Source organism: Aulostomus chinensis, chromosome 9 (genome assembly GCF_037954235.1).
Source record: "Aulostomus chinensis isolate RoL2024-O1b breed Wild chromosome 9, RoL_Achi_v1.0, whole genome shotgun sequence".
NCBI lineage: Eukaryota > Metazoa > Chordata > Actinopteri > Syngnathiformes > Aulostomidae > Aulostomus > Aulostomus chinensis.
The window spans coordinates 18,644,640-18,716,728 of NC_141328.1; the positions used below are offsets into that span (position 1 = coordinate 18,644,640).

A 72,089-nucleotide genomic window follows, 5' to 3' on the forward strand; every position below is an offset into this window, starting at 1 on the left:
AATCAGTCGGGCCCTACTTGCTACAGCAATAGCATGACTGTTAGAGGGTAAGGGCTGTAGTCTCCAACTCGATTGGTCGATTAATTGGTCGCCATGCTCTCGTTTGATTAAAAATCTGATGGGTTGGGCAATTGCTGTGTTAATTTCATGAGGAGAGGAGTGCCGTCCAAGATAAATCCATTGGGGTGGATACGGCAGGACTGTACTTTTTGGCAATGGCTGAATCACGTCTGTACCACCAAGCACCAGAATGTTTAAAATGTTTGTTGCTGACTATTGGTGCCAAGGAGTAATCCGATCAGGTTGTGTCACGGTACTCTGCTGTTTCTCTGGGGGCGGGATGTGCTCCTCCACACGGAGGAGACCACAGTTGCAGATTCTTCACCTGTAAAATGCCAAATATCATTTCGGCATCAAACCACCTGTTCAACAAGTACATGCAGGAACGTGATATTTCTACAAGCTTTGTCCGCCGTCCCCCATCATTTTTACACAACCCCAGCGCCGCTGTACATGTGGCAGGAAGCGAGAGGCGTGGCTAAATTAATTAACTTGAAAATGCTTTGAGAAAAAAAGCACTGTAAAAAATGAGGCCGATTATCATCGGGTCTTTCCAATATCATTCGGAGAGTGAGTGATCACAGTCAGGATAAGGAGAGAACCTACAAATAATAGATGTGTAAACTAAGAAGCATTTTTAACCTCCTGTGCAAATCTGATTTTAGCGTCTGTGAATCTACTGCAGCTTTTCTTTGTGTCCATAATGTCAAATAACAGCTTTAGGAGGTGCTCTGAAGCCTCCTTAGTGAAGAAAGGAATTTTCCTCATTCACACAATATCTCTCTCTCTCTCTCTCTCTCTCTCTCTCTCTCTCTCTCTCTCTCTCTCTCTCTCTCTCTCATCAAGTGTCTCTGTTTTATCACCTCAAAGGCTGGGAAACACCGCAGGCAGAAAATAAAAAGCGGTTCAGCGACATTCTTTTGTGTACTTAAGCTTGAACTCAAACAAGATTTCCACACAGACACACTGGAGTCAATCCTCATTCAAGGTTCACACGCGCACAGTCAACACACACACACACACACACACGATTGTCGTGCAATATTAGTAGGACGAAAGACAGTCATGATGGCCTCACGCTTTAAGTTTTAACTCTCAGCCACAACGATAGTAAAACATGGCCACACACAGAAACACTCACAAACAGCACATATTCTTTATACCTCACTTCGCTTTAGGAGTTCATGTGGCCCGTGTGTGTGTGTGTGTGTGTGTGTGTGTGTGTGTGTGTGTGTGTGTGTGTGTGTGTGTGTGTGTGTGTGATGCTGACACATCACACCGGCACTGAGGTCAAATCAGACTTGACTCAGACAATGTTGACCATGCTCGTTTTAGAGAGCTGTCTGTGTCTACTGAAGACATAATAACAGTGTCTTACAGTAGCTGAACGCGGAAGTGGTCAAAGTTTTGGAAACTGCATCAAATAATGCAGGAAGTATGGGTTTTTAAATATGGTGATACTCTCATTCCGACGATGTTAAAAGTACAAGTTGATGTGCAGCTGTTGTCTTTGTTTTGCTAGCGACAGCCGAGGTTCGCTTGTAGACCCTTGTGTTTTTTTCCTGAGCTGTTTTACAACCTTGCTGCTCTCTGGCCTGTTTCCCTTTGCTCTCAGCAGGCCACTGGCTCTGAGGGAGGAATCAAAGACTGCTCCCCTCATTATATAACACAGCGCTGATGCCTGTTAGCAATGTCTTCCTCTCCTATTTAATGCACAAGCTGCCACCTATGGGTCTGGCAGCATACACAACACGCACTGTCTGATGCATCTGAATGATCACAACGACAGCATGTGTCTTGGTCTGAAGACTTTATTGTACCTCGTAGTAAGTTTGGAGGCCGAGTGTGGCTGGAGAGAGAGAGAAAATAGAATATTTTGTGATCACAAGCCACAACTTGTTCCCTCAATTTTGTCATTTTGAGGCCACGAGCTCCCGCCTGTTCCAGCGATGCACTTATTTTTGAAGTTTCCAGCATATAACTTGTTCCCACAATTTAGTTAGTTTGTGGGAATAAGTTATGTCATGATCTTGTGGCCACAATTTTTTTGTTTTTGTTACAATTTGTTGCCGTGAATCAAGTTAATTGGGTGGCACGTCGGTGCAGTGGTAAGCACTGTTGCCTCACAGCAAGAAAGTTCGAGCCTCGGCCTTGTATGGATGGATGGATGGATTGATGGATTAAGTAAATTGAGGGAACAAGCTGTGGCCACAAAATAACTAAATGTAGGGAACAAGTTGTATCTTGTGGTCACACAAACAATATGTCTTCCTGGACATAAACAAGCTGCAATAATCAATTGTTGAGGGGGGTGATAAAATATTGATGTTTGAAATACATGACGTGTGTGTGTGTGTGTGTGTGTGTGTGTGTGTGTGTGTGTGTGTGTGTGTGTGTGTGTTTAGAACAAAGTAGGCACACACTACACAGTAATTGTGTGTAACTGTCTGTTGATGGTTGTCAGGTCCTTATCCTCTGAACTCTTGACGTCTCCTGTCAACTGAACTATTTAGTGCTCAGGAGGAAGGAGTGGCCATCTAGCAATCAGAGGATCACAGGTTCAATTCCTGCTTACCTAGCGACTGTGTCCTTGCTCAAAGCCCCAATTAGTCACCAACATCAGTGTTCAAATGAGTGGAAGAGCCAACGCTGTGAATGCTGCGAAGGTAGAAAAGCCTCATAAACATATTTTTGTATGCCTCAATACCCTTGATTTCCCTGTGTGTGTGTGTGAGTGTGTGTGTGTTTTTTTTTGTCTTTTGCTGTGATGACCAAGTTTTCTCTCTGACTTTTCACTTTCGACCCAAACTATTTGGGAGTTGGACAGAAAATGGGAAGAGTACATGCCAGAGAGTAGAATTCTATTTATTTATACTCTACATTTGACAGAACTTTTTGTATGCGGTGCTCAGAAAAACTTTATCTAAAGCTGTAGTCACTCTAGATCATGATTTGGACTCCAGTACTGCCGTAAGAAACCTCATGAGTTGTATTTGATCAGGATATGTACTAAAACAAACTCTAACCCTAACAGGCTGCTCCGGCAAGTCTCTCCAGAATGCTGCTGCGTGAGTGCTGGCAGGAACTAATAAAATGGATCGTATTTCTCTGGTGTTAACTTCTCCTCACTGGCTCTCTGTAAAATCCAGAATATCTTCACTTACCAAGCCTGTCACAGCCAGGAACCATCATGTCTGAAAGAACTCATAGTACCTTTTTATCCCACCAGAATAGCGCACACTCAGTGTTCAGGCTCTTTTGGGGTCCCTCAAATATCTCCAAGTAGGCTCGTCTCATAGCTGTGCTGCTAGGCCTGGAGTGCTGGATGATGTCACATGATGCACCGGGCTCCGGTTTCTTTCTGCAGATATTTCTGCAACCACAGCTGCACCAACAAGACTTTCGTTCCCCTCATTTTCAGGTTTACAGCTTATAATATGGTAATAAGGGGTAATTCTATCATGTCGATATTTGTTCCTACTCTTTTTTGTTTGGGCCACAAGCAAAGCTTAGATACTATTTTACCTTTTTCATCCCGATCCCTATGGGCTACCTTTTGTAACATCAAAGTCTATAAAGTTTAAAAATAATTACGCCGCTGACATAAATTGTGCCGGGAAAAAAAAATGTAACGAATAAGGCAAAATATCCCTCATTTATTTTCACATTGCCCTTTTTTCTTAAACACAGGAACTATTTAAGGTTTGGCATTTTCGTACACGGTAAAGGAATATGTATGAGCGCGGTGCCGCCTGGCCCACCACATGGCTACAAGGGAGGGGGTGAACAGGGAAAATGTCGTGTCTGTCGTTGGATTCTTTTCAGCCAGCGGAGAGACTGGACACATTCAGGTCCACACTGGCACGTGCAGCTCTGGGGAAACGTATGGTCTGTGTCTCAGGCTGCTGTGCCTGATGCCGTTGGCAACATGGTGGTGAGGCTGGGCAGCAGAATGAGACATTTCAAACTCAGACACAGCCCTGTGTTCCACAGACAAAATTGTGTGGACAATGTCTGCGTCACAGGTCTGCACCAGTGGAAACGTCTGTCTATCCTTAGCGAGCGCTAATACAGTCGCCTTTCATTTGCCCCTCATTCTTAACATACGAAAGTGCAATCGATTTTTTTTAACAGAAGAGGCTTTTGGAGAGAATAAATAAGTGTTGTGGCTATAGATGGCACTTTTGGCGACTTGACACACATTTTGGAATTCGTGGTTTCTATCTCCTCTTTTACACATTTACTTTTATTTAGAAAAAAGGCAAACTCACCTCAAGTGAGTGTTAAAAAAAAATTGGAATTTTGTAGTTTCAACCTTTTCTAATGCGATTAAAAAGAAAAAGTACCTGATGAGAAGAAGGAATGCATTTTACCCATGTTTTGATTTTATAAAATCAAGCTATTATTGTATATCATCAAACTTCCAAACTTCATTGTTGAACCCATGGTTCCAGTGTCTAAATATTAGTGTGTTCCTTGATTTGTTTTGAATCTAAATGAACTATGGTCTGTGGTTAACACTAGCTGAAAATATTTCAAAGTTCCACAGCACAAAATACTTCAGTAAATAACACACTCGTGAATTTGTTTTATATTTTACATTTCTAACAATTGCATTTATCCTGCAAATGCAAAAGAAACTTTTCTGCAATCATCCATAAACCAGTGAAATAATCCTACTGGCTTTTGGTCGAGGGATCCCATGCTGATGCTAACTTCCCAGCTAGCCCACAAAAACTGCGTCTTCCCTTTGGAATCTACTGGCGGCCAGACGCTTCCTCACCCACACGGTCACCAATAGTTCAGTCTACTAGGTTGTGAGAGTGGCAGTGTCAACAGCAGTGGTAGTAATAATGTCCCTTGGGTGACATGTGAGCTAGTATCCTTGCACCTGTGCAGCGAGTTAGCAACTGGTTGAGATTTACAGCCACTGAAAGTAGAAGTAAATCACACAAGTAGTAGATCGAGCATGACCTTATGCTCTAACATAAGGCTGGGTCAGTATTGTATATCGTCAGGATTTGATTGTAAGTGTCAAACATGAAATGTTTTCAATAGTTAAGATAAAGAAGTCTACAGTAAATGGGAGAGAGGCTTGTGAAGGTATTAGGCAAGACACCAGGTATTTGGTCGCCTATTCTCCCATTAGGGAACCCCAAAAATGAAGAACCTGGACTGAGTTCATAATTGATTGTAATCAATAATTACAAATCATAAATTTTAACAGCTCCAGTTCCCTGGTATTTATTAGATATTTAGAGAAAAAATGAACAGCTCACCAGCTGCTGTTTCATCTACCCACAGAAAAACAAGCCGAACAAGGCAGAAGAAATTTTTAAAAAAAAGGTAGAACCATGGAAGACACATTGATGAGTACAAGAAAGCAGGGTCAACCAGTAGTGTGTGTGTGTGTGTGTGTGTGTGTGTGTGTGTGTGTGTACGCACGAGTGTGTGTGCGTGTGTACGCACGAGTGTGTGTGCGTGCATGTTGTCCTGATAAACTACCCTATAACTGGCAGCTTCCCTGCATGCAGGACACGTTGGTTTCACCCTTTCACGCAGCCTAGCTGACCCCAACACTTTGAGCCCCCTGCTGCTGCCCCTGATGCTGCTGCACTGGGCACCTTATGACCCTCAGACACTTACACAAGTTCCCCAAATTCCGAGCACAGGACTCTTTGACCCCACCGCTTGAACCCAACTGCTTCAGACTGATTCGCCACATCATCTGAGCCTCCTGCATGTTGGCGAAGACCTTGATTGGCAATTGTAATTTCATTATTTGCTCGTTCAGACTCAAAGACTTTTTAAATGAATTTTATAATTTGTAACTGTCATGTCCATAACATCTTATTTTTGATTGATTGGAGATGTAATTTAACCTCACGTTTGTCCCGGTTGTTCTTCATGTGTGATACGTCTGTTCAGAGAAGAAGAAAAAAAGCCTGAGCTCAAGGGAGGGATGAATATTTCTACCCACCCTGGAAGAGCCATAAAATAATTTATTTTTGATCTTTTGTCCTTCTCATTTATGCTTCATTCAGTACCATTCATTCTGCTCTTTTTTTAACAGAAATTACAGAGATGAGTGGCCAAACAGAGGAAAAATATCTGGGAGGGGAAACAAAGAAAAAAAAAAGACGGCTAGGGAAGCCACAAGATATAACTTGTTCAACAATATAACTAAATCGTGGGAACAAGTTCTAACTTGTGTCCTCAAAATAACTTAAGTTTTATTTTGTGGCCTCATAATGAATACTCATAATGAATACATTTTTTAAAAAGGTTACATGTAGCTAAAATAACTAAATTAAGGGGAAAGGTTATATCTCATGGCTTCAGAATAGTTCAATTGAGGGAACAAGTTATATTTTTGGACTCCTAATGACTACGTTGTGGGAACAAGTTATGTTTTTGCCTCAAAATAATTATCTATAATAACATGCTATATATGATATAATATCCAAATCTATATCCTGTGAATGAATAGAACAGTCCTCAGGATCTACAAGACACAGTGAATGAGTATGTATACCACATATATTCTTATTTACCACATTATACGCCGTCTAATGTGACAGCTCGAATGGTGGAATGAGTGCGTGATGATATCATTTCCTTGAGTAAGGCTGTCGGCATGCGTAACAACTGTAAGGAGCGCCAGTCATCCATCATGCTATGAAGTTCAGTGTGATTATGTAACGTGTCCCTCGACCAGCGTCCACGCTCCATTGCAGCAGATCAACAGATGGCACACCTCAGCTCCCCCGGTGAAAGCTCACACACACACACACACACACACACACACACACACACACACACACACACACACACGGTCCATGCTGAATTTACCCACAGACAAGCACACAGGGTCAAGTATATCAGCATTTTCACAGGTTTATCTTGTATTTCAAGGCCGTTTTTCCCTGCTCCTGCCTGTTTTATTTTATTTTATTTTTTTGTGATACTCCCATAATTTCTACAGCCCTCAAACTATAACATACATAACTCTCATCCATAGGTTTTGTCTGACATTATGTTGACAGTGTTTATGAAACAATCTACACGTACAATCCACACGTTACATACAATTTCAACCCATCCGTCATCACAACCTGTCAACCCGTCACGAGATTGGAAGGGCGTGTGCGCGCAGCTGTTCTCTGCAGAGGCACATCAGATGAAAGACGGCTTACAAATCAACTCTCTAGTCAGAATAAAATCATGTCTGTAAACCCCATCACGTTCCAGGACCATTCAGATAAACCGTTCACAACAGCCTCAAGTTGGATGGGGCGAAGCAGACTGGAAATCTGCTCTTCCGGGGTGGGGTCAGCAGTGCAGGAGGGTAATATACACTGAAACATAACAAGCTCATACACATTAAAATAAATCGAAATGTGTTTCATACCACATTGCTGGACTGACAGTTTTTACAACATTAATATGAATTTATAGTTTTGTTTGATTATTGTTTGCATGAGCAGATTAGCCCTCCTGTTCTTGAATATAAAACACCTGTCCACAAAGACATTTGATGTATTCCTCCATTTTAATTTTAAACTCACTGAGCTAAAGATTTTGTCACCAACCAACCAACCACCCTCTCCAATATCTGGTATGTAGGATTTAGTGCCATCTAGTGGAGAATTTGAAGGCTGGAGGCCCTAACTTGTATTAAAACCTACAGTAGCCTGCAGGCTATTCAGATCATACCACATTATTTAAAATTTGGCTCCTCAAACTTGTCACACCATAAAATAATCGCTAGCACGAGCAACTTGATAAGGATACAAGTGTGTGTGTGTGTGTGTGTGTGTGTGTGTGCGTGCGTGTGTGTGCGTGTGTGTGTACAGAGGAGATAAAGTGAAGTGAGAGTATCACACGACCCACAACAGCTGTTGTGATCAGCAACAGGTGTCCCAAGGTAAACTAGAGGTACGATTAGAACAAGCCTTTCAGGAGACTCACAAATCTTTTTAGTGTCAACTTAGGTTACTCTTTGAAGGATGTTGTGTTTTACTATAAAGATGGTGTCAATCTACAGACAGCAGATTCATCAGTCGACATTTTTAACAGTGCAAACACACTTGTCGTTTCAAGTAGACAGAAAAGTAGTCAGCCAAGACAGAAACACACTCCGCCTACAGACGGACTGAATGACTTCAGGTCTGTCCTGATAGAGTGACCAGCAACAGGGGGGCTGGGACCTTTATTTATAGCTGTATTACAAGTTTCCATGATAGTTTCCACCACGTGCACCAGAGACTCTGGAAACACATGGCTATCTATCAACCACTGTGCTTATCGTCACACAAGTACCAAAGCTACTCTGTCAGTGGCAGCTTATGCTGCTCTACCCTGAATGACAGGACAATGCCATTGTCGCTATCAAATAAGTGGATTTAGCAAGCACGACATCAAGCATTGGTTCGTGTCCTCAAACCTTCACTTTTGCATTTTAACTAGCTGTTTTTTTGGGGCTGGAAGTTACCATATTTGGTTGAAAGGGAGGAGCTGTGGAGCGAGGGGTGGTGCTAACTATGGTTGGCTCAGTCCTGCCTGAACTGATTTTCATTTTAGACTGTTTGTTTGTTTGTTGGTTCTGGAATCATGTTAAGCATTAATATGAATATATCAAATAATGTACATATCAATTCTGTTTTTTTTCCTGGATTCCTAAAGGCAGTTCATATGTTTTTGATGTATTACCTATTTTATTTTTCACTTCCTGTCTGTTATGCTCAGCTGTGTATCGTCAGTCAGTCCTTGTCTTTGTACGTCCAGGCCATGTGGCAGACCAGGCACTTTCTGGGCCGACTTGCCTTTGGGGCCAACACAATAGCATTTTGTGGTTTTGCGGGTTTGTTGTTTTGTGGTTGTTTTTTTTTTGTCTGGGCTGGCTCTTTTAAAACAGGTAACTCTTCCCAGAGCAATTGGTTATGTTATGTTATGTTGGCAGTGTCAGGGACGCTGGGCCGCCAGGCCCAGTCACATCTATAAAACCACCCCCTGGCCTTAGGCTCAGTGCCTCCTTCATTAAAAAAATCTGTAAAAAAAAGAACTGCAGTTGGAAGCCAGGTCCTTCGAGCAGATGGTGCCTGGGGAGTGACACGGATGGTATACAGTTCATACATAGAAATTTATTCAGAGGATTGCAACGATGGGTGGTGTGTGATTGATTGTGGAGGGCCAGTATAGGCCAAATTTTTGTTGTCGTCCGAGTCCAGCCCCGTGCATGTCCCTCCATCTTCCATATGTCTCTTGTTGTGTGAGTAGTTCACAGTCATGTCTTTCTTTCTTCTACTGTTTCTATTCTGTTTCTTATTTCTAGTCTTCTATTCTTCTGCTTTTTTTTCACAATAAATCTCCAACTTGAGTACCTGCTTGTTATTTGCATTTGAGTTGCTTCCTCCATAAAAATTGAAAGAAGGAAGGATCTGACCAACAATGGACCTGGCAGTTGTTCAAAAACAGTGTAATTATGCTGTGGACATTCTGATGAACAGTTTGAGGGACACCTTTGTACTGCTGGACCTTTTGGTCTGGCACAAATTTTCCTTGTCTAATTAGCCAAAAGCATGCTAGTGTTTAGCCTCAACCCTTGGTGTCCAGTCACCAGCCAGCAAAGCATCCACATCTCCCAGTGTACTGCCTGTCAATCCAATTCCAACACAAGCTCAGATAAGTCTTTTTGAGCACTGCCACCAGGCCTTAAAGACTGCTAGCCACCAGACAGCCAGCCCGCTACCAACCCACCAGCTGGCCTTCAACCTCTGTCCCTGGATGCCTGCACCAGGCCTTATCTGGGAAGCACCAGCTGCCCCTGACTCACCAGCAAGCCTCTCCTCTGTAAATAAGGGTTTCCAATGGTCCAGCTCTAAATGCATTTGCATGGCCATTTATGGTGTCCCTTCAGTTGGGATATCCTCATCTACAGCAGTCCAATTTGTGTCCAGACTTGGGCTTCCGTCCCTTTGGTCCAGACTCCAGAGGTGGTGCTACAGCCCTCTCTGCAAAACAGCGCAAAGCCCGGCCCAAGTGTCACTGTTAGTTTCTGACTGCAGCAGATAGCACTAATAGCAAATGTAACATAAATGAACGATTTCAAAATGTATTTAAACAATGCGGCCCAAGATGCACTTGTACACAGTCCTGAAAGAATATGGTCAAATGTGGGCAAGACTGGAATTTCTGGACTTAAAGCAGGTTTTATCTCAATGCTATGGATGACATCCTCTGTATGTGTATTTATTTTATTATTCATTTTGTTGGTTGCACACATTGGCTGTACTCTACTACCACCTCCGAAAGTGGTTTCAGTGATCGGATTCCTTAACTTCATGTGAAAGTTTGCAGAAGTCTGCAGAAATATGAACATTCAGTAAGGGTGCATTCCAAACAATCAAGCATCACCCTCCTCCTTTGGCTTTTGGTGTTTCCTCTTAGTTCTAAGCTACCATTATCTTTTGGTGCTTGTTGGTGGTTCTAGGCCACTGTTGAATTTTGGTATTTGTTCTTAGTTCCAGCCTAACATTATATTTTGATATTTGTCTTTCGTTCTAAGCTAATGGTACAGTTTGTGTTTGTTCCTCGCTAACCTTTTCTTGCGGTTTGTTCTTAGTTTTATGCAAATGTTACAGCTGGTGTTGGTTCTCAGTTCTAAGCTAATGATATTATAGAGTTTTGGGGGTTTTTTTGTTCTAAGCTAATATTATTGAGGGGTGGAATGGCTCGCAGGTAGAGTGGCCATCTAGCAACCTAAGGGTTGCTGGTTGGATCCCCACTTCCCCCGGTGACCATGTCCAAGTATCCTTGAGCGAGATACTGAACCCCTGATTGCTCCTGATGGCCCTGCTACAGACTGGTGACCCATCCAGGGTGAACTCCTCCCCTCGCCCAGTGTCAGCTGGGATAGGCTCCAGCAACCCGGCGACCCTTAATGGATAAGCAGTATAGAAAATGGATGGAAACTAAGTTTTTTTCCCCTTTTTTTTTTTTTGTAGGTCTAAGCTAATGTTACTTTTGTGTTTGGTTACGTCTCGTCTTGTCACAAGGGGTTGTGCTTGAAGTAGGACCCCTTGTGACAAGACTGAACAATTAGCAGCTCCCAGGTATTTAGAGTTTGATGGTAATAAACTATTGTCACACCAGCTGGCGTTTGTCTTGCTTTGATGCTGTGCTTGTGAAGATGATGTCACTAATGCCTCTCTTTACACAGTGCTGATCCCGATAGCTCAGCGGCTCTGCTTGCAAAGAATGCCTTCTGTTGAGTGTGCGTTCGTACTGTGTATATATATATTTATACAGTATAAGTGTGTGTGCAGGTGTGCACACCATGTATGCGTAAAGGTGTTAATGAGGTGCTGAAAATGCCAGGGCAAGAACAGCCATGATAATCTGAAGCCAAAGAACACCATATATTGTACACACAAAGACACAGTAAATGTAGGATGTAGTGGGTAACATATGGGAACGCCACCGGAGTCCTTCCTGGTTTTCATTAGAGTTAATATGTGTTGAAAATAAACCATGAGTGACTGGAAACCAGATTTCCATAACCTCCAGGGTCTTTCCACCTCTGAATTGCAGGATAAAGGAATCTATCAGAACTATAACATGGATCATGTTACTATAAACTTAAAGGAGACCAGGACTTAAAGAACTGTTAGACACAGATCATCCAAACAGACCACCATGCTGCTGATACCACAGAGACTAAGTGTACCTGATAGCACATGCACACACACACGCGCGCACAAACACACACACACACACACACACACACACACACACACACACACACACACACACACACACACACACTCAGCAAATTGCCCCTCATACTTATCTCCTCAAATATCTTGAACATGTGAGGTTATTGAAGCTTTAGGAGAAATTGTTCTCAGTATTTGTCTGCAGTATTCTTAGAGGAATACTGCAGACAATCTACAAAGGGAATAAAGATGTGAGCTGAACCGGATTTTCGTGCTTTGTCTCTTGTTAATCCATGCTACCACTTAGTGGCGACATCGTGAACTGTCATTGAGAACTCAGTAACGCAACTTCATGTCACTGCATAAGTAATCCGGACTGGAATCAAGGTGTTGGTTGGCTTAATTATAAAAAAGATGCATAAACTGCAACAATCCAAACAGTTTACCACAAAGATTGATATTGGTTAATTTATGGATTGTATACAGTGCCAGTATTCAAATATGTTTTGTCAATCAACCGTATGATGATGCCTTTAACTGCCTGTGTAGGTGACCTTTGACACGGCAGAACATAATACCAGACAGGAACTAAAACACAGTCAGACATTATCAATATAAAATAGGAAGGAGCAAACTAACACAGAGTCTGAAACAACACAAAGCCCAATACATTACAAATAGGACTTTTTGGAATATTATTCAAGTTCAGCATTCATTCCTTGTATTTACGTATGTCTGTATATGTATATGTGTATAAATATATATAAATGGTTTGCTTATATTTCAACTTGCTTGAATAAAAAAAAACTGAAAAAGACATATAGAATGCAAATCAAATGTCACGTTTCTGACTGTGTATATTAGTCCTCATGTACCTGATAAGAGAGAATGTAACAGAAGTGTATTTTAGTCATCTGAGGGGAAAAAAAATCACGTTGTTTTATGAATTATTAAAATGTATTTCAATAAAAAAATAGTTTTTTGTCAATTAACAAGTTACAAGGTGATCCGATGCCTCTGATAAAGGTGTTACCCTTCTCTGGAACGCAGCTTTATCTCTCCAGTGTAATATATATCTGACACTGCACATTACACCGCTGTGACAGAGTAGGGACTTCCAACCAGCGCTCGGCCCAGAGGGTATGTTTTCAGTGTCAGGTGTCACTGCTCCCAGCGTGCACGCAGCAATGGCGTTTCACACACATGCAGAATGACAACAGTTTACAAGCGAGTGTAACACAAATCCCAATGATCCAACATCCTGTTACTTTATAAACCTGCTCCCAGGCAACTACTGTTTGTGTCTTTTAACTGCAGACCGAGTCATGATGTTGTTTGTCGAGATGAGTTGTGTGAGTTATAAAGTTGAGGGTAATGTGTGACAATTTGTGTCAGGTATTGTTTGTAGATGAAGTTTTCACAGGAAGTCTTTGAATATATATATATATATGAGTATATGGTCCTCCCAGGAATGACAATGTGAAAGTACTGTTGCTGCCTGCCGCTGTCACCAGCCTGCCAGAGATGGAAAGAGACAGGAGGGGATATCCTTATCTGCCAATGCTATGAAATTCAAGATGGTGCCCCATTATGCATGCGCACTACCTCATATAGACTACTGCAACCACACAGAGTGAGCGTAACGCACAAACCTATGCTCAAAAATGTACGAGCAAACAGAGAGTGGACCATACACATTGGCTTAATATAGAGAGACATTTCCACTCCAACACTTCCACACAGCTATTCTTGGGATCTCACAGCCAACTCAGCTGTGAACGCACTCGACCTCTCAAGCTCTAGAGACAACGGTAAGGACGATAATTGTAATTTCAACCTCTCATACAGCAATTTATCCCCACAGTGTACATCATAAGGTTAACTCTGCAATCCAAATGATGTTCTTCTCATCATAATTGAAGCTGAATAGCATGTGCTGTCTAATTCAGTAACAGAGCAGTCAACATGGCCGTGTACAACTGCTTGTCAGAATAAGAGCCAGTACCTATGAGCTTTCACGCTGACTTTCTTTAAGTTGATTTCCAATCTTCTTGCTGTTGATTTTAATTCGCATTATTTGTCACTAAAAGATTATCTAGTCTGTATTTTTAAATAATAAAAAAATATATACAGCGAGAAAACACCGCTATCTTTCACTGAATAGTGACGGGGTGAAGTGAAGTCAATAAGTTTACTTTTCTTCATTTGATGCAGTCGCTCACTTTCTCCACACGGGGGCAGGGTTACATATCACCACAGTATTAGACTGTAGCTTCTTATCCAATCGGCAAGTGCCTAGGTCCAACGGTCGCCTGGCAACGCTATTATGGGATGTAGACATGGCAGCGTCCTGTGCTGAGATTCCTGTCAACATGGGATTTATTCACGTCTCTCTGAACTGACGAGCGTTTAATGGACCCGAAGGACCAATGAGGACATTGCGGAATACCTCCGGGATTCCGCCGTCATATGTTGTGTGTATTGATGTGTTTGTTTTATGTTTTTATGTTTTGGTGTGCGTTTTGAGTGGAACCGTCGTTCTTTGCAAACCAAGTACAAACCTGCTGAAATTGTCTGAACTTGAAGTCAAACCACAGAAACCGTGTTGTAGTAAATAAATACAAACGACAGAAGCCTCTAACTAATCAATACTGAACCGCTGTAGATGAAGACCCGAAAGTTAACTCATAGAATCAATATTTCATTGGTATTAATTAATACTTAATTAGTGGCAAACACAAAACAGTCACCCATTAAACATTAGGACGACTTGGTGGTTTTCGTTCAGGTTTTCCATGTGCAAACCAGTACAGTCATTCAGTACCAGTACAGTCATACATGGCAGTGTATGTTGAAATATCTTGCTAATTTTAATCACTGTCTTCAAAATGTGACAATGTAATAGATCAAAACACATACTATGATCATGTTACATTCACGTTTGAAATGGAAATTAATTTAAAAACAACACTTGTCATGTTGATTGTAATGTGATTGTTGTGAATTGTTTATTTTTTTGTGGGATTTTGTACAATGGAGTCCTGGATTATGAATCTGGTTTAACTAGAAGCCCCAGCGGTGGTTTAGCCTTTGTCTAACTTCCTACAACTGCAGCTAACTCATCATGTTGGGGTGGAACATAAATGAGATAAGATGTATGTAAAGTATTTGTTCGTATACCATGTTCTGTGGCAGCATCGTGAACCCTGTGTCAGTCGCTGTAGACGGGCTAATGCTAGTTAGCCTGGTGTTTGGAGGTCAGCTGCAAGATCTTTGGTTTATTTGATCAACTAATTGAAAGCAAAATGCATATATATATATATATATATATATATATATATATATATATATATATATATATATATGTATATATATACACACACATCTGACTATTTTACTTACTGTGTAAGTTTAAATTTCCACTTTGCATGTGTCCCCAGATTAAGCCCCAACTCCCCAGTTCCTGACATCAAGCACTGCCATCATGCCTGGGGACGACAGAGCACCACAACAGACCCGCCAGAGGAGAAAGAACAAAAAGTCCCGTTCCAAGGGAAAGAGTCCTGTCGGGAGTCCTAAAGCCTGTCTAGAGGGTGCCTTAGACGGACAGGATGAACTCATCTTACCCCCGGTCCTGCAACCACCTCCAAAAAAGCCACCAGAGGAGAAGGCAAAAGTACCAGTGGCTGAAGTGGAGGAGGAGTCATCCATTGCCATCTGTCTACAGGTGCTTTTCCCCTACCTGCTGGCTGGGATGGGGATGGTGATGGCCGGCATGGTGCTGGACAGCGTACAGGTGAGTATCACAGTCCACCCAGGGCTTGAGATGCACACTACACCTTGAAAGACGAACAGCAAGAGTACTTGATATTTCACGTTTGTTTTGACATCTTCCATAATTTATATCAACTGATAGAAAAAGCAACAAACCAGACTCTTTATATGCTGGTCGAGATTAAAATTCTGATTCATAATAACACCTAGATTACAGAGAGTAGGTTTAGGGTAAAGAATTAAGATGTTCTGTTGCCTTGAGGGTATCATCATCTGGGGCAGAAATCAGAATTTCACTGTTTAGCCATAAATAAGGATCAGCCATCCAGTCTGTTATTGTGCTTATGCAGCTAGCAGGAGCAGAGAATTTAAAGACATTTTAAGACTTAAAAAATTGTAATTGAGTATCGTCAAACTGATGGTGGCAACTGATATCTTAAAAATATAAGAGAAAGCACAAAGTAAATAGCATAGAGCCCAGGACAGAACCCTGTAGAACCCCATCGGGAAGTGAGTCAGTTCATTAATCAAAGTGTAATTGAGTGAAGAGGACCAGTCTAGGAGAGCTGTTTCAATCCAGCTGTCAGTAACCAGTTTGAAAATGTTAGCTACCTCAGCTATGAAGGATAATTTGGAAAAAGGCCTGTAGTTTCATGACTAAGACATTTTAGTAATTATTCTTTTCTGAACTGAGTTGAACAGATTGTGATTTAAGAGATTCGTATTCCCCTCTTTCCATCCTTGCCCCCCCCCCCCCCCCCCCCGGCCTCCCATTTTTTTCAATCATCTTTGCTGTAACCTGGAACCTAAATGCCATTAGTGTAAAGTATTAAATGCCATTAGGGTAAAAGTGTTAACAGAACATCAAATAAATGCTCTCAAATGCATAAAAACTGTCATAAAGCATGGTGCAGAATATCACCTGCTGTTTAGCACTTATGATAATAGCTATTGCTTTGACTAGAGTTGCTAAATTATTCCAAATTAATTGCAATATGGCCATTTGCAATTTTCAAATCACAGGACGGCACAACATTTGTCAAAAGCTAATTGTTTGTGGTGCTGCAGAGACATCCTGTCTTCACCTCATCTCTGACACACCTGATAAGGCTGCTTTGTTTGTGGTCCCCACAGAAATCACAACAGCTTTTTACATGAAAATGAGTATAATGATGTAAAAATCAACTTGCCATACAATACCACACACCATATTATAATATCAGTCAAAATATAATATTTTTTTTTCAAAACGGTGCAGCGCTATCTTTTTCGTGTGTGGCTGCTTAATTTTGACTTGGAACTGGGTTTGACCTCTGCGGAAGACCATGGACATTCATACCTCAGATACCTCGGTCATGGTTTTAGAATTGTTACACTCTGCAAGAGGTACTGCAGTATATTTGAAATATAAATTCAAAATTCTAAATGTCTGGTAAGAAAACCAGCTAATCTTAGCTATGGTCAATGCTCTTAAAAGGTCAGTTGGTCTATGGGTCCGGTGGAAAGCCTTCTCTTGGTCTGCTTATCCTCTTTTAATTGTGTACCTGTGCGTCTGAAGGCCCCAGCTGTTTGATTTGCCTCCAACTGGACTCTGGGAAATCACTCTCATTGTTGTCTGCCTTTTGAAGAGCTGCTACCTCTTTCCTTTTTCTTCTTTCTCCTCCACTGATTAGCACATGTATCCTCATGTGGCTCAGTGGCTTCACACCGTCAAGTGCTCATTAGTATTGCGCCCATTCTTTCCTCTAAAGCGTCTGTTACCCGTCTGCGACTGATAGAGGACTATTAGCCATGACTTTGGCTGAGTGGTGTGTGTGAAAGCACAGGGAACGTAGGGAGAAACACGAGTCTGTCTGAACACTGAACTACCGTCAATTTATCTTGTTGTCTGAGCTGGATAAGGATCTATTTCTCAGATCTTCCTATTCTGTGTTCCACTTTGTGCCCTCATTGGTTTGATACATAATATAGCTCTGGCCCCTCAATTAAATTATTTGTTGGTTTAAAATGAGCCTTATCCTCAACCCTCTCATGTCAAACCATAAAAGTGTTCATTATTGTCTCTCCAACTAAATTTGGGTTGTGGTTGTAAAATAAAATTGAAATGCATCCATAATTGCTCAGCCTCACAGACGCCAGGGATGTTAAAATGTGAAAATGCCAGAAGACTATGATTTATTAATGAAATCATAGATGAGAAAGCTGTGTAGGTGAAAGAAAGGCAGAAAAATATAACTGGGGAAGTCCAAGGATTGGTTGATGATCAAGAAAACAAAGTTTGGTTGTGTTCTGCAGTATCAAGGCTCTAGATTTGAGAGACAACTGTCAGAGTAGATGATAAAACAAAGTTCTCTGTCTTCTGATCAGTTTTTGGCCTTGGCTGATGTGTGAGTTTAGGCATCGCAATCGGTATCAGAGGTTTCAGGAAGTGCAGCAGTCTGTTGTGTTGCCCAACATGCGGGTTGCTGGTTCAACTCCCTGTGTTTACTCTCGCTTCTAAGGGCATTCGTATAGGCACAGTTGGGAAGGTTGATCCTGGTTGCTGCACTAGCGCCTCCTCTGGTCAGTTAGGGCACCTGATTATTTTAAGAAAAGTTGATATCAGGAAGAAAATAGTACCAAAATATTTCTACTTGCTCCCAGCGTTTGCACTTAGGGTATCAAAGACACCTTCACAGTGAGCTGGTCTCTGATGTATTGATTTATAAACCGGAAGCTGTTATCCAGACCATTTATTTTCTTTGTCTTACTCAATGTTAAAATCAATATCTTTATCTAATCGTCTTGTACTTTTGTAAATCTAAATCACAACTGAAGAAAGATGATCAATGATAACAGAAACTTAGCTGCAGTTATAATGGCTAAAGGTGATATTATAGTGTCTTTAAATTGTCCCGTTCTCGTCTCTTTAAATTGTTTATATTTAATTGCTGAAAAATGCGTAAGAGGAGGACTGAAAGTGTCGCAGTGAAATCAGCAGAAAGGCAAAAGGAAACTACCAGTGTGTTAATATCAAGGTGTATTGATATTGTATTTTTAATTGAATATAATAAAGGAAAACTATATCCATTGCCTCAAAAATGGCCATGTTTGTGTGCTCAAAGGGCAAACAGTAGTAGATTCATGTGACCTGAAAAGTACCTTGAAATTAATATTTTAGTTGAAAAAAGCCTTTCGAAAGCAGTGCCATGTTTCAGTCGCATGGTTGTGTGTGTGTGTGTTTTGCCCATGCATGCAGTTTTGCACAGCTAATAGATACAGTACCCGGGCCTATGATAGCATCACAAATATAGCAGGTGGAACGGAGGATGAGAAAAGGGGACTGGATGCCGAGAAGGAATGAGTCACGATACAGAGGAAGGTTGGAAGAAAGAGGGAGGAATGCAGTGAATCGTGTGAAGTAGAAAGAGGGCTGTCAGTCACATGGTATGACGGAGATAGGATGAGAGGATGCGAGAAAGAGAGAGAGAGAAAGACAGAGCCGGTAAGCAGGTCGTTTCCCTCATGAGTTTGCATGTCGGCCAGTGCACTGCCTCTTTCTCTACTACGTCACAGCAGAGGAGGGAGCAGGACTACCCTGATGCTGGCAGCAGGAAAGAAACAGTTCTGCCTGCCAGAAGCCGGCTGCTGCATCACTTATTGACGTTACGGAGCCCTTTTTTTGTTTTGTTTTCCTCTTCACGTTTGCAGTGAGCCTGCCAAAAGCCAGCCAAAGACTTCTTAACTCTCAAGACCTTTTGGACTATTCGTCTTCTCATCCCTGGCAATCATTCGCAGAAAGTGGCACGATCATTGGAGGGATTCAGCTGTGCCTCTGCTCAGTTGATAGATGGGATCAAACAGATTGAGGACTAAACCTAACAAACCCCAAACTTGACTGAAATGACTTTGACTGACATCGGGTGGATTCTCGAGTAGTGAGTGGATGTCCAGGCTGCGTTTAGAAACTTTCCGTACAAAGCAGGTGGTACAAAGGTACAGGAAAGACTTTTTGAACAAGCCTCATCTTTAGATATGAAGACAGTGTGACTGACGACATGGATCATGTATGAAAACAGAGAACATTTGGACCTGTGAAGCAGAAATGGTGTTAATGATTGTATTCCCCAGTGGTGCTGACTAATGATACCTCATCACTGCTGAGTCACCATTGGGCTAAAGATGCCACGCACCACTACCCTCCGGTTCACAGCTTGAAACTTTGATTTTGTCCGAGGAAGAAGATCATTGTAAAGCCTGCTTATTGTTGAAGACTGATGCAACTTGTACCAATTTTCTTCCAACATATCGGAAGATTTTTCTTTGCATTTTGCAAAGGCAGTTCCACTATCGGGATGGGATACTGTGAAGGTAGTGCTTGAGTAGCCCCTCACTCGACATGGTGGTCACTCGTCTAGAGCTGGAGCTGCGCTACCAGGGCAAGAAGTTGCGAGGTGTGACGTGGAAGCTGACCCGCTCAGAGCATGGTTTCCTACCCGAGAGCTCCTGGCTGATTGCGGCTCAGGTCATTGTTCCGTACCTGGTGTCTGGACTGGGAATGGTCTCGGCTGGTATTGTTATGGACCTTATACAAGTACGAATATTTAAGGATTAGCATTTGTGAACAACTTTTGGGGATGGATGGATGGTTGGATGTACTTCTACCAATTAATAAGATTTTTTTTTACTAAATTAAAGCCCAACTTTTCAAATGTTACATATATTTGTATATATATTGTACACACTGTTATGCCTCGAAAAGCACATAGAAACTGAACGGGGGACAGAATGTTCTGCCGCTGATCTGGCATTCTGCAACACAGGTGCAATCGTGGAAACTAAACAGTACTCTTTGTTTGAGTGAGCTGTTCCAGCTGTACCTGTTACACGGATATCAATTCTGCTCTTGCTCCTTTTCCTAAACCTTTCCAATGGGTGAATATTATGCTGCTGTTCCGCCTCACCGACCCTATAAAAGTACACATACACAGATTAGGGGGAACAAATCCTTCTGCCTTTTCTGTTGTTTTATGAATTCAGATGATGCGGCAACATTATGCAGAGTTTGGTTCATTCTGGGTGAACAAATGGCATGATAATGAGAATAAAGACACTACGACTTTCTGGCTTACTTTAATGAAAGTCCACGGTATGGAGGGGCAGGCGAAGGACCTATTGTACCTACGTGAGTGCATCAGATGCGTGTTTTGACTGCCCCTCTATACCATGCACTTTCATTAAAGCAATCTGGAAGGTCATTGCCCCTTGATTACTTGCTGTAGTCCTGAGGAACTCCTGCACACATTCCCTTAACCAGCGTACCGACCCAGTGCAGTACTGTCAATTTATATCCCACACTAATTGTGACTCAAGGTATAATACAGGATCCCTGTGTGAAATAGGGGCAAACAAAACTGCACAGAGGTGGAATTGGGGTTGAGAGTATTTCACGGCCAATCCTGCATTCCCCAACAGAGGCATGACTTGGAACCTCAACAAACGTGGTGTTTTTGAGAGAGCTGTTCCGTCCCTTTACACAGACGTTGATTCCGCACTGTTTCTATCACAGGCTGACAAGTGGAACAATGTATTCCAATTCCTTACTCTGTTAACGGCAGCATTATAGTCTCACCTTGAGAAGGACGTATAAGAGAGTCTATAATTTCACAAACCGGGCTGGGGCCACATTATGCAGGCATTATGTTGTGATCTCTTTAAAAGTGGCTATAAATTGACTTGACCTGCTGCTCAGATTAGAAAGGTCATTGTTTAATTTCCACAAGTATAAATTAGGGTCATGCGTGTTTTTCCTCCTGTTAATTTCTTCTGTAGTCACAATACAGAGTGCTGAGACTTTCATTACACATGACTAATATCTGAGAACCGAACTGTTTGAACGCTTTCGAATGAATGCACCAATGGATGGATGATACAGCACAACAGAGCAGTAACTGAATGGATAGGTATATGATTGGCTGGATGGATATTGCTGCATTTTGTCCCACAGATGGATAGTTCTGAGCTTCCTAAATAAGATTAAGTTGAGGTAGAAAGAAGAGCCTTGGGATATAAGTGAAGAGTTAATTGAATCACTGGTTGGAGGCCAGAGAGAGTGAGAGGTTAAAGAACCCCCCCCCCCCCCCCGTGTATCATATCCTTCACCTTCTTAAAATATTTGCCTGTCCTTTTTTGACTTTTTTTTTGGCCTACATCGATTCCTTATGATGTTTTGTCCCCATTTTTTTTTGTGTTTTGGAAAACTTGAAAAAATGACTTTGGCGATTAGTTTAAGAAGGAGACGATTATGGAGATTGGGTTTCGGCTGAAAATGGAAAGTCTGAAAGGTTGAGTGAACTGAACGTCTGAGGGATGACACCCATGATAATAGTGTCAATAATGATGATATCAACATTGAATGTAACAGCAAACACAGATAAACACTGGTTTTTACCCTGAGGTCGAGCCTAGTACTGGGTTTATCTGGGCTCCCGGCCCACCTGACACAAACAGAAGTGCCAGTGTTGCAGCAGAAGTGGGCCAGGTCCCAGGATACCCTCCCAATATGACAGTTCCCTTCTAGACGTGCTTGTCTAGACTCTTAGCGTGATGTGTATAAATGGGGCTGCATACACACTGACACCAGAGCACCCCTACAATTTACCACCTTCAGTCCTCTCCTGTGGGCTCATTTGCCCCTTCAAACCTCACTGCCATCTACCTGCCCACTTGACAGCAAAAAGAGAGCCATTGGTTCACTTTCAGAAGGTGGAGCTCATGGATGCAAGGACTGTGAGAAATATATAAAAAAGGTGTCTTGTACAGTGTGGGATTCTTCAGCGTAGCCCTCGATATTTGAGGTTAGCATGCTAACTAGCATAAAGAGCTAACACCTTTCCCCTCCCCGTAAAGTCCATTTTTCAGGGATTCTGCCAGTATCTTGTGAAACAACAAGCTTACTAAACATATTCCAAGCTATTACAATTTGTAAATTGAGTAACTTGAGGGTTTTTAAATTGTTTTTTGTTTTTGTTTTTTTACTGCAAATGGTTATCCGCATATTGCTGTTCAGTTTCCTTCATAATTGATGACCGTTTTTGACCCTAAAATAAACAATGGTTGTCCCCTCGTGCACGCCAGACACTTTCAAAGAGCATCTAGCACTTGTTCTTAGAGGCTGGAAGGATTTTCATGGTACATTAGCTCAATTTGTTGGTATAAACAAAAACTACAGTTACCAGGTGTCCCCTTTTCAAGTTTATTATCTGTGTGGAATGATTGTAACGCTTGAATTTCTCAAGTGGATTTGCTTCCATTAGAAATATATAAACAGAATCCGGCAGGGGAAACAAATTTTTATACACTTCTTCTTCTTTTTCACTGGAGCTTGATATTGATAGTCTTATTTAAACAGATGGCACTATAAATCACTTGATATTTATTATGATTTATGATTGCAGTTCTTCTTGTCGGTTCATATTCTTATTGAATCCTCATTTTGATTCCAAAAGAAATCAAGACGATAGTCACATTGGATAACAAAGTCAATTTTCAGAACATTTAATGGAGCGTGGGTATTATTTGAAATGTACTGATTTTAGGTTTCGGTTCTGAGGTTCTGCTTATTGATTGATTCCTTCCTATTAATTCTTAGTTGGAAATGAAATTTTGATTCCCAAACCTGGTTATAAACAAAGTTTTGACAAGTTGTTTACAGCGCGTGTCTTAAAGAGGCGCGAAGCCAAGGCTTTACAAGCCTTTACTTTTTGTTGGACATTGTTTCATGTCAGTTGTCAAAGATGTTAGTTAGTAAATACAGCTGTTTTAGTTAACTGATTTACTTTGAGCTGAGATACATTTTCAGATTTAAATAATAATGTAACTTTTGTTGGGACGTCATGGTATCTCACATGTAGAAAAGCTTGCGTCTGTATGATTATATTACAGTACTACAGTGAGAGTGCTCTGATGTTCTCTGACATTGAACACATTTGCTTCCACGACATGAGCACGACTTTGCTCTGTGAAATGTTTTTATGATACAACTTCTTACCGGATAATTTTCCCTTCCTTTTTTTTCCCGGCTTACTCTGTCAATCCCTCGTCTCATCCTTTATTTCCTCGGCTCTTGGCAGCTGCGTTACTCTCTTAGATGTGCTTCTATTTAAAGATCTTAACCGTCTTGGACGTGCCAAGTGGAGTTCTAGACAGAAAATATGAGGCAGACTCTGTGAACTGTACGTCTTGTAAACCCAGTGAACCTGTGCCGTGTGGTGTGGCGTCCACTGGAGATGTGGGAGCAGGAAAAGTAGGCTACTGGGTTAGTTGAGAATATGTGATGTGCTTATTTAACCGTACCAGTAAGGCACAAGGTTCAGAGGGTGCATCGGATTGAAAGTTATGAAACACACAAGTCTCAAGCTATGTCTTTGTTTTGTGTTTGTCTGTTTTGTAACTAAAAAAAAAAAAAAAAAATCCTGCTTTGTGTGTTCCAGCACTGGGAAGTGTTTAAGGTGATCACAGAGGTGTTTATCTTGGTACCTGCACTGGTTGGACTCAAAGGGAACCTGGAGATGACCCTGGCTGCCCGCCTCTCCACCGCAGTAAGAAAAACATCCAGTTAAAGGTTGTTTCTTATGGTAATGCAAATCACTACACTGAATGTGGTGTGACAAGTTCAAAATATTTATTTAGACTTAAGGCATAATTCCTTTACTGCATTTTCTCTGTGTAGTCCTCCAGCGAGGCCTTCACAGACACGAACCACAAGGCATTCCTAGGTCAATAAAATTGCACACCAGCATTGAGCTACTTGAGATGACTGTTCTACTGCCATAAAAATAGTTCCCGTGACTCTGCAAGAAACCCTCTGAAATGTTGAAGTCTCTGTTTAGCTTTGGCTGAACTTGAGAATGTATTTTTGCATGGAAAGACAGCAGTGGATGTTACCTCAAACATTGCAATCACATCAGGATCTTAAAACTCAAAAGAACAGGAAGAACCATAACAGCTGATTCCGCATGTGAATTTTTCCTCAAAGTGAATATGTTTTTTCCCCTCTTCGATCTCTTCTTCATGACTTCAAAATGCGGAAAGAACCTCTCACGTGTATTTAGCTTGGAGCAAATGGAGCCCCTGGTCCTGAGCAAACTGCATAACTGATCCAGAAGGTTTTATGTTTAGCTCAAATCAGTGTTTTTGTGAATCACTGAGCTGCTCTGAAGAATCAGTTTACATCGGTGTTAAGCTAAGTATACGTAGCTGGGTCTTTCTGCATTCTGTAGGATTTAAGGAGTAATGCAGGAGATTAAAAAAACCTCTTGGTCAGCAAATTACTTTCAAACTGATTTGGGGCTAAGACTGGCTCTTAGTTTTCTTGCAATCTGTCTGGGTCACAGTGATGGCTGCTTTTCCTAGAGGTTATGATAATACTTGACCGTGTGAACATGTTGAGACTTGGTGAATAGAATCCATCAACACGAGATAGAAACAGTCAAAAATCAGAAAAGAAAAAAAATGGTTTGAATGGTTTTGGTGCTGTGGGAACATGCTCAGTACCATTACTTTGAATGCTGTAGCTCCAAAGAGAAAATAATTCCTATTTTTCCAACATGTTTGTCTTTAGGCTAACACAGGTCAAATGGATGACCCAGGTAAACAGTGGACCATGGTGTGCAGCAACCTGGCACTTATACAGGTAACACATATAATGTGTACTGAGAGTACTCACTGTATACTGCATGTGTACAAGTTTAGACAAAATTAGGAGTGCCAATAACTGCTCATAAATATCCATCCATCCATCTTCTCTACCACTTATCCATTAAGGGTTGCAGGGGGGGGTTCCCCCTGGGGGCAGGGTTCCCCCTGGACAGGTCGACAGTCTGTCGCAGGCCCATCAGGAGAAATATAGGGCTCAGGCTTGCTGAAGGATGCTTGGACATGGGGGAGAGGGGGAAGGGAGGATCGAACCAGCGACCCTATGGTTGCTAGACGGCCACTCTACCTCTGAGCCATGCTGCCCCTCTGCTGAGTAGTATATTGAGTTAAATACAATGCCTCAGCTTTACTTAACATTTAACATTAGTTTCATACTTTCGCGTATGTTTGAGCTTAACAAAAGGTGGATGAAATGTTGTAATTACAAATTCATTCCAGATTTGCAAAGAAATGTTTTTTTTAATGCTCATTTGAGGAGGTTTTAAATTGAAAGGAAACACACTTATCGTTTCAAAACAAGATATAAGCACTGTCACATTCACTAGTATTTTCCATTTTAATGAAAATGTCTTCGTTGTCTTATTCTACAGGTTCAAGCAACAGTGGTGGGTTTCCTCGCCGCGGTCGCAGCTGTGTGCTTAGGAGCGTTTTCAAGAGGGGGGGTGGAACTGGACCAGGCAGCTGTTCTGTGTGCCAGCAGCATCACCACTGCCTTTGTAGCTGCTCTATCTTTAGGTTCGTTACGCCACTTTCAGTTTGCCGTTTGGGTTGTCATCCCTTTTTTTTTTGACCAATGGGAGTAACTATATTTGAAAAGAGTTCTCCCGAGTAGCCATCACAAAGTAGCCACACCGAAATCGTCCGACTCAACGTCATCAGTTTTAAAAATGAATGGGATCATAATTATCAAAAAGACTGATTGATTTGTAACTAGCGATTGGGTCCATAAGCTTGCTAAGGGTATGTTTACAGAGGTAAAAAAGATAAAAGTTTGGCCTTTTTTTTCATAGACTGCTCTTCAATTGGGCTTCTTTTTACTGCCGGTGTAGTCGCCCCCTGCTGGACTTTAGAAAGAATGCAGATTTCTTGGTATGGGCTCCTCTTTTCAAACCTTGAAGCTAAATCCTGTAAAACAGTGCTTTCTTATGTCCTTGACTCAATTTACCCCACATTCATGATGTGTTGCAGTTGTCTGCAAAAAGACAGACCCCCCCCCCCCCCCCCCCGTAATTACTGCGTCATTTAAGTGTCCTCGAAGTTTTCCTTTCCCCAACATTGCATTTTTGCTTTTTCTCAGCAGGAAGAATACATTTTATGACATTTCATACAATGATGAGTTTGACAAAAACAAATCTGGAGGCCTTTGTTATTTCATTTGTTTTTTTATTTCAGCAAGCTGCCACTCTGTCAGACTCTGTCTTCATCTGAAAATTCTCTGCACTGATGTGGAAATAGAAACAGAATTCGCCAGCATTGTTCTTTCTTGATGCCTTTTTTTTCTTGCCATCTCTCATCCGCTCTGCTGGCAGGTTTGGTGATGATTGGAGTGATCATCGGGTCCAGGAAGGTAGGAATAAACCCGGATAACGTGGCCACCCCCATCGCTGCCAGTCTAGGGGATTTGATCACCCTGTCCCTGCTGGCTGGGGTCAGCAGCACCCTTTATGAGCACATAGGTGAGAGAAGACAGGAACCCTGGAGGAAGAGACATGGGGGGGGGGGGGGGTATGATCTCAGCTCTGATTCACAGGTCTGTGTCAAACCTCCTCTCACCCAGCTGAGATCATTTAGTGCTCGTGACCAGAACACAAGATGGCAGCATAACTCGCGTTTGTTTTCTCAGATGGCTCAGCATGGCGTGGGATCATATCAGTGTTGGTCCAAGTGTCTCAACATATGGGACTGGCTGCAGCGTACATGCTTACCCTGAATGAAAGCCGACTATTCAGGTGTCAGATAAAATCTACAGGGTTCATACGGTCAAGTCAAGGAATTTCCAAATAACCATTTCCATGTTTGGAAAAGTTTGAAAAAAATATGTAAAACCAGGAATTTGTGGAAAAGTCAGGGAAATTTGTTTCTCAAATACCTACAAATGAGATTTTATGAATGTAGGGGGGAAAAAATCTCTGAATATTGATTTATTTTAACACATATCGATGTTGAATCAAACTATGTATCAAACGTTAATGCGGATTTGATTAAGGTGAGCCACCAGGGTATGTGGTTATTGTTGACACCAGTTTCTGTCCCTCAGATATATGGTACCTGTCCCCCTTGGTGTGTCTGGTCTTCCTGGCACTGATCCCACTGTGGGTGGTGTTGGCCCGCCAGAGCCCTCAGATCAAGGAGGTTCTCCGCTCAGGATGGCAGCCTGTTATAATTGCCATGTCCATTAGCAGGTACACACACGTAAACACACACACACACACACACACACACACACACACACACACACATACATAAAATCCTATCAAGCCATTCATTTTGTAATAAATTATTGATTAGTCCATTACCACAGGACCTGTAATCATGATGAATGAAAACACTTAAACAAAAACGACGTGCAGTGTCATTACGCCTGATGGAGTAAGAAGAAGATGAAGTAAAAATATTGGGAAAGCACTGACTGTGAAGCCACTGCCGAAAACTGTTTTGTTTGTCATTATTTGTTCCAGGGTAACAAAATAAATACGAAAAAAATGTGATTATTTTAAAGTCTTTTCACATTAACACACAAACGGTGCCCCCCGCCATCGCATTTGCCGATAGGCTGATGTTGATTGACGCTATCGTGTAGTCGATAGCAGAGACTTGAAACTTAATATTCATTTCAACTTCTATATATTAACAGATGCTGTGAGTAGATACTTGAAAATGAACACGTTATCTGTGCAATAATAGGTAAGGTGGACAAACACCCACTGGCAACCCGTCCAGGCTGAACCCCGCCTCTCGCCCCAAGGCTGCTGGGATAGGCTCCAGCCCCCCCGTGACCCTTAACAGGATAAGCGGTAGAAAATGGATGGATGGATGGATGGACAAACACCCTTTATATGAATATATAAAAAGGCAGGTTTCATTGCCTCCTGATCTGGTAGAAATAATTTAACTGAATTTTGGCTTTGAACTCTCTGGACTCTTCATCAAGGAAATTGCTATCCGAGTTTGCCTTCTCCTTCCTTGGACTTCTTGGCTCTTTTCTTCTGTGTACTCTACAATTAATCTGAATGTGATAAAAATCTAAACGTGGCTTTCTGCTTGATATTTTTTTCCAAAATCACGCAGCGGTGGACAGTTCCTCTTTGGATGTGCAGTATTTCTTTTGGCACAGAAAAATTCTGCCTGTTGCCAGACCAGTGCATAGAGAGGAGCCAACACAAAGAGGAACGACTTCTATATTCTATTACAATGGCACAATTAACATGTACCTATCAAACACAACTTTTTGGTTCAAATAGTTCAACTGCGGATAAGAAATCCAGTTGGTAAGATACTGAGCTACTTTGTCTCACAGAGTAAATTCAGGTTGTTAAAGAGAGGGGAACCTCTTGGCTTCCGGGTACTGAAGAGTACCGCACCACTGGGGATGTGGAAAAACTGAACACACGTTCACGATCTATCCGTCTGTCTCTCTTCATCATGTAGATGTTTCTTGTGTGTCAGCAGTGGTAATACTGGATGAAATCCAGATTGTGATTCGCAGGCTGGCACACATTTCTGACTCTCCCTCTATTTCTCATTTGCAGCTTCGGAGGTCTCATACTGGACAAGACAGTGAGTGATCCCAACTTTGAAGGAATGGCAGTTTTTACACCTGTCATCAATGGTGAGCTGATTTGTCTTCATTTCATTTGTGCTGGGGGAAAAAAAAAAATTCTTCAAAAGTCAAATTGTTGCAGTTGGTAGGAAAACAATCCAAAAACAAGTAACCCTGGGTGAACCCAAACACATAGCGAGAGATATCATGCTTCCAGCAGGGAGGGAGATGGATCGTCTGATGCTTTACACATGCAAACGTTTATTGTTGTGGCAAGTTTTTCTGCTCATAAATGTGAGCAAGCACAGAGTAGCTGTAATGCCTCTGACTTTGTTGAGTGCGGTACTAATTCCACCAAAAGGAACTTCACACACTTCATCATATGACTGTTTCTTTCTGATTGATTTCCTTCCCTTCCAGGCTGCAGCTGATATTCATTTATTCAGCAGCAGCATGATGAAAATCAGCTTGCACCACAGAACTTGTATCGCATGTTAGTGCTGTTGTTGGAACTGAAATGAACTGAAGAGAAATTCCAGGCTACAAAACAAACACTGATGTAACTTGATGGATAGTAAACGACCGTTAATTCCTTGTGTTGAGAAGTGTCCAGTCCAGCAAGATGGTGGGATCAATATCTTAGTTTGAGCATTCGAAATAAACTGGTTACTGTGAGCCAACCAATCATTTATAGGGTGCCGCACATTAAATTGTGTAAATATTGTGTATTTAAAAACATCAGAAATACTTTTTTGAGTAAAAAGTAAAAGTCCTCCCGTCCGTATCCAACGATTATTTTTTAATTAAAAATGAAAGTAGACTTTGAACTGCAGAAGGTGTGTTTACATGTACAATAATCCTGATCTGGTTTAAATCATTCAGATCAGATTACATTACACTACATGACATGACATTACATTAGATCAGATTAATGCAAAATAAAGTAATCAAATTCAAATGTGTGTTTACATGGCCCAAATCACTTAATCAGAATATAACGTGACATGGGCTCAGTGGTTCTAAGCTAAGCTCATGTTAGCATTTGTGGTTAGGATCAACTTTAACGTTTGTAGTAAAGCTGCCGTCCTCAGAAGCTTCCAGCCGATTGTCAGCGTCATAGCGAGCGATGTTCACCAGCGGTGGCTCTCCTGTTAGTTCATCTGTAAGACTGTAAAACTGCAGGCTGCAGCCAGATGTAGGCGCTGTGACCCAGGGGAGGTGGTGAGGGCAGAGGCAGGATGGGGATGGGGGGGCAGGAACGGGGGGGGGGGGGTGTGCATGCAATCCATGTATGCAGGTGGTTGTGGGAAAGTGAAAAGGAGCAAATTTGCGTCACCAACGCAGATGGAATTCTCCAGGAGGATAAACAGCGGGGGAAGATGTCCTTCAGTAGCTGATAAGATTGCCGTGTTTGGGTTTAAGGAGGAGCACACGTTCCAGTCCCTCTCCTCTTACAGTCAAATCCAAATGAATATAATTTTATTTTCCTGTTCCTCAGCATCAACCTCTTTGCAAAGCAGACAACTCCTCCGAGATGGTTTCCACTTTGCGTTTTAGTTCAAGAATCAACACAATCCGTTCTTGCACGGCTTTGCCAACCTCGTTAATAATGAAGAGCAGATGTGGAGATCCACATTTGGTGGCAGCCGTCATCTTGCCAATTTTGCGGTACATGAGGGCACCTTGTTGTCTGAGAAGAAGAAGTCCCACAACCATGAATCCAAATAAGCAGAGGTCCTTGATATCCTCCATGATGAGTGGTGTCAAGCATACGACACGCCAGCTTCCCCAGGAATCGAAGACATAGCCGCTGGATGAGCTCCGTCCGGGCGTGCAGGCTCCTCCAATCCTGATTTTCTTGTCGAAATGATGGTGTCAGTAGCGTTGAGAGACCAGCTGATCAATTCCATGATTATTCAAAAGTAGTTTGAAGTCGTTTGGAGAACTCACAGCCGAGTTGACATAGAAGTTGAGACAAACAGAATGGAGAGGAGAGGAGGAAAGAGGAGTGCGACCGCCCTCGCCAAAGTCCCAGACTAATCTATGTAAACTAGTGATGAGTTCAAATGGTTGAACCCTGTTTAGCCTTAATATAATATTTGAGGATTATAGTGTAAATGAAATAACGTCTATAATTCAGGGTAAAAATAAATGATGATATTCTCAGCTTCAGCCTATTCTCGGTTAGTGATTGTCTGAAATGAATCGCTGTATGACGGTAAGAAATTGAGTCTTCGAAGAAATGAAGAAGTCGTGTTTGACACACAATGTAAAAATTTGAAATTTTGTGTATTTTGGTATCACTTTCGGTACAGCTGTAATCGTCTTCATAGAACAAGCTAATCGGCAGCTCACCAACTTGGCCACCTTCTAGTTTCACAAATGAATTTGACTCTCCTGGACTGTAATTGAATGATAGTTCTGTAAATATAACAAATCATGGTGGTCCTGTCAGGCTTTGGACACGCTCACACATTTCTGTCTCACCATCAGTCACTCCAGTGGATCTTGATGTCTTCAGATGTTGAGAGTAAATGAAGACTCACTAACTAACCCACACTGAATCCCTAACCATTAAATTTACCGTCCTGTACTCATCGGTAACTCCTCTCCCCATGGGAAAACCCCAATCAGCTGCAGATGTTAGAGCATCGATCAATCTAGGACTTAAGATACTTCATACTCACAGTTTTTTTTCGGCCCATAATGCTGTTTGAGAATCAGGACAATGCAGAGAAACATGGAGGCAGAAAAGAACCAGCCTTCAGAAGAAGTGGTTTGGCAGTGAGATGATGCATACAAGGTTCCACTGATTACAGGAGAAACGTCAATGTAACCCTCTAATAGAGCACACCCAGCATTCTGGCACAGCTGACACTGACTTTGATAATCTTCCATGCTCCTTGTCACTGGTTCTCATTTGGTCTCCCTGCTGTTTCTCAATCTCATTCTTCAGTGCGCGCTGCTAAATTCCAAATTTGGCAATCTGCTTTAAATTCCCCATTTTTCCCTCTGTGGCCCGAATACACCCCCCAACTCCACCCCCCCCCCCCCCCCCCCAAGTAGTTTCCATCTTACAAAAGAACATCTGTGACAGCTCTTGAGGTCTGGATAGGTGTTTGATTTAACTAAAATTGGACACAGATTGCATTGTCAACAGCAAGATTAAAATGGATTTTGAAAATCAGTGACAGACAGTTGCATTTAACAGAAATGCGTTTCGAAGAAGTGACCGAAAATTTTAATTTCGCACCAGAATGAAAAGATATTGTTCTACCTTATGACTGAAAAGAAACTAACATTTTAGCAAAAATATACTTATTTGCTATCCTCCTGAGCACCAGACAAGAAAAATAGATCCCCTTCTGTCCTCTACAAGTGCATTTAGGAAACTGAGATGCACAGCTAGCTGTTCGTTAGCTTAGCACAATGAATGATATTGGATGGGTACAGTAGCATACCTCCATCTTGCTTCATCTTCCAAAACCTGCTGTTCCTCCTCTGTGAATTTCTTGCTCCAATAGTGAAGGACATAAGATATTTTGTCGAGAAGTAACGCACCCGCTCTCTTCAAAATTCGGTCGTGATTAGTAGCATTAGTCCCTCTACTCGTTGACTACAAACATTTGTTTTTGCTAGCCGTAGTTTTGAAATGCTACATCAAACACTACAAATAGCGTTTAGGCCAGGAATGTAGTTCACACGATAATTGTATGATTACACTATGTATTTGGTGACTTTTGACAGAGGTATGCTAACCTATCCCACCCGCTACCATTCATTGTACGAGCCTAACCAGCAGTTAGCTCCCCAATGCTGCACAGAGGAGAGAAGGGTAGGTATCTTCTTGTCTGACTCTGGGGAGGATAGAAAATAAGGCCATTTTCCAATAGGTGGTCGTGTTCCTTAAACGGTTCTTTTAAGCATTTAAGACCTGGGTTCAGTAATTGAACCATCTTGACAAAAAGTCAGACACAATGTCCCATTTCCTCTCTGTAACCATACGGCTGCAGGCTGTTGATTTCCTCTCTATACAGAAAAGCTGGAGCTATGATGTCCCTCTTAGGTGTCACATGTTTGCTTTCATGCAGGAATCAACTAGTTTAGCCTGCTGTGACCTGCGTGGGTCAGTAAAGGTTGATAATACCAGTCTGCATGACAGAAGAGCCAAGCCTGTGTTTTTACTTAGCGACATTTGCATTCAGGCGATAATGAAAAAAGATCTAGCGTTACTGATCTTTAATCTGTCTCTAAGGGAAAATACTCTGTTTCTCTTTTCGATGAGGATACAAAATCAATACCAGTTTCACATCAAGTTTTTGGGGTAAACAATAAGTCTTTGTTGTCGTTAACATTCGCTGTGGCTTTTGTGAACATACTGTATGTGTAATAGGTATTGATGTGGTTATGGTTTGATTAAAGCTGAAGCTGATGAATGGAAGTGGGTGCTTCTAAGGCAGGGCTCTACACAGCATGGTCTACATCTTCTGATCGTTTTTCTCTCCTCTGCAGGAGTGGGTGGTAACTTGGTGGCTATCCAGGCCAGCCGGATCTCCACCTACCTGCACTTCTGGAGCATCCCGGGGGTGCTGCCCTACAAAATGAGGCAGCACTGGCCCAATCCCTGCATCACCTTCTGCTCCTCAGGTAACAGTATCCCGGGGGATAGGAGACATCATCATAGAATGGAAATTTTTAATCTAGTGGGGTTTGTGGTGGCTCCAAAGCTTTTTTCCTATGGATGGTCCAAATTTAATGTTGGGCCACTTTGTGTTAATACAATGCAAAATGGTACCAAGGTCCCATGTTCTCTTAATTACAATACAATTATAAATTGAAAAGAGGTTTTACTTGTAAAGTTAAAAAAAACAAAACACTAAAATTCAGATAACGTTTAATTTTTGAAGGTGCTTCCATCACATCCCAAATCTGTCATTCAAGTGCAGATACCAAATGATGCTGTCACAACCAGGAGAACACAAATAAACTGTAAGATAAGGTATTAATCTTTCATGTTTGTAATTACCGATGCTTGAAGAGCGTTTTTGCCAAGCAACTCAGATAACAGCACAGCCAAGTGATTTGTCGTATTATTTTTAGAAGATGATTTTTAAATTTGTCATTATTAGGCCTGTTGTCGCTTTTTTTATTATTATTTTGCCGAATCAAACCTTAAGATATGGCCAGTATTTTAGACCGCCGGCCCTACTTTGGGCAGCCCTGCTGTAAATAACCATTCTGTTGAAATCAGTTTATAACACAGCAAAACAGCTTGAATCAATGTTTTAATGTCTCTACACCACTTGAAGCTGTAGGCCAGATGTAGTATGTAGTTTTGTTGTCCATCAGAACATCCCATTTCCCTGGTTCCAATATGTCGGTAACACCTGATATGAATTTCTTCAAATTTGGCTCAAAAGTGCACTGGGACTCCAAATGAACCGAAATTTTTTTTTTGGTGTTCAAAGGTCAAGGCACACATGGAGGCCTACAGCCGCGATGCTGCATCTCCAGTTGTATTTGGATCCCAGTGCAAGATAAAACTCAAGAAAATTATTTCTGCACACAGCATTTTCCCTCTCTTGCGTAGGGCGTTTTGGTATCTTTCAGCTGTCTTGGTTTGACTTGTTGCCCTTCTCTCTTACTACTCTGGTGAATAGCAGTTGCAGCAGCAGGAGGCAGCTGTGTTTGGTGAGAAAAGCTCTCAAACTCTCCCGTAGACTTGTAGACCAAGCGAGTGTAGAGCTGGTGAACGTGGTGCAGCACATTTAGCTGTTTGAGGCTACCGGCGTGGTGCTAGTTCTAGCTGACAGATGTAATGGCTGAAGTAATCAAGAGTAGCTTCAGTTAAGGCCAGCGTGGATGAATGCCTCTCCTCTCTGCACGTCTCAGGGGTGAACTCCAAGTCAGCGCGGGTGCTGCTGATGCTGGTTATCCCGGGTCACCTGGTCTTCCTCTACGCCATCTCCCTCCTGCAGGGCGACGAGGCCCCCATCAGCATAGCCTTCGCCATCTGCTACCTGTGTGCTGCTCTGCTACAGGTAAACTCACTGCCTGATACATACCTGGTGTTTTTTCATGACCTCCACTTCTCTGAAAAGAAATCGTTTCTATTTTCCAGTCAAAATGGGAGTGATTTCCCACGAATCGGTTTTACCATTCATCAGATAGTAGTCTTACCATGCTTCACACAGACTGATGGCTGCTGTTACCTAACCGTGAGAAGAGACTGTGCCAGATGTTGTTTCAGTGCTTCAGTGAGATCAAACTCGTTCCAGGACAGAATCAATAGTACTCGGTACTCCTGCCACGGTCGCCTTTCCTGCTTCCCCTCTTGGACAGTACTGGTAGTATTTTTTTGCACAGAATTAAATGATGTGTCCTTGAGTGGCAAGTAAATGACTGGCAACAAAAATAATCTGTCAAAGTCCCGAAAAACTCACTTAAACCTCAAATGATTTCACTACTTGGATGATTCATAGAAAACACAATATTGACATCATTTACCGATGGTGAATTAATGAAAAACACTTGCAAAACAGAGAGTTCTCCAGCCCCAAACACAAACCCACACCCAAACCTTACTGGATGTTAAGCAACATTGATCCCAGGAAATGTGTGATTTTAGGCTAGATCTTCATTTATTTAGATTCGTGTGGTTGAGACTAGATTTATTTTCAAGTATTTATCAGGAACTCTCAGCTGTCTCATCCCTCCATTTGACATTTAACCATCCAATGAATCAATTTATCCATCATTTTAAGCCATTAATCTAAAGGTGCAAGTTTTAAACGGCCACTACCTGCTCCAGTGCTATAGGGGGCAGTATTGCACCCAGTTTTGATGCATGCCGATGGATAAATATATCCTCTAACGTGACACCTTAGGTTGCTATTATTTACACTGAAGACACGATTCACCAAACGGTCAACGTTAGCTGTTACTTACCCAGCTAAAAAAACCAAGGCGATTTCAGCATCATTCCTGTTGTTCTCAGCCAGGAGCCGTTTCCAACATGGAAAAGCCCCACCTGTATTTCCCCTTGTCTTGCACCGTTCCACATTATTCCTCTTGTAGGAAGCAGACTTTAGGTTCTACAACAGAGTATTAGGGCCGTATCGAAGAAAAAAACTTCTTCTTTTTTTTTTTTTAGACTTCCAAGTTAAAATCGTAATTTTACGATAAAAGGTCGTATTATTTTGAGAATTAAGTCATAATTTGTAGAGAAAAAGGATGATATGCCTCCAACGGAGGTGAACAAATCAGACGAGAGCACAGGCTGCCTCCTCGGCAAACTGTCACACATTTATTCCTCTGAATAGACGGAGTTTATCTCTTTTAATGTCCTGATACTGTTGTGCTGATGTGCCAAGACATTTCATTGTCTATTCCGGCTATTTCTATATTCCATTCAGCCATTTATCAGGAACACTTGAATAAACTCTTGTACTCACTTCTCATTACCTCTACCATTGTTATGTAACGATACAGTTTCCATAAAAACTTGTTGCTTATGTGTCACTGTTGCTAGAGTAGCAGTCCGCATCACATTCAATTGATATTTGGCTTTCATGTTTCATCCTTAAACTAGTCTTGAACTAAGTGTGTGTGTATGTCCGTGTGTGTCTTAGATATCAAAACAATAACTTCTGTTTTTAATTAGTCAAGCTACTTCGGTTTTTCCACACACTGCAAAACAAATGCCGACGCATCCCTGGTTAGGATTACCTGCATTATTACTCACACGTGTTTCAAAATCAACCTCGCCATTCATTAAATTCTATTCCTCCAGGTGACCATCCTCCTTTACGTGGCAGACCTCATCGTACGTGTGATGTGGAGACGCAGTCTTGACCCCGACAACTTCTCCATCCCCTACCTGACGGCTCTGGGGGACCTGCTGGGCACCGGCTTCCTGGCCCTCTGCTTCCGCTGCGTCCTACTGATTCAGAACCTGGGTGTCTGAATTTGAACCCTCCGCTCCCCCTTGAACTGTTAGCCAGCCACTGTTTTGTTACACGGAGATGCTTTTGATTGGACAATGAAGCATCTCCTGGTCTATCTCAGCGGGACATTTCATATTAGAGGAATCCATATTTGTCATAAAGCCAGACACTAGCGGAGACTGCTCTGAGAATACATCCATGCATCTGGGGAAAAAAGGGCCTTACTGTGCTTTCAGTCATTTTGAGTTTACTATCATTCCTCTTCTTCTCATCTCAGTTTCTAAATTAAAAAAACAAAAAAAATGGGGGGGGGGGGTCACCCTGTCGCTATGCTTTTTTTTGGGGGGGGGGGGCTTCATGACAAGAATATGTAGCAGTTTTACATCACAGCAGCAGCATGATAGCGTATCAACTGTGAGTAGAACTCTTTGTTCTGCAGCCTAAAGTGGACATCTGTTTGACAGCACTATGCATCGGTAGTGTCACTGACTGGAGTCCTGCTTGTATGGCCCAACGTTTTTAGGATGGGGAGACAAGTGAATTACCTGTAACACACATGGGATGTTTGTTGTCACATATAGAAAAACCAGCATCTCCATTATTATCCATGTGAGGAATGTTTCTATGTGAATACAAGACTGGCATTTTCAATGACACAAATTATTAGAGCACAGTGGGGGGGTTCAGTCAGGCCTGAATAGGTGTTTACCAGCACCAGTTGCGTGCTCGTCCACCAGAGAGCACTGCCACTCCATCGCTGGCAGCACACGAATCCCTGCAAGTCACTTAAAGGCATCACACAGCTGACAGAGACTGAGGTCTGTTGATGTGAATACAAACACATCAACCAACCTGTCGCCCTCTCTCTCACCCATAGAACGCCAGTAGCTGCTACGAAACCCGTGCCGGCGTTTTCTCTGACGGTAAACGGCTTCGCTAGTAAGCCACGAGCTGACGCCGCGACGGGAGACGGCTGTAGAGTTCTTGGTGGATAAGGTGGTATTGCACAGCTGGTAATGGTCAATATATTCAGGCCTTTTCATTTCAATACGTGTCGACGTTCTGATGGGAAACGCATGTGTCATGTTCACCAGCAGTTTGGGCTCTAAACTTTAACAGCATCATAAATAGTGGCTGACAAAGACTTTTCTGCAGCTTGCGTTGTATGGATAAAAGTGTACTGGTAAATGCGTCACCTACATATACGAAGAAGCGAATGTTAAGTAGCCTTTGGCATCAGCTAATGGCACAGTTAGCTGTTACTGTAGAGCTGCAGGGTTGGAACCACAATCTGATATCAATCCTACGCGAAGACTTCTGTGTTTTGCAAGCTAACTTGCTGTTGCCAGTAGGTGGCGCTACATTGAGTTATAACTCCAAATGTCAAATATCAGAAACTTGGGGCAGATTGAATCGTGCACATTTCAGTTGTGGCAACTTCCTGTTTCGGAGGGAAAATGACACATTGACCAGCAGGTCATGTCAGAGTATGTGGTGCTACAAACAACTTACCAGAAATTGCCACATATGAATATTAAGATTAATATTGGACACTGCACGAATCACCATATATCCATGTGTCACAGATATCACCTCCTGTTTCCACTATGTGCTGCAAGTGAAAACACATCAGTTTTACGTTAAGCTGCTCTATGTCAAGTCAAGACAACGCAACGATGATTGCGACGTAAACCGACGAGTTTTCAGTTTTCACGAGTTTTGAAACACGGTTACGGTTTCCTAACCGAGTAGATTGAAGCAGCTGTTCTCCTTCTGTCTTATGTCATCAGTAGTTTCACAAAGATCAGCTTCCATGCATCTGCCACATTGATCTTTTGAACACAGCATCATTTATAGAAAGTGACGTCACGATTTCCAGGGCCCCAGTGACTTTTGTGTGTCTAGTCCACGAGGGTCAGTTCACTGGTGAATATCCTGGGCAAACCTTTTAGCGCTACACACAAACAGATTGTCATTAGACTCTAGATTCGTTACAGGTGTGGGCGCATCCCTGATTTGACTCACAGGTGAGTGTCGTGCCAGGTGTGACACGTCATTTCGTGAACTGATTCCTTTTGAAACATGCTCCCGCACGTCTTGAGCACCAAACAAGCCCTGAGATAGGCGGTTAACAGCGTTAGATTTGCTGGATGTAGGGCCGTTAAGCGCACACATGAAAATGTTGTCTCTGGTATTTAAAGTAAATTTGCCAAGAAAGTTATTCAGTTTCAAACTTGATGAGCTGGTCCTGTCAGAGTTAAATCCTCAGTAGAACTGTGCTGTGTCTTGTATGTAAATCTTCACCGAGGCCAACGTCAAGATGGCGAACCGTGTGTGTTGCTGAAGACATGTTTGCAATGGTTTATTAGTGATTTTTTGCACGCTGCTCTGTTCTTGTCATGTTTCATGGAAACTACTAGCATAGTGCACAAACGTCCACGGAGACAGTTTTTCCCTCTCCTGCACTTTCTCTCTACGACGGACATGAACCGAAGCCCAGCAGACGGCACAACTGCAGAGTTCAGTGTGTCCAGAATATAATTCACTATGCAGATGATGTGATACTGTTTGTTAGACACACAGAGTTGGTGTGTCTTTATTTAACTGGCACTTTGGATACAGAACGTAGTAAGAAATGCATTTTGCTAAGTTCTTTATCATCGAGGAAATTGTTCAAAGGCACAAAGAGTAACAATCGTGATTTAAAAAGCTTGTAAAGTGTGTCTTTACCTGCTCACCAATCGCATCGCAGTCTCACAGCTCAAGGGCGACAGTGGACTGGTGCAGGTCTACGTGTGGAGTGGGGGGAGGGGGGTCCTTGTAGTGGAGGTTTCAAAATGCCTTACTATTCATTTTGATGTTATATTGTCATAACCATAAAACCTCAGCTTTACAGTAGTGAGCGCTTATACACGCATGTGTTACGCTTAACACGCCTCATTCACTTCTCCATCACTACAACCACGAATGCATTTGCATTTTTTTTGTTGGTATCACACACAATCCTGAATGTAAGTGGATATATACAAGCTTGTGGTTGTTTTTTTTTTTAATATATATTTGTATCCTAAAAACCTGAAATGCAAACATGCATGTAATCGCCCTCATGAAGTCACGTGGAACATGTTGGCCGCCACTTGACGACAGTAATTTGTATTTTTGGAAGAGCGCCTCACAAACCAGTGAAGAGATCAAGATGATATTGAACCACAGACTTATTTGAATCGCAACCTTTAAACTTGACTATATTGGATAGATGTGTTGTCTGAGATACTGTGAAAATTGTATCGTACCAGCGCAAAGGTGTGTCTTAATCATAGACGGTACAAAAGAACTGGACATAACCCCGTGATGTCACCTCATGGTTCCTGAACTACCGTTCCGAAGCCTTGTCTTTACCTATTGATTGGTTTGCTTCTGTGAATGCCCCCCCGTGGCCCAGGACCAGGAACCATTAGCACAGCAAACCCATAGTTATCAACTAGTGACGGAAACTTGAATGTGTTGACTGAGTTTTTTTACGTAAATGAATCATACCTTGGGTGTTACCTCTTCTAGCGTGGACGTTACCAAACAGCACAAGGGGGCACGTGAGAGCGTCCCTCCTTTGTCCGCGTGCACATCGCACACAGGATAATAGCGTAATCTTATCGTCAAGCAGTTTGACTGCCATGTTTCATGAAATGCTGCAGAAGCTCTGGTTAGACTTCATGGTGTGATGATCAAGCACAACATCTCACAAATGAAGAGATTATCAACTGAAAATGATCCAAGATGGGATTTTATTCCGAAAGTTAAAAATCAGATTCCTCTAACCAGTTTTCATGCATGTCTTTGTTCCAATAGTCGTTGATAATGGTGAGCTATCATCAGCTAATGCTAGTGCTAGCTAGATACTTGGCTCGATTAGAAAGGTGTATCCCGACCAACTATCTGCTAATTTGCTAAATGCTAATTTCGTCGAACCAGAAACAGTTCCCTGTTATTATAGAGCGCACTGTGCCATGGATATGTACTTTGTTACAACGCCATCCTGACTGTCTGGCTTCTCATTTAAAAACCTCGCGGTCTATGTCCACTTCTTTTACACCGTCGTCGTCGGTCACCTGTTGGGCTGGATGTTACGACCGTGATTAATTGTCACATTTACAGATAACAATGAAGGTAACCATAATATTAAAAAAAAACCAAAACAAACAAACAAACATCCTCATGGCATTGATTTCAGTTCTTGTTGGGCATCACGTCTGTTTTTTTCCCCCTCAAGTTGTTCTGTTTTCAAATCTTGTGGTTCAACCAAAGGATGCTCGAACTCTGTCGACGCACAGATGATGATACTGATCTTTACAACAGAATGAAAATGGCTCTTCTGAACAGAGGTTCATGACCTCCTCCACTGGGTCGATGTGATTGGTTCATTCGTCTGCTAGTATGTTATCAGAATTTAGCAACGATTTGTGGAAGTATTGTCAGTCGTGTTTTACCAGGCATTCTCAGTGGGCAGCTTACACTTTCTCTCTTTCCACTACTGAGATAACATCATCATCCACTTGTTGAGTCATCGTTTGCTACGAGCTGCTAGAACTTTGCCTGCTGTCACTTAACATGGGGAATAGAAACCCATATTTTACTCAATGCTGTTTAATTTTGACATAACCACAATGGTACAATGGAGTGCACCTCTATTCTGATCTTTATGGTAAAATGGCCCAGAGTACTGGCAGGGACAGTGAACAGCTCAAAAAGACAAAAGAAGAGCGGTTTTGCCAAAATATGAGAACCATTCATCAACTTCGAATTTGGCACTGCGCTTCTGTAGATTCTCAGCAATACGCTTGCCAAGTTTGAAGTACTTCAATGAGCAGTTGTCAAAGAAAGCAAATTACTTGGATGAAGACTGATGGGCAAAGTTAGATGTCTCAGGAAGTATCTCATCCACATATTTCTTGTAACTTTACCTTCAGACGTGTGATTGTTTTAGTGGATCTGTACGTAACGGGGTGGGGGGTGGGGCTTTATGCCTGGCCTTGGCTGACGTTTGCGTTCACTGTGTATTTAAAGTCAGAATTTATTTTGTTCTGAATAAATCAGGTTGCATGTAATGGCTATAGGCTAAGAAAAGAGTGCTGCTCCTATCGTGTCTGCAGTCACAAGGAAGCAGCAAGCCAACTATTAGCTTAGCTCATGAAGAAGACTAGAAACAGCGAGTTTGACTCTGTCTAAATGTCGCTCTTAAACCAAAACTTGTTTGTACTTTTTTTTGTTTTTTATATGATTTAACAAAAAAAAAAAAAAGTGTCCTCTTGGATATTGTGGACAACACCAGGCTAGTTTCAACCTGCTTTGAGTCGCTAAGCTAAATATCTGCTGCTTTTGGTGTACAAACGTGAGTGGCATCAGTCGCCTCTTCAAGTTCACACCGTAATCCTTCTAGCGCAAGTAGTTGGTCAGTCATCCAGTCCCATTAATCCGTACGTAAAACAGCGCAATGTTTAATGTTTCATACTTTGCACTTTTGTTTTAATAGTAAGCTGCCTTGGAAACAAAATCAGTGTCATAAATTACCCATCTGTAACCATGTCAATGCCTTCGCTCACTGTCTGCAAACGTTGTACTGTACTTAAATGTCGACACTGCCACATTTATGACATCTAAATGCAGCCACCCGACCGTCCACACGTGTGCTACGTCTTACCTGTGTGTATGTGTGTGCGCACAAAGATGAAGTGTGGCATCAAAATGTGTTTGGCGCGTGTCCGTGTTAACTTTTTTGTGGCTGTGAAGTTATATTTTAATAAAAACCAACAATGTAATTGAATACCTGTCAGGTTTGTTCAGCGTCTCTGTTAAATTTCACCATATCTGCTCATCTGTTTGTTTTTCTTAAGGTTTCAGTCCCAGCACACCAGGTCTGATGTATTTGAGTCTAGTTTAGCTGATGGAAAATGACCTTGATTCACAGGTTCAGCCTTCATGTATCTTGAAAGGATTCTTGGGCTCAAGATTTTGATTTAATCATTTCACTGCAACGTAAATTGCTTTTAGGTTTCATCTTAATCATGAATTCTTCCTTTTATTCTCATTTTGGATTGTCAGTGATTTGAGCTGATGGCATCTCTAAGTCAAGTCTTAGTTGATTACATCTCTATAAGTTTTAGTGTCATTTAATCAATGTGGTTTGCTAGATTTAGTCTCAACTTTATCTGAAACTATTCCGAGAAGTTTTAGTCTCAGTTTTAGTCAATGATTGTTAGTTTCGGTCAACAAATTCAGAAAAGGGGGAGAACGATATATTCAGTCTAATGATTATGATGAATGATTTGAAACAACATAAAATTACCAGAAAAGGGTGTTGACACATGAAGCGTGAAGCTAGATTACATTTAGAAAAGATGGTTCAGCAGCCTGGCGCAAGACAATGGAAAACTTCCCCTGCCTCCAGTGAAGAAGACTGACGGCTGATGTGTTGTGTGTGTCGGACTCACCTTTGATCGTGATGAGGTTTTAAAAAAAAGAAAAAAAGACACACACACACACGAAGATGCAGCTGTTAAGAGATTGTATTTGGTGAAACTTCAAGATAACCAGCTTGTCAACTTTCACATCAGCAAGTGCACGTCACTCATCACATTCACAGTTTCATTTTTATGGTTTTTTTGTGTGTGGCCAAAGCCAACTGGAGTGTGGGGGCATCTTTCAGGTTGTGCTTCGCTAACATTTCACAATGACTCGCCGATTCTGACAAATGCAATGTTTCCACAGAAGTGATAGGCATTGTCTTTGTACTGGAACTGTGTACACACACACACACACACACACACACACACACACACACACACACACACACACACACAGCATCAGTGCCAAGGTGTTAGAGACGAATATAAATGAGTGTTTTATCCTTTTCAGGCTGGGGGTGGGGGGGGATTAGAACATATATTTTGTGCAGCTTTTCATTGAGGTGGTGAGAAGAAAAGAAAGTTGAAAGGTGTAATTGGTTTTTTTGGCAAGTCACAGCTTCTTCTGTGTAATGGCTTTGATCACACACACACACACACACACACACACACACACACACACACACACACTGCTACACAGGAGTGTTGGAACCCTGGAGCCACGACTGCAGTCACATCCAAAAACATCAAGTTATCAGGATGGTAAAAATTGCAGATTTGCATCACTCGATGTAGCTTTGAACACATTAGCCGTCCTCTAACAGATATCGCACTTTTCAAATCCTGTTCCGGGGCTTTAAATGGCAGCGAGGTCCGACAATAATGCTCAGAGACATTCCATCACTTACTGAAGACACTCCTGGAACTAGCAATCCCGTCTGCGGGATGTCTTCTCTAAACGAAGTGGTGAGTTCTGCTCTGTGCTGTGGCTCCTTGTTATACTCAGCGATAACTAGAAAAATAAGAACACGTCAGTCTACATGAATCCAAATCCTTTCCAATTCATCCCAGCCACTTTAATATCTTGATATATTGTCAGTGAGTCTTTGAGTAAACCGCTAAAATCCACTTGTTGTCAAAGGTAGTGAAGTACCGCAAAGAAAAATGCTGCTCTTGCAGATGTGACGGATGCTGTCCCAGCGTGTGAGAACGTGGGGTTTCACGAGAGTTACTTTCTGTTTCATTTCATATGAAGTTTTCAGCGAGGGACAATAGGCCTCATCCAAGGAACCGAATGACTTATTTTGCCCTCAATTTAGTCTTACAGACATGAAGCAAAGTCTGATGACTCTAGCGCCTCGCTGCTGTGAACCTCTTTGCCAGCCTGGATGATTGACAGTTACAAAAGGAACACAGTGGAGATGTAAGTTAATGTTTTGTAAGACAACAGAAGCCAAACAGCTTGTAAATGTTAAGTTTGATTTTTTTTTTTTTTTTTTTTTTTTTTAAGCTCGAGGGTAAATAATACAAGGCTGATCTTAACCAGGCACGGCGGAGGGTTTTCATGTGAGCCAAGGAAGAGCTCGAGACATTTTTGGAGCAGGTCCATTCGACGGAGTGAAAATTGGTGGTTTTTTTCCATCTTGAGAGAAACTAAAGCTGTCAAATGAAGTGCCCTCGGAAATACAATTAGACTGAAGTATAACAGGAAATACTAGAGTACAAACACCAAAAAAGTGATACTAGTACAGTACTTAAGTAAATGTTCTTCAATGTCAACACTAATTTGAATTTAAAACAAACACTTAAAAATAAGGGTACATTAATAAAGGTGAAGTAATGCTTCGTTAACTGTTAGCAGACCTTAGTTACCCATTAGTTAACTAATGTGTCTGGCGATCATTTAATAATGGTGTTGATTTTAACTTCATGGGTTACAGCTTGGGAAAGGCTGGGGTGGGGCATGTTCCCCACCTTCCAATACTAAGTGTTATTAACTAGTTAATTATTCATAAGTAATGGTGAATTGTGCATAAGTAATGCTGGTTTTGCATCGTAATATTTAAACCATTATTAAGGTACCCTTATTGTCTTTTATTTCAAATTACAAACCTTAGAATATCCCAGAGTTGTTGTTTGGATGACAGGAAGAGTTTGGGTTAGTTTACCTGGAACCGGTGACGCTGCAAAGTTCCCTCTGAAAAAAAAAATCCTAAAGGTTTAAAGGCGACATCAAGTTGAGTCAATCTCATTCTTTTCTTGAAAATATGCTTCCATCCATTCACAGAATCAGTTTCATAAATGAAGAGTGAAGTCAGCAGCATGGATGATGATGATGATGATGATGATGATGATGATGATGATGGTGGTGCAGGGGGCTTCAACCCTGAGTGTGCCCTCCTCCGGCCTAACAAGAGGAGCTCTGAGCAGGGGCAGCGCTGGGCTGCTGTGGAGCTCTGACCACAGTTATGTGGTTGTTTGTTCAGCATACCTGCCCGGAGCTAAATACAGACAGCGATAGAGGAGGGATGGCAAGCTCTTCCTGGAACCAGGGAGGGACTGAGACTTTAACTGGAAATGGCTCAGATACACATGGAAGACACTGAGTGCTGTAACTGGACTCAGACCAGACCAGCACTGGCAGTAGTTTCTGAGCTGGGGGGGGGGGCTATGATCAACTTAGATTTGTATTTGGCGTGTGCAAAAGCGCCATAACTTGCTCCAACCAAGTTGAATACTCACTCATATCGAACTCATTTTCACATAAATCAGCATCCCAAGTTCTTAAAACAATAAATACCTCATGCACTGACACACATAAATTAAGGCTTTCTAGATACTGTAGGTGCTTTTTCGTGTCGCGTTTCACAGTCAGCACATTTGGGCCCGTCAAAGAGGAGAACCTGCTCCTCACGAGTGTGACTATCGTTTTTTTGGATCATTAAGTTCTCCGTTGAACAAGCCGTGCTTCAGCATGGAGGTTAGCGGGCGCCACAGGAATGCTGCTCAAGCAAAATTCGCTCAAACCAACAACCATGTATAACAAACAACAAAAGTGAACCAAGTGAAAAGTCTAACTATGAGGAATGGAAATGTGAGTTAAAAAATAAAAACTGAATTCTAACTGACCCCTTCTGTTTGTTGTTCTGCTATACGTCTCAGAGACTAAAGGAACGCTTCTCCATGTTTCACTGTTGCTCGGGTGTGTCACATTGCAGCACGTTCGGGAGAACACTGGGCTCCGTGTAGAAAGTTCCGTTACTGAAACCTGAAAATCAAGTCATTCTCCGCAGCTCCCTGTTTTCTTGGGGGAGTTGTTGTGACAAGTCGGGTCTTGTGATCCAGCAGACTTGTCCAACCGTTAGTCCGGGGAAACCGAAAAGTGCAAATGTACTGTCACTGACAAAATACAAAGGAGGACAAAGACCCTCGGCCTGACTCGGCCCCTCATCGAGTTCTGAGGTACTCTGGCGTGGAGTAGTTGAAGAGCAGGAAATCCATGCGGTAGAGGTTGAACAGCTTCTTCTGGTAGAAGGGGCTGATGTGCTTAAAGAAGCGTGCTGCCATGTTGCCATCAGTCCGGGTGCTTTTACCTGACGTCGGGAACTGAAGTGTCTCCTCCACTCCGGCCAATCGGAGCACAGCCTGCGCGTCCGGCTCCAGAGTCTCGTACTTCCCAACCACATCGTAGTGGATCAGACAGGGGTGGCAGAGGGAGTGCACCCGCTCCCAGTGTTCATTGAAAGGCTCCTCCCGTTGGGTGCGAGGGTCTATGAGATACTGGACAAACTCTGGAAAAGAAACGTCACTCCCTTTCTCCAGTGCCTCTGGGTCTGGGTCGGGACGATGCCGGCGGATGATCTTGGTTCCGTAGCGCTTGTGGAAAGCAGTGTTGTAGCTGCGCGTGAACTTGTTCCGGTAGGCGGACACCAGGCGCTCGAACGGCTCCCGTACGAAGATGAACTTGAGGTAGCTGCGAAGGCGTTGGTTGATCTCAGGGACAGAGAACTCAGAGAGTGTTCGCAGGTTGCCTGCAACGTGAGCCTCGTTGGCAGGGATGGCGAGGGGGTCAGTGTAACGGCCATCACTGGTGAGGACCATGAGGACACGTTTCCAGTTGGTGCAGGCTACCTGGAAGAGATAACAGACCTTTTTCTTGACACGTTTAGACCTTGAACCAGAACAGAGCAGTTGGTTTTTACTATCCATTCACCTTTCAGTGAAACAATAAAAACCCATTGTTGCACACAAAGTCGTGCTGCCTCTGGAAGAAATAACCGACTGAAATATGAAGCAAATGATGTTTTGTGACATCACAACAGCTGGCACTGCACTGCTACTTCAGATTGTGTTAACATCAATAATCCAAAGTGGCTGCCAGCGGAAGTTAAAAACAGCCACTGAACACAAGCTTAGACCGGACTGAAATCATGTCACGTTTCAGAGAATTCATGAAATTGGCTCTTGAGTTACTGTGTGCTTGCAGGGGCACAACAATGGATCTCTGTCTTCAAGAGGACACAATTAGCAACTACGACAGGATATTTGGTGATTTAACTGTTTATTAATTAATTTTTTTCGTGGAGACTGACCTTGGGTACGTAGCAGTAAATGAGGCTATGCTTATCATCCACAATGAGGTGTTTGAGATCCTCCGGTGAAAGCACTCGCCGCTTCCTTGTGTGACTCAGACAGGCCTCCTCCAACAGCTCCCTGCGGCCTTGGAGGGACCTCTGAGCTGCCAACAGCTCCAGCTGCTTGTAGCCGTGTGACCGGGACAGTGCCAGAGGGAGGAGGAGGAGGAGGAGGATTCAGGGGTTAAAGAAGCAGAAACAGAAACACCTTTCAGGAATTGCTGCAGGAAGTTGCCCAAAGAAAGACTAACACAGCCACTTCACACACATGATTGATTGCTAGAAAATGCACTTCAGTGAAAAATATATCCAAGCTTGATTGCTGATTGTGGTTAGCTTGGTGGTAATGCTGCTAAAATGCTGACTTGAAAGTAACTAGGTTGCACAGTAATTGGCTGCAGCGATGGCCTTAAAACACCGCAACAAATCATAGTCAATCAGTGTCACTCTGAGCATTATTAGATGATCAATAAGCAGGCTGCTGCGACCTTCAGTTTTAATGCGCTCCAGCCCTGCCTCCACTGAGATGTCAAAAACCATTCCCAAATAAACTTGGGGAATATTAACAAAACTTTCCCTCCTTCGATGTCAGTAACTGTCCAATAGGAAATGTAATAAAGGTAATACTTGTGGTTAACGTCTCAAAACAGAACTCAAAACAAAGGCAGCTGGAGCATGAATCTGAAATATTGAGCGATTACGTAAAAATAGGAACTCCATTGGCGCGCGTCAACGTGATCGTTTGACCAGCGTGTTTTCACCTGGTCACCATTGTAGAGGGTCTGCAGTGGGCTTCGGCTTCTGGCTGGTCTGCTGCGCGTCTTCAAGCCTGGTTCTAAGACAGAGAGTGTCCACGTAAGAAACAGACAAATCAAAAAGAGGGGAAGCATGATGACATCATCACTCCTGGACAGGTATTGCTCTTTTTTCCCCCTTTTTTTTTAATATATACACTGGTATTGCTCTGTTTTTCCCCGTCATCTTTACATGTGTTTTTTGGGGGTTTTTTTTGTTCTGCTTATATCCACATCAGTTCTTTTGGTTGACTGCAGAGCAAAAATAAACAATCTTTGGAAAGCTGAAGTTCAGTTGTCACCAATTTCACACCAGTTGTGTGATTTATGGGATTTCTTTGTTGCAATATATGGCTTTCGTTGTTTGTTTGTTTGTTTGTTTTTTATTATTTTATAGAGGTTCCTCACAGAGTTTAGGAGGAAGGTCTGGTCTGTCTGTCACTTTTCTCTCCGCCCTTCTTTCATTTCCAGATTCCATAAGAACACTATGTTCCCTCCAAACGCTGTAATTCTTACAGGAGTTACCGTCTGTCCTCCCTCTATGTCTTTACTCAAGCTGCAACGTTTTATTGTTTGATTTTTATACTTCACACCACAAGAAAAAATCCAAAAAAACAAAAAGCTGTTTATCCACAGCAAATCCGCAGCAGAGGACGAACGAGAGCAGTCAGAGGGGATTTGGAGAACACGCAGTCCCGATGCTGAATATGCATCTCTGTTAGAACAAAGCTTGGCTGCTGCTGCATCATATGTAGTTGCAACGAGGGACCTGCTGTGAGCTCTGCTTGTTTGAAGAAGTTAAAATATCTGGATGGAGGCCATGTTATCATCTCTGCTCTCGCCTCTGTAAACACACCAGTCTCCTCCTCCCATCCACCACTCCCTCCACCCCGCCACCCAAATCCAGTCAGGGTCTGGGGGTCCGCGGCTGATCGGAACGAGCCAGAGAAGTGAATTGTTTTGCACACGTGGCTAAACAAGGCAAGGGTTTGATTTATGTCTTTACATCAAGCTGGAATAAGAATGAGGCTGGAGGGGGGATAGAGGTGAGGAATGCGCCTTTCCGTCCAAAGGAATGACGGAAAGTAATTTGAGGACGGCCCCCTTGAGTGATGAGTACGATGAGAACTCCACACCATCATATGGAAAGCATGTCCGTGAGTAAGCACAAAGCAAGGCGGATGGTTGCACCGGTATATAATCCAGAGGAATGCCATTTCTCTGCTGAGCTGAAAGTTAGAAGAAGAAAAAAAACGCTAAAAAAATAAGGGAACAAAAATTGGAAAACAATTGCTGACTGAGCAAAAACGTCAGAGAATGGACCGTGAGAGCATTTGCGAAGAAGAGGAAGGGCGGAGAGATGGAGATGGTGACGACCTAACCTCTCATTGACCCTCCTTTTTGTGTGAGCTCACATGAATGGACGAAATCCTCCTCTTCCTCTGAGTGAGTCTCTGCCACATCATCTGAACACACAGCTGACGGCATTGCAGTGAATGAGCTTACACAGAATCCATAGAGCTCCATCTAACCTGTATAAAGCTATCACTCCTACATTAATCCTGTGTGTGTGTGTGTGTGTGTGTGTGTGTGTGTGTGTGTGTGTGTGTGTGTGTGTGTGTGTGTGTGTGTGCACGCGCGCACGTTCCCATGCAGAGAGAGAGGGAATGCGCGCATCTCTGGAGACAACATGATTTTAGGAGGATGGGTTTTTAAAGCCTGGCTACAACCAAAGTTCCCCTCCTGGGAGCATGAGTGAAACTCGATCCTGAGAGGGCCACGTTTACTGACTGATGCTGTGATTCGTTGCATGTGAATGTCGTCCACGTTTGGTGACTCGAACACAGCAGAGGATATGCTTCTACAGTAGAAGTTGATCTGTGCTGTTTTCATTGATAATTTTAGTTCAGCGTGGTGGCAGCATTGGTGTCTTCTTCTGCTATGCAATCCCTGTCCCATTCACTCACTATGACGGACCCGAGCACCCCATTACGGGCACTGCGATCTAATTGGATGTAACTTGGCGTAAACATAAATCAGGTTTCCGTTACTCGGTTGGCTATTTCTCATCTCAAATGTCTTTGGAAACATACTTCAGGTTACTTTTTGATAGTACATGAGATCATGGTCATTTAGCTGCTATGTTGAACCAAAGTAAAAATCAAAAACCAGCCAGCATGCGGACAACACAGAAACATCAAGTCCTACTTTTTCTGACTTCATATTATTCTAATAACTGACAGTTTGTCTACTAGTGTGACATGCTCTGGAGTTTGTCTGGTGCACAGTCCGATTAGCATTACCACCAGTTAAACTGATGTAATAATAAAAATGGTTCAGTGACCACTGAAAAGGTTAATAAGGACTCCTGTGATGTTGAAATTGCATCCCCCCATGTTGCCTTCTCAATAATACCAAGATGAATATGCAGCCCTATTTCCAGGTAGAACTGAGGGGCCTAAGCTCCCTGTCAGCAGCGCAAACTCAGGATGCTTCCTTGGGAGGCTGGAAAGTAGGTCAAGAGTCTCTTGTGGAGGCAGCAATCACATTAATGGCTTATTATTGTATTAGGCTTTTCATTCACCATGATATCACATGGGTATGGCAGGAAGAGGGGAGAGTGGACGTCAAATAGCTTCTTTCATCAGGAAGGTCTGGTGTGAGGAGACTGTCACCATGATGACATCAGTTGATTTGAAGCAGATCAGATATTTCTCAGCACCACCAACTTATGGCTACAACCACCAACAAGGATAGGAGCTGCATCCCAATGAATAGCCTCTGCAAAGAATACACAACATAGGGGTTAACTCATTTGTTTTGTTGTTAGATTAAATGCTCTGTAAGAATATCCTAATCCTATACTTCACGAAATATTGACACAAGAACAGAGTGTCAGTCGCCTGCTCAACTCTGCCAGAGCAAACAAATGACCTGTGTTTTCATTTCAGCGCATTTCTAGAACGCATTCAGACAGCCTCCAAGCACCCCTTGGGACAATATATTAAAAAAGCTCTACAAACCCACTGTTAACTACCTGCTCAGCACAAATGGCACAAAGACACATTTCGCAACAGCTGGTCAACAGAATGAAGCATTTAGCGGCTACACAGCCAGATATTTCCCCCGGGAGTTGATGGAAACCAAAGTAGTCTGAAAACATAGTGAATACTGGCTTGAGTCCACCAGATCCTTCTAATTCGCTGGCAGCAGCAACCAAAACCCCAGTTAAAGAGCTCTTCACTTAAACGCTTAATGCAACCAGGTTGCAAAAAAAAACAAACATCTCAAGTGCCTCTTTTGTTTTGCGTCTCCATAGCTTCCTTGATGGCTGATCTTGATTTCAAATGCTGATCATGGTAAACCTTCCCCGTGTTAGATCTCCAGGATCACTTTCCTCTCCGCCACTGTTCATATCCTAGACCCCACATCCTTCTTGATTTTGAGAAAGAGAGAGAAAGAGAGAGAGAAAGAAAGAGTGTTCCAAAAGTTGGGTGAAGGTTGTTAGGAAAGGCTGGATACATGGCGGCATCTTATTCAGAGTATTAATAAATGGGACGCTGTTATCCGTATAACCACAGCAATTGTCACTTTATAACCACTTCTATGTTTAATGACATGATAAGCAATCTTTGCTATCCTTCTATTGTCTACATAAACTTCAGCTTATCCCTGATGATGCAACAATGTTTCCCCCTGCTCTCTTGTTCCCTTCTTGTACAGAAAAGTACATTTCCAACGCACTACGTTCTGATCATCTGTTTTCAGAGTTGTGGCTTCTGTCACATCAGAAAACCACCACTTCCACTCAGATCCAGGAAGTGACACGGTGCAGGCGGTTGAGGGAAAGCAGAGGAGCCTCAAGCCGTTCACTGCACAGCTGCACAGGCTCAGCCTGACTCTGTTGGGGGGTACCCCATCAGGCATCTGCTGATATTTTACTCCACGACAAACAAGGTTCCATTAAGCTTTTATACTGGCCTGGATGTTTATACACAGACAGCACTACCTTGTAACGAATCCACTGACATAGACAGTCAGCTTGCATATCATGGATGACATTAATATACGCTATCTGTGTGTGAGGGCCCGATGCATCACCTTCTCATTAATGTAATTCCAGATGTTATTACCTCCCTTATAAGGGCAAATCTCTGCTCTGTGGGCAAATGAGCTTCTGTGTTTCAGGAAAACCTCTTCCCCTTTCTGAGAATGATGATGAAACACAACTGAGATAATCTGTGGCATCTGTAGTGTAAGTGCACAACATCAAGGCCTGTCTTTATTTAAAAAAACAACAACACTTTTTTAAAATATAACTTGAATTTAGGATCCTCAAAGTCTCACAATCAAAGTGACTGAAAGTGAAACTGAAGGATGTCATAGCTTAAACCACTGAAAAGAGACAGCAGGGCTATAAGGACTAGCGGGCCGCCGGGTTTAGCTTGGGGTCACAGCTTGCTATGAAGGCATTACCCTGGCCACATGCTCACAAGCTGCAGATGGTGGTAATTAGAGCAACAAGATGAGGTGACCTAACCACCGGTGATATCCTTTATAGTGGCGCGGACACTTCCTTTTGTTCATATGCTCAGTTCTTCCAAAGGGCTCCAAACTGCAAGAGACACATGACTGTAACAAATTCCTGTGTCAAGCAGACTACTTCTCATTTTGAAAAAAGATCACAGTTCAGTCAAAGGCTCAGGTTGACCTGACACATATCTGTAGGCCCCTTTAATTATCTCGAGCATTAAAATAGTTGGGCTTGACATAGTGCAAGTTCACTCAGGTTAGACGCGAGGGGAGAGAGGCGCCCTTCACCTTGGGGCCCCATCAAGCTCCATTTCTGTAAGCCAGAGCATGCATCTCAGGGCCAGGATGAAAGATAATACTCTGAGGCTTAAACCAGTTAAAATAACTGGTATTGATCTTTTTCAGATTAGTTGATACATTATTTTTCACAACATAAATAAAGACCCTCATGCTGTAACCCTCTTTCCCTTCAAAGTGTTATGAAATAAAAATGTACAGAAAGCCAATCTTATTTCCTAATCAGCATTACCCAATCTTTATTTTAAACTTTGTTAACATAATGCCAACACACACACACACACACACACACACACACACACACACACACACACACACACACACACACACACACGGTCTGAAATATGTTGGTGATGAGCAACAACATTATTTCTCCAGCAGTGCTCCATAATACAGCAGAAATAGAATAATTAAGAGAAAGAAAAGAAAATTCCATGTAATTGTCCTGAAAGCCAAACAGGAAAAAAATAGCTCATGTCTGTTATTATGGTAAAAACTATAATTTTGATGTCTAGAATGAAAGCCTAATATAATGAAGTGATGCTGTAATGGCACTGAAATCACAAACTTATCATGGGTTCAATTGGATGAGCTCTTCCCCTAAATAACTTTTCGGAGTGCACCAAGCATACTTATTATAGGGGTTGTGGTTGAAATTCCAAAATTAAGATAAAAATACACACTCTTGCCAAAATGAATTCATTTTGTGTTCACTACATGTTCGAACGGTGACAGGAGACCAAAGAGATCTAGCTGAGGATGCACATAGGTTTGCGATTTCTTTCATTCATTTGTAATTCCCAATTCAGAGATTTACAACCAGAACCAACATGAGAATTGATACTCGTATGTGTTCGTTGAATGGGGGAAGAGCACATGATAACGTCAGGAGTGTTTCTGGAAATAAGTCTAGCTGCTATGGAGAGTGTGCGTGCATGTCACTGCTCACGCTGTATTGGACGGTGATGCCTCAGGTAGATATTCATACTGTATGATTAAGTTATTAGTTACTTTTTTACTCTGTACTATGTACGTTGCTAAATCACCGACACAGTTACCAAAGTATAGCAACTGCACTCCAGGCTCTTGATAAAGTAACACTGGGGGCTGGACACAAACAAAGACCTATTTATAGCTGGAGAAAAAAAACAACAAAAAAAACAATGCGCAGAGGACAACAGATGATCGCAGCTCACCTGCAACACGACAATTGCTGCAGATGCTACTGAACACTAAGACAGTAAAATCAGAACAGAGCACTAGCATCACAACAACTTCTTTAAATGCTTTAGAAAACAAAAGCATCCGGTGCTTCTTTGTGCAATTGGGTTTTAGTGCTTCCTCTTTTAAGCGGTCAAACAAAGCAGGAAGCCACAGGGCAACAGGCTGAATGCTTGACGTGATTTAACATGTTTGTAACAACAAATGTTTAGTGTACATTCATGCAGAGCAAACAGCCAGCAGGTGAATAGCACGTGGTGTGCTGCTTCTCTGGTGAGCTGCAGGCACTGTGGGAGACCTTAAAGGCAACACACTATTGTGTGTTACATAATAGCTGCATCGATGTTGATTGTGTGCATGTCTGCACACTCTTTGACCCTTATTATCACAGTGGTGGTGTGTTAAATTGTATGGTCAGAGAGTGTATGAATGAGTGTGTGTGCGTGTGTGTGAGCAGGTGAACAGGTGTATTTTTAAGTTAATAAATGTGTCCAATGACAAAGACTATAGTATTTGTATGTATATTTACAGCAGGCTGAGGTAAGAAACAGTAATCATGAAGGCTGTGACTGTGTGTGTGTGTGTGTGTGTGTGTGTGTGTGTGTGTGTGGGTGGGCAAGACACTTGAGAGCGGGCCTTGATGGCGTCTCTATTTAGCGCTGGGAGGTGGAATCCATCACTGTCACATGAAGCAGCAGAGTGGACCGATTCAAGCGTCAGTGATATCTGACTCAGACTTGCTATCTGTGTGTGGTGGTGCAACATGTTGACTCAGCACTCATCATTGTCACGCACAGTTGGAGAATAAAAAAAGTTTCCCACCACCTAGAACATAAAGTCACATATGCTGCCAGGCATAGAAAGTGGAGAGGTTGCAGCTGGTGAATGTCGAGCAAACAACACTCGTGCATATGCTTTGGATCGGTTCTTACTACTTACATGTGCTGGCAGCATTCTCAGTTTCTCCTTCAGTATGGGAAATTTAATGCGCTAAATATGTGTCAGTGCTTGGGGAGCTCAATGACATGAGGTTTGACAAAAAAATTAGCTCACTTCACCTTTGACAAGTGCACACGCTGAGCAGCACCACCCCGCCAGGCTGGGCTTGAATGCTTAGCACAGTAGCACCCTTAGCGCCACGGCACTGCTGATGTGACCACAGAGAGGTTGAGAGGAACGACAAACTGGATGTGCAACTCTATTCTTGTTTCGGTGTATCCAAAGCCCTCTTTATAGGCCGATCACATCTGAATAGGAGTTCACTCCTGATAGTAGAATCTGTTATTCATCCGCCTGTGATCTCCTCTTACTTCCTTACTCTATATGCAAATAAACATATACAATGTTTTCATTGTATATGGATTGAGCAGGAAGCAAACGATGTACTTCCTGAGCCTAGTCTGCTGGAGATTAAGAGAACAGGAAATCTAAACTGACTGGGTCTATTACTCTGTTCCAGCTAGATCACAAAATGATTGGCACACTCATAATATTTCTGAAACCTCTGGAGTCAGGATGCATGATAGCATCAGCATCTCATCAGTGCTGGCGGTGCTATATTGGTCATTTTGTAACATGCCTGTATCCGTCCAACATCAGCCCAGTTATGCTCGTCTCTTCTTCTTTGACAACAGATGATGAACAAACAAGTCTCAGTGTTTTCTCACAATCAGGACAATATCTAAAAAAAAAAAAAATCAAAAATCTCATGGGCCTGCTCTCTGGTTACAACTCTCCACGTTTGTCAAGAAATTAAATTAAAAAACATTCCATCATTTATTGTCACATCACAGAACTCACTAAAACAGAGGGCTGCAGCACCTCACTAACAACAAGGCAAGCTCACGCTAGCAGTCTCCACAAGCAGAGTGTTAACCACGACAAGGGACATCTGAGCTAGCTGTAGATTTCTGGAAAATTTGCTGATGCGGGGCCGTTTTTTTGATGGCGGTTCTTGAATCCGAGCGGTCATCTTACATTGACAAATCAAGGCTCAAACAACTCTGCAGTGGTTAAACATGAGTTGTTGCCAGAGATGTGAGGTCCTGCGAACGGGTGCAGCTAACTTGCGGCACTCGCCGGCGTCCACGCTCAAACTTCACGGCCACAACAACATAACGTTAAGACAGAAAACTGAGGGCTTTTTATCTTGATTTAAGGGGTTTTAATGTCAACATTCTTGCCTAAAAGATAGTTAAAATGTAAATAAACAATACTAGTACACTAGCAGTGTAAGTATTCTTCTCCTCTTTTCTGTGAGAATATTTTGACCACGAGTTGACAAGTCTCAGTCAACACTGTTGCCCGACTGATGATTCAGGGGGCCAGTATATCGTGAACAATCCAAAATCGTGCCGCCCTTAACTGGGATGTGTGTGTAATTCCACTGAAGCTGGAGAGGATGGTTAATGGTGGTTCTTTAAGGTCACCTCCAAATATTGAGCAATCTCATCTCCTACTGAGACCAGCCGGCTGGAAAAGCAAATGTCTGGAAAAAGCTCCTCATTATGTCCACAAAAAAATTAACTGTCTTGAGGGATTTTTTTTTGGTAGCAATTAGGAACGAGGTTTGAATATCTTGCTCTTATCCCACTGGGAGACTAATATCAACCTTTTACTGAGTGATATGTTAGCAATTTAGACTTTGGCTCAGTCTGGGTTCATCAAAGAGAACTATTCATGCTTCCAGTTCGACTGGTGCCATTGCCGCTTTTTAAAATAGCTTCATTGCACAGCAGAAGCTAAAGAGAGAATACAACCACGCAGATCACATTTTAAAAGGAATGTTCCATGTGGTATGCTAATACTTGAAGTTGACTCATCACATACTGTAAACTGCATACCTCTTAAGTTAAAACTATATGCACTGGTTAATTCATTTGTTATTATTGCTGCCGTAATAGACACAACTGTCAATCCGCTTTGGTGACCTCTCTGCTAACCCCCATACACCAATGCAACGGCCTTTATTTTTGTCATTCAAGTTTGAAGAATCACAACACTACTGATCTAAACTTCAGTTTACCATGTCTACTGGGGAAGTATCACAGGTCATTGCTAGTCTCACCCACTCACAAAGGCACCCTAACTAAAGCTCAGATTAAGGAGACTCATCTCATTCTCACCAGCACTGACATGCAGCCATAAATCTGACATGACCCGACTTATGAGTTTATAATGGCACATTGGCTCGGGTTCGTTTGCCTTTCCGCAGCGCCCACCCAAGGGTGTTGGCACAGGAAGTCAGACAATGGAGGCACAGCAATAATATGCGCTGGGCTTCCGCTCTGGCGGTACTGAATACACTTAATTAGGAGATATGGCTCCGGAATACAAGTGCATATCATGATATGAATCAAGCAGTTTTAGGGCGGAGACTTGTTTTAAACCTTGTGGTACACCCTTGCCAAAATGTATATCATTTACATTGATGCAGTGGAGCCAAGATGTTACCAATGTTCCACAAAAATTAAGCTTAGGAGATTTTTAGGAGTTAAATACAGCCTTTCATGTCAACATTGATCTACTGAGCATGTGTGGATCCCGTCTTCCGAGCACACTCCAGCAATGAATATAAACAGAACTACTATGTGTCCATGGTGAGAGCAGCTGTTCGTGTACGCATCCATTTGGCAGTGTAGTCCATCTTTTGGGGTTAGGGTACATCTCCAGGGAATGACTTGGAGTCTGTAATGTCCTCTGAAGTGATGGAAACATTGACTCTGCATGTGTGTGTGTGTGTGTGTGTGCACGTGTGTGTGTTTTGGCGGGTGTGAGTGAGCTTTCATAATCCATGCTTGTAGAAAAGGAATATATCCATCTGCAATATCTCTCTTTGACTTAAAGAAGTTCAGGACATTCTTCACAGTGGGTATTTTTATAGACTCATCATTTTCTTCCTTTTGGGAGAAGTACACTCTAGTTTGCAGTGAAATGAGAAAAATGAGAAGAGTAGTGTTAGACTTAAGAGGTATAACTACAGTTATTTTGGTGTTCTTGATAACAGAACAGTTTCTGTAAAAACTAAGGGTCAAAATTATGACCATCAGCACGGAAAGCAAATGGTGTTTCCATTAAACTGGAATTTCCAACTTCATTACAATACATTGGAAACTATTTGAAAATATCTTTGGTACCATTAGGAAAATGATTAGGTTTTTAATGAAAGCTACAAACTCCAAGGCTATAACATGATGCCAACTTTTCCCAGTTAGAAGCAGAGAACAACAGAATGAATGAAGTAAACAATTTGATAAATATTTAGTTTAGTTTATTGTGTCATGGACATCGCCCATTCATTAACAGAAACAATGAACGCGTCAGCTTTAGCCTGCGTGGCCAATTTGTAGCATTGGTCCCCAGTATACAACAGACACCTCAAATCACTTTCAATGCATTATTTTAAAAAACATCAACAACAAAATCAGGAGACAGAAATCAGGAGACAACGTAAGAATACAATAGAAAAGCAGCAAGCACAAGCAAGTGAGCAAGATTAAAGAACACAGTGTGCATGGTGCAAGCAAATAGAGGCAGCCACATCAAAGCAGTTCACGAGATGAAAACAATACAGATGAGATGAGGAGATAACAAACTTTCAGCCTTCGAGTGGGAGTTTGGAGCGCTGTAATAAATGCCAACAGGAGATTAAAGTATCTATCTGCCTCTTTGGCTTTAAGAAAGACATAAAATGTGGTTTTTCCAAAAAAAAAAAAATCACTGGCACTTTACTATAAAACAATTAATGTAATGGTAGAAACTGATAAAGAGCACTACGTGAAGGGCAAAACAGAATCCAAGCTCAGTCAAAGTATTTTCCTCTCAGTCAGAAGTCTCCTGTCTGAGATTCCTAAGGCCTGATAACTCTAAAAGAGGATTAGTTATGAAAATTACAAACGGCTGTTGGGACAACACACTTTTTACTGGTGAAAATGGTGGATCCATTTGTTATAAAATGGAAGTTGTCACCAATACTCTTTACAGTGACAACGCTGGATCTGAGCGGACCAAATGAAACAAGTGACACGGTAAACATGTCACTGTGAGTAAGGGGGAGAGGAGGCGGTGCCGTGCAGAGAAAGCACTGCCACAGAGTGTGTGACAACTCGCTGTTGGGGGAAAGTCAAAAATCACAGCTCTTGCAGGTGGTGTCAATGGTGTGCGGCAGGTATTCAGGTCATTTCAAGGTCAAAATATACCAAAAAATATAAAATTGTGACAACCCTATGTCAGAATCAGCCAGACAAGACTTCTACTATCCTTAACCTGCCAGATAAAAAGTATGGGTCATGGGCTTGAACGTGTCACTGTCCGAGAAACTCATTTCTGCAAATGCAGAAAAAACTGGAGCAACACAAACATCCTAAGGGAAGAAGGAGGATAATTTATGCAAAGACAGCAATGAAATTGTCCAACTGGAGAGTGTTAAGATAGGAAAATATCTGTCCCACACCAAAACCATCAGACAAGGAGGAAACTGCAACTTATTTATGACCACTTTATAAACGGGCAGCCTCAAGGTCCTGCTTCTTCTCTGGGGTTTGGGAACATACTTTGTACTTTTTTTAAAGCTTGTGGCCAAATTAGATCAAGTACCAATTCAGAATGAAACTATGCCAACTTGACAGTACATCTGGTCAAACATGAAATACAGTACATCTACATGATGATATTTTTATGAAACGTGTTGTTCACAAAGCCTTACTTGTTCATTCATCTTGCACAGGGAGCTGGAGCCTATCCCAGCTACCATCGGGTGGTTAGAGGCAGGACACACCCAGGACAGGTCGCTGAGACAACTGAGACAACTGCTCACACTCACATTCACACCAATGGCAAATCTGGAGTCTTTAATTAACCTAACTTGCATATTTCTGGTCTGTCAGAGGAAGCACCCGGAGAGAACCCACACACAGCTCCTCACTGTGTTGACGGGTTGTTGTTTTTTTTTTATGTGTAATTAAATGAAGTAATTCAGCCATCTTCTGTGCATTAAATCTCTTTCTGTGACTTACTATTCGATAACATTATAAAGAAAGTAAGTTATCACGAAAAAAGGACCGATGGGTAGTGGTGCTGAATTCCAGTTCCCAGTACCAGGCCTGATGTTGTTTCAAACAAGAAAAATTCCCACTTTCCCGCTCTACATCATCAAGATCAGTTTCTTGTTGTGTGCTTTATGTGTGAAAGAGCAACTCTAGACAACTTATTGACTCATTCCCTCACACAAGTATTCAGTTTCAGGTGTAGAGTTTTCAAAAGACCTACATTGAGCTTGAAATCTTTTGTACTTTAATCTTGGAGTATTTCCAAAAAATGGTATACACATGAGGGATAGATGCTGGTCCCCTCCCTGCCCTTCTTTAGTGTGCCTGCATTTAAATTAATACTGGGAGACAGAGAGAATACAGAGCTCTACCATCATACATGGTAATCAGGAAGCTCTGCTTTGGTGACATCCAGGGAATTAGTCATGTGTGTTTCATGTGGCCTGTGTGGCTGCTGGTGGGGCTGTAAAGCAGACAAGCCCCGGCAGGACCAGCAGCAGGGGTATCCAACTCTACAAGTTAGGTGAAAGGGGGTAGAGGGGGGTCGAAGGGAGAGCTGGGAGTGTGTTTTGCTTGTGGGTTTCGAAGCATGTGGTTTGTGTTTCTGCACATATTGAGAGGTGATTTATATCTGAGCTTTAGAGCAGGGGATGTGCACTAGAGACGGGTCAGGTGTGCTGGAGCACGTTTCACAAATGTTAAGAATAATTATGCCTTCTCATGTCTCGCGCCTTCACATTAACTAACTTTTGAAACAAAAAAGAAACATCTGCACCTTGAAGCGTGTCTCACCGACTTTGCAAAACAGCAGCCAACCCTGCCGTGTAGTGCTTACCGCTCCTCTTGTCCTCCAATCTCACTTAACCAGGCACTGGCTTCTCCTCTCTTCTCCACTTTCCATAAGGAAAACTGCTCCCCTGTATTACATACTCCTTCTCCTCTTACCAGTTTTTGCTAGGGCGAGCGCAAATCAATCACCCCTAATACCCTCTCTGTCTTTCACTCTTTCTGCACCCAGAGAAGACTGCAATCCCCCGGGGAGTGGTATCTGTCCTCCAATGTCCATGAGGGGCTCTAAGCCCATGAAACAAAAGCAGAGGAGGGTTCCAAGCAGAGGAATGCAGGGGGTCTCTTGGAAGGGGGGGGGGGGGGGTTCAAAACATTCCACTGATCACAGTGAGCGTATTCATACTTCACGTCACTCACGCTTCAATACTTCCATACTCACTCGTACACACAGGTGCGCCACTGTTGCTCACCGTCAAATAAGTAATTTAAAATGTTAAATTTTACGTGATTTCATAGACTTTAACAGCAACCTAATGTTTTCTGAATAAAGAGTCCTTTACTCAAACTGTCAGAATACAACTGAGCTCTTATTTTCTAAAAAAAAAAAAAAATTATCTAATGTATAATTTTAGCATAACATATGTAACATAAAACATTGAGCGTTATTTCGTTATGATTACAATTGGATTACCGTCATATTTTTTTTTACCAGGAGTCTTACCTGGTTTGGTGATACTCTGAAAGTAGAGCACAAGAACGAAGAGCGAGCCAAGGCACATCGCCAGGAACAGGCGTCCTCCTCTGGGCATCCTCATCCTGAAGCCCGGCTCTGCTGGCGGAGCCCCCGACCCCTCGGCGCTGCCTCGACACGGTTCATACGAGACTGCCCGGCGGAGGATGGGACCCTCCGAAAAACTGACAGGCTCTTGGTTTAATATAAAAGGGGACGAGTATCACAACCCCTCCAAAATTAATGTTGGCTATCTCTTAATTCTGATGGGAGTGGGACATGAAGGACTTACTCAACTGCCCGCTGTGGTCTCTGCCGGTAATTGAGATACCGTTACATTAATAACGATGGAAAATTATCTTGGAAAATACATTAAATACTGCTATGTTAACATCACAATCCCTAAGACAGAAGTTGTGTATATAAAGCCCAAGTAATTCCGGGCTCTAGTTTTAATCCAAACCAAGTATGTCTCGAGTTTCGAGCTACAAACTTCTTCTCTGCCGAACATGGACGGGGCACAGTGCCATGACGTCACGCCCACCACTCTCTGCATATGTAACCTTTAAGTGGTGCGGGAAATACCAGTACAACAGGGAAAAGTCTGATTTTCTACGACGTGAAGTTCTCTGGTGTAGCTAATACCACTTATATTGCAAGAAAAAAACGTGAGATGATATTTAAAAATAAAAAATAGCAATTTATTTCATTTTATGATCAATAGTGACTATGTTTTGTTCAAACTATCTCGAGCTTCGACGTCTAATTGTTGGATTTACATGCAACACGCGAAGGCAACATTACAGTGCTTGCAGGGACAGCATGTCCTGTCTCATGCAATAACTGACAGCTAAATTAACTCGACATGGTGCTGGATACAAGATTAATTTAATAAATTACAGAGGATATCTGAGCCTAGTCAGACATAATTGGCTGAAAAATACATTAAAGCTGGACTGAAAATATAAAAGGCAGAGAACTAAACACACACACAGTATGGACAACACTTAGAGCAGCTTCCCAGCAGTTAAAGATATTGCAACAATTATAAATCTCTGATCACAAACCCTAAAGCTGCAGAGAAAGGCAATACCCTTCAGTTGTGTCACTGATTGAAACTTCATATGGCTGCAGTATAGATGCAGTTTTTCTTGCCTTGTAATATCATACAATTATAAGCACAGTAAATGCTGGGATATAAAATAGGTCGATTTCAAAAACTTAGGAGTAGTGTTGATGTTTTCAGCTTGTACCGCTATGGGTGAATATTGTTGATTAAGTATGATATTTTTCACTTGGAAGATTTATTGATTTTTAAGAAGTTATATCTGGATAATAATAGATTTTACTTTTTTCAAAAGCATTTTTCTCAAGTCTTTCAAGATGTATCTTTGTGACTATTTATGTAGTTGTACTTTGGCTAAATGCTCTAAATATCACATAATATTTCATACCAGAATCAAATCCTCCACTGGATTAAATGCACTCTTCTGCATAGCAGTTCCCAGACATTCATGAAACAATAAATTCAGTTCTTTAAATCCCACACCAATAGCCAGGAAGTTTTTTGTTTTTTTTTTGGACTGGTAATACATTAGCAAAAGAGAATCACAATAAATCACAGGACTAAAATTAATTCTTTAGATGGCTCACAGCAATATGTTATGCAAGACATATGTGCTTCAGTAAGCATGCAGGAGTGTATTGTTGCTTTCTCCCAAAAGGCATATGTGAAATTGTGTAATTCAAAACAGATCGTGTTGTTTAAATCTACAGATGTTACATTTGCTGTTATGCAAGCTTTAAAAGCAAAATTGTGTGAGCAATCATCAAAAGTATTGTTAAATTTATTTGATAAATAGTTTTTCGGCTATGAAGAAGAAGAAAAAAAACTTGGCTGGTCAGGGATAATTTTTCTAACCCAAGTTGTCAGGATACTTATAAAATCCTTCAGATTAACAGATATTAATGTGCCTGATATGGTTCACAAAAGGTCCACCGAACATATCCTGAGAAGTTAATGTTAGTGTCAAAACATGCTTACAGTGCTACAGACATCAACGGCATCCGCCCTTTGTTGTGCACCAAGATTTATTGGGTTCATCTTTTGTCCACAATGGTTCTTTTCACAATGTCCTGATGTAGAGAGCAACAGTGCTTGTGCATGTGTTCAGTTAATATAATGATTCCCAAATGCAGAGGTATGCAGTATAGTTCACTTTTTATTCCAGTACATGTACAGTTAGCGGGGCGGCATGGCTCATAGGTAGAGTGGACGTCTAGCAACCGAAGGGTCGCTGGTTCGATCCTCACTTCCCCCGGTGACCATGTCCAAGTATCCTTGAGTAAGATACTGAGCTCCTAATTGCTCCTGATGGCCCTGCAATGGATTGGTGACTCGTCCAGGGTGAACCCCATCTCTCGGCCAATGTCAGCTGTAATAAGCTCCAGCACCCCCCCCCCCACACACACACACACACGACCCTTAAGCGGTAAAAAATGGGTGGATTTACAGTTGTAGTTTGCACACTGAAAACGCTAACATGCATTTTTAACTAGAAGTGTAATGCCAAACCATCACATGTTGGCATGTACTTAAGGATCTTCATAAAGGCCATCTTTTCTTTCCAAAGGAATTACCAAAAAATGTAAAGAATATTCTTTATCTGAACAAAATGTGTGTTGTTTTTTTTGTTTTTTTTAAATTAAATTCTTCCCTTGGATCCAGAGCTACGGAACCAAAAATTTCACATCACTCTCATTTCCGTGCTCAACCGCTCTACCAGTTTTTGTGAAATAGGTGTTGTGTAATCCTGCTGAAAGTGGTTTACTGTTACACAAACCAATAGATTGCAAGGGAGGAGATAACAAGGGCCCACTCTAAGCTGGCAGCACCGAATGATGGTCATCCACGGATGCATCCTAACCGCAACAGAAAATACTGAAACAGCTTTTCTGCAGATCATGTGTCTTGATACTTTCAGTATAAATTTTATTGCTAATACTTTGCACTATTTGGCTTTGAATATAGAAGGGTAGTTTTTACAAAGTTGCGTTAGTGACTGAGTAAAGGATTTGAAAGCTTTTTCCAACACTGCCAAGTCTGAAGGCATGGCACAAACAGGAAGTGCCAAGTAGGTGTGTGAGATGTGCCCACATTATGCTGCCATGTCTAAGACTGGAGTAATTAGACCTTCACCATGCCATGTCTGCTTGGTTCGCTGGAAGCGCTTTACACAGATCCCAGACTACAGAATAAGGGAGGCTTAGTCAGAGATGACTTGGCACTTGACCTGTTTGGAATAGTTTTTGCTTATACCACACAATTCCCATCAGCAGAGCCTTTCCTGACCACCCACAGCTTGATTTGTCATTTCAGACTAAAGCGGTTGAGTATCATCATCAAAAGGAAAAAAAAAAGGGGGGAGGTGCTGAATATGGTGACTACAGGGTGAGGGAATTGGAAATAGGCCTAATCTGTGCTCAACATCACATCCTCCTTTTGAGTCAATAAACTCAGGAATCACTGGTAGAATTGCTAAGCTCCTGTTTATTACATGAGAAGTCATATAGTTTCTCTGAGGGCTCAAAGCTTTCCAGTAAGAAGGTTGAGAATACCACAAGAGCATGGGCACTGATGTTGCCTCTTTTTCGTGCACACAGTAATCATGACCCCATTTGAAGGCAGCAAAAGATACAGGAAATGAGTTGCAGTCATACTAATAGCCTGGTAAGCATTTGTTTGGTGTAAGCAGAGAACAGTAGGAGTCTGTTTGCTTAGGTTAGCATAAATACTGGTTGAAGATAGCTAGCTTGGCTCTGCTCAAGGGCTAAAAAAAAACCCTGAGATTTAAAAGTGTTGTTGAACATATACTTGAGCTCTAAATCTAGCTTGGGTATCTGTTTTCACTTGCATCCAGCCTTTACACTGAGCTAGGCTGCGCAAACCAAAGCTAAGGTTATCGATGACCAACTCTTTGGACCAACTCACAAACGTGGTTATTTCTGTTGTCCAAAAATAGAGAGCAGAGACCAAAAAAAAAAACCAACAACCTTGTCATCGCTGTTATGAACCAACACTTCAACTGTCAATTGCCATTTCATGAGCATAGCTGCACAACAAAGACAATTTTATGAAGGCAAACTTTTAAGGAATGTTTAACCTAATTTGTACAACCAAAAACTGCGTATAAAGCACGTTTTGTTGTTCACTAATGTCCTCAGTAATCTTGTACTGGCACCGGTCCTACAGCTGACTGGTCTTTTTTCTTCTTTTTTCTTTTTTACAACAGACATTTTAACGTTAACCACAGGTGTAACCAATCACAGAGATGCTGCGTTGCACCGCTCTCGCAGCTGAGATGGTGCTCTCGTTAAAACAATTACCTCCACCTGTGCATCTCCTGCCAAGAAGAAAAAAAATACCACAGTGAAAAGATCCATGAAAGGGGAAAAAAAAAAAAATCAGGTTGGTAACATTTATTTTCAGCATCTAAAAGAGATTTGCAATTATCTTTTCAGCGCGCCACCAAAACACACAAATGATTATTCATTTTGATAGCAGTGTTGATTTGTTTGCAAATCTGCTGTGGAGATGTCAACAGATAGCCTATTGCATTCTTTGTTTTTTGATTGATTCAATCATATCCCTGTAGTGATGAAGATGTAAATAAAACTGCTGTGTCAATAATTAGAGTTAATCTGTGTGCGGAAGACAATGTAATGGGCTCCGCTGTTGGCTGCTCCGTCCATAAAGCCAGAGGATAAATTGTGTTTCATTTCCCTTTGAAATGTCTCAGGTCACTGTCAAAATTTGCTTTTTTACTTTTGGAAAGGTGGAAGCACTGCTTGAATAAATTATTTATTCACGGTCAAGTTAGCAGAAGGCTAACCACAACAAGTCAGAGGTCGTCTGGCTGTGGCCTTCCCCTCAGTTATTGAAGTCTATAAGATAGATCCATATACAAGTTAGTTCAAGGCTAACCAGAAGTCGCTAGCTGTAACGATACAGCATGCTCAGTACGTTGCCTCCTGGCAGCGCAGGAACGTTACCATCTCCACAAATGTCACCTAGGAGACCACAATGAACTGAAAGAACACTGGATGAACTCAATGAATGAGGGACGTTCACTACAGCTTTAACACAAGCTAGGTTGTCTGACTTTAAAAATAAAACGAGAAGTCTTAAAATGTATGAGTGAGTGAGTTTGCAGTTTTGCCTCTAGCACGTGCAGGTCTTCTGCTACAGTCAGTGATTAACTTCCTTACAAGCCTTTGATCTCATATGGTTTTCTGTTTGTGGTCCCGGGATGGGCCGGGATGACAGGCCCAGTGCGGAGACATCCCCTGCAACACTAAAAGACAATAATAGGCCCTTAAAACAAGCTGCATAACATGAAGGGCAAATTTTGTAGACATGAATTTGACTCTGTTTTTATGTCTTGGAAAGTATTTAATCACAAGTCTGTAAATCCAGCCTATAATACACCAACTGTATAATATCACATTGTTTCAAAAAAGCACGCTAAAGTAAACTGCACCAAGTTAAAGGACTTTCGCTCACTTGTCATCAAAACTCCACATCTATATATGCTGTTTTTAATTTACTGATCTTAAAGAAAACCCGGCGCATTTTTTTTCCTCTTCTCAATCCAGTCTCCAACAGCTTCAGACATGACAAACTGTTAATGACCCTGACTCTATCAATCCATCAACCCTTTAACTGAAAGTGAGAACAAGAAAGGACTCCCACCAAAACCTCATTACACGAACAAGCGTGCTTTTACTTTGATGTTCTCCCTATAATGACTATGTGCCTTTTTAAAATGCTTCACAACCCACTCATTATGACAACATCAATACGACCAAACCGTTCTGCCTATGTAAACATATGATGTGGAGGGGCGCCCTGCTGCACATGTGATGACCTGGGTTCAAACTCAACAACAACCTTTGTTGGGCATGTCACTTTCTTCTGAAATCTAATGAACGCCAAATCTATCTGAAAACGGTTAAAATCCTACCAAAGCACATCACATGCACCCAAAGCAAGCGCTGAACCAAGATGTTATCGTTTGTTTTACAAAAAATGAAAATGTTGTCATTATCTAGACTCTCCCGCATCGAGGGAAGGTCGCCTGATGGTTTTTTTTTTGTCCACAAAGAAAAAAATATTAAAACCATTAAAGACCTCCATACTAGTCATCCAAAGTGATCCAAGCAGAACCCCGAAGCCTCAACATAAGCTGCTTTGAAAACAATGCAGACTCCATGTTATTAGCCTGTAGCACCAAGCCATAACGCCATGTTCTTTGCCTCATGATCACCTGAAGCCTGTAGCTTCCTTCCGTGATACCACATTTTTAGCCTCACTCTTCACCTTAACTCTCAGCCGTGACGGCAAGTTTTTAGCCTCACTCTTCGCTGTAGCGTGCAGCTCTCAGCCGTGATGCCACGTTTTTAGCCTCACTCTTCACCTTAGCTCTCAGCCGTGATGCCACGTTTTTAGCCTCACTCTCCACCTTAGCTCTCAGCCGTGACGCCACATTTTTAGCCTCACTGTTCGCTGTAGCGTGCAGCTCTCAGCCGTGACGCCACGTTTTTAGCCCTAACCATTCTGTGGCTAACAGGACAAGCCATGAAATAGGTAGTTTGTGAGTGAAGTCTGTCTTATAAGTAAGAAACTAAGTAATATGTGAATGAATAGTTGGTGTGACCCAATTTTAATAGGTAAAGTATTTTGCCAGGCAGAACAGAATGTATTTTGGGCCAGTCTTGCTGCCTTGTCTGCTATAATACTGTCATCATCTTTTCCCTCTCTTTGTCTCCCTATAGGAGATTATTTGACTGTTAAAACACTTATAACTTTTAGCACCATGGAAAGCATGAATCACAGTGTGTTTGTGTGTGTGGCTACATTTTGCTATAGTCACGGGGTCCAAAAACTGGAAACCCACTTTACTTGTGGGTCCCGGTGCGTGTCAGGGTTAGTATTTGACCATAGGGTTGGGGGTTGAATTACGTTATGGTTAAATTAAGGTGAAGTGGGAGGAAATACATAAGTATGAATGAATGTCAATGATGAGACCCAACGAACACAGCAACACCAGCTCTGTGTGTGTGTGTGTGTGTGTGTGTGTGCACGCACTCATTTCCTCAATGCACTTATTGCTATACGTGAAAAGCTGAGGCAGAAGAAACTATAAGCTAACAGTTCCCTAGACGCTTTGCTAACCACGCTAAGGGACTTTCTCTAGAAGGCCTCATAAAGTTGTGTGTTTATGACACAAGGACAACTGCCAAAGTAAAACTGACGGGCATTACATGTCTTAAGAGGGTGTTGTACTATAAAACGATGCCAGAACACCTTCAATATGACACGGAACACTGTCTGAATCTCTGTTGGAGAGCTCCATTCACAAGCTATGACGTACGCTGATGTTTGGGTGATGACAGTGGAAAATACCAGCTCTCCTATTGCGAACCAGACTCCCTCTGAAATGATCAGCTGGGTCGACATCTGAGGTGTTGTTCTTGGTGTTTGTTTTCATGGTCGTCAAACCATTTGGTGACCATTTGTGGTCCCAGTAAATTAGTGGCTCTCTAAACTCACTCCCATAAATGAGAAACCATAAATACGCACGTACCAAGCCTGTCAATGGGTACTTTTGATAAAATTGTAGGAATTTTTGTTTAAAGGACTGAAAAAAAAATAAACTGACAGTGTTTACGGCCTTTGTCATCCTTTTAAATAGGACATTTATTTAAAGAAACAATTACAGATCAATTTTAAATCACCTTATTCACAATTTTCTGACCATTCTTTGCTGTTTCCTGGTTATTTACTTGTAGCTTTTTGTTTTGGTTTGTTGCAATTTCTTTTTAATTTTCTGGTAATTTCCCCCAAAGAAATCAATTAATTCAAGGAGGGGGAAAGCAAATTAACAAAACCTTATTAACAACAACAAAGAACCATCGGACAATTACCAAAAACAAAAACAAATGAAATGTTTTGCATGAATATACTTCAAAACTTGCAACATAATTGTTAGAATTATTCGCATGAATTACTACAACAAAATACTTAGATTTTTTTCTTCACTGCTATTTTTGAGTCTTTGAAAATCGCCGACAGAATCTTCAGATATTGCCAAGCAAAATCACTTTAGAGGGGGTGCGCAGCATATCGGGTGTCAACGTGGGGGGTTCACAACGTGCAAACGGTTGAAAACCCCTGCTCTTAACCTGCTGTTTCCTTCTACAAAATATATGTTGGAAAAGCTTTTCAAGTCCACCTTAGATGATTGTTGAACAGAAGCTGAGGAACCGGTACAGCGAACCAGTGTTGAGATTTAAAAGCACATTTTAAACGTGAGGAATGAGGTGAGTCGTTCCACCTTCTCTCTAGCGCCTCTGCATTCACCCTGTCACCCTCCAGTAATCACTGAGGAGGAGAAGACATCCACTTGATGAAAGGATAAATATTGTTTGCGGAGGTGTAACCCACACAGTCTAACACTGCTGCGAGGCAGGAAAGGAGTTGCCATGAAAGCTTGGCCGTCTGTGGCAGGCTGCTGGATCCTGGATGAAAGCCCTCTGACCATAGAATGTTCTACAACACACGTGAGGCGAAGAACTTAACAGCTATGGCCTCATCTACGCTGCTTCTGTTCCTCAGTGACCGTTTAGAACAACTTGACCCCGCAATCGATCCGACCCTCTTCAAAGCTTGGCCATCAGCCATGACTTTTAGTAAGTGTGGCATTTGAAGTGTCATTTAGGAGGAGGAGGTGGAGGTGGAGGTGGGGGGGTTAGAGGATGCTATAAACTGAAAGGTGAAAACACAGAGCAAATTCAAATTACTGCAAAGGAAAGAACAAGTTTGAGAACAATATAAGGAGGCAAACGAACCCATGGACCGAACCCATAAATCAGTGTTAGTCTGTTAATGTGGTAGGAAGACAAACAGTAATCAAGGTAAACGAGATTAAATATCACTACCATGGGATTTCTCGAAGCAGTGAATATTAATGAATGCTCCCCAGCAATGTAAACTTTGCCAATACTTTATAGAGTATTTCATTTATTAGATTTGGATACTGGCTCTTAACTGAAAAGAACACGAGAAAATGCAGCTGCAACCAAAAGCCAGCAGAAACACACGATTTAAAATGCATATAAACCAAGAGAAATAGATTGTGAACGGCTGTTAGATGCTGCTTTCTAGATCTGGGTCGAAGGATCGGGTTGACATTTTGGATAATACGGACATTCATTCTGTGCTGTATGAGAAGATGGATGACTAAGCATCAATCAGGAGAAGGTTAGCTTATCCTGCAAACACGGGAACATATTTAGCATCGTTGTGTCTGAGTGAAAATGGCCTGTCAACAGTATATTAACGCCTCGTTAACTCACTTTCACTTTTATATACAGCTTATACCTTTAAGCCTAGCACTCATAAAGTGATTCACCCATAATCCGTCTGCCAAAAACAAGCTGTGTTGCAAGCACAAGGTTATGGATTTACACAAATGAACACTAATTCTATGATATTCGAAGTGCAAAGCGAAGGCATAACTTAAAAATCACCGCTGCTAGCTTTGACATTCTTCTTCGGCTAGATTCGTAGTCTTGTTTAGCCGTTTGTTAGCAACTGCCATTTTGAAGATGCTTTGAAATTCACCAGTGTTC

At 42.0% G+C, this 72,089-nt stretch overlaps 2 protein-coding genes across 10 annotated transcripts; one reads left to right on the forward strand and one right to left on the reverse strand.

Annotated features, from left to right (window-relative positions):
• The first annotated feature begins 14,094 nt into the window (after window positions 1–14,094).
• Window positions 14,095–37,242, forward strand: slc41a3 (solute carrier family 41 member 3). Of its 3 annotated transcripts, XM_086212723.1 has the most exons (12): window positions 14,095–14,251; window positions 15,218–15,573; window positions 24,023–24,130; window positions 25,153–25,224; window positions 25,838–25,982; window positions 26,777–26,923; window positions 27,505–27,649; window positions 28,997–29,076; window positions 33,520–33,654; window positions 34,671–34,698; window positions 34,900–35,048; window positions 36,800–37,242. In XM_086212723.1, exons 2-12 carry the CDS (start codon window positions 15,262–15,264, stop codon window positions 36,859–36,861), a joined length of 1,383 nt encoding a protein of 460 aa, XP_086068849.1. In that variant the 5' UTR covers window positions 14,095–14,251; window positions 15,218–15,261; the 3' UTR covers window positions 36,862–37,242. The 3 variants fall into 3 exon arrangements, with proteins under 3 accessions (XP_086068849.1, XP_086068848.1, XP_086068850.1); XM_086212722.1 differs by lacking the exon at window positions 34,671–34,698; XM_086212724.1 differs by lacking the exons at window positions 14,095–14,251; window positions 15,218–15,573; window positions 34,671–34,698 and adding an exon at window positions 19,202–20,124.
• Window positions 37,243–43,503: 6,261 nt separating this feature from the next.
• LOC147256174 (carbohydrate sulfotransferase 11-like) lies at window positions 43,504–62,924 on the reverse strand. 7 transcript variants are annotated; one of them, XR_015117901.1, is made up of 6 exons: window positions 62,388–62,924; window positions 48,747–48,820; window positions 47,944–48,108; window positions 46,481–47,482; window positions 45,520–45,548; window positions 43,504–44,363 (listed from the first exon to the last, which is right to left on the reverse strand). XR_015117901.1 is itself a non-coding variant. In XM_086214078.1 (5 exons), the coding sequence occupies exons 2-5, from the start codon at window positions 62,479–62,481 to the stop codon at window positions 46,799–46,801; spliced, it is 1,017 nt and encodes a 338-aa protein (XP_086070204.1). In that variant the 5' UTR covers window positions 62,482–62,591; window positions 62,689–62,924; the 3' UTR covers window positions 44,823–46,798. The 7 variants fall into 7 exon arrangements, 2 of the variants coding, with proteins under 2 accessions (XP_086070204.1, XP_086070205.1); XR_015117900.1 differs by having other exon boundaries at window positions 45,464–45,548; XR_015117899.1 differs by having other exon boundaries at window positions 45,520–47,482.
• Between the last annotated feature and the right edge of the window lie 9,165 nt (window positions 62,925–72,089).

Bases quoted from the DNA above. Each gene is read 5' to 3' on its own strand.
- slc41a3 (XM_086212722.1), top strand. From the start codon at position 15,262: ATGCCTGGGGACGACAGAGCACCACAACAGACCCGCCAGAGGAGAAAG. The intron at 15,574-24,022 runs GTGAGTATCACA...TGTGTGTTCCAG, and splicing joins TGGTGCTGGACAGCGTACAG to CACTGGGAAGTGTTTAAGGT. The intron at 27,650-28,996 runs GTACACACACGT...TCTCATTTGCAG, and splicing joins ATTGCCATGTCCATTAGCAG to CTTCGGAGGTCTCATACTGG.
- LOC147256174 (XM_086214078.1), bottom strand. From the start codon at position 62,481: ATGAGGATGCCCAGAGGAGGACGCCTGTTCCTGGCGATGTGCCTTGGC. The intron at 48,109-48,746 runs GTGAAAACACGC...CACGGCTACAAG, and splicing joins CCCTCTACAATGGTGACCAG to CAGCTGGAGCTGTTGGCAGC. The intron at 47,483-47,943 runs GTCAGTCTCCAC...TATCTCTTCCAG, and splicing joins TTTACTGCTACGTACCCAAG to GTAGCCTGCACCAACTGGAA.